Source organism: Oncorhynchus mykiss, chromosome 15 (assembly GCF_013265735.2).
Source record: "Oncorhynchus mykiss isolate Arlee chromosome 15, USDA_OmykA_1.1, whole genome shotgun sequence".
Taxonomy (NCBI): Eukaryota; Metazoa; Chordata; class Actinopteri; order Salmoniformes; family Salmonidae; genus Oncorhynchus; species Oncorhynchus mykiss.
The window spans coordinates 48581538-48653626 of NC_048579.1; the positions used below are offsets into that span (position 1 = coordinate 48581538).

At 43.9% G+C, this 72089-nt stretch overlaps 1 protein-coding gene across 1 annotated transcript; it reads right to left on the minus strand.

Annotated features, from left to right (window-relative positions):
- Positions 1-27961: 27961 nt before the first annotated feature.
- On the minus strand, positions 27962-53834 carry LOC110490200 (cadherin-related family member 5). The gene is made up of 15 exons (XM_021563448.2): positions 53472-53834; positions 48712-48818; positions 48291-48502; positions 48100-48156; positions 47884-47976; positions 47710-47796; positions 47355-47465; positions 43392-43565; positions 43072-43162; positions 41842-41948; positions 41451-41651; positions 41195-41326; positions 35608-35686; positions 32381-32562; positions 27962-29323 (listed from the first exon to the last, which is right to left on the minus strand). The coding sequence occupies exons 2-15, from the start codon at positions 48776-48778 to the stop codon at positions 28583-28585; spliced, it is 2334 nt and encodes a 777-aa protein (XP_021419123.2). The 5' UTR covers positions 48779-48818; positions 53472-53834; the 3' UTR covers positions 27962-28582.
- Between the last annotated feature and the right edge of the window lie 18255 nt (positions 53835-72089).

Below are 72089 nucleotides of genomic sequence, written 5' to 3' on the forward strand. Positions count from 1 at the left end.
TTCTATAATTTATCTTTCAAAAAGAAGTTAACTTTCAAATGATCATCACCTGGTGAGTGGAAGTTTTTTTTATGGCAGTGTGCTTGCTGTTAGCCATCTCTTTGAAAATAACATATGTGTGAAACATTGTTGCATTTATAGTGGAACTGAATAACATTTTTAGCAACATGAAATCTTTGTAAAATCTGTTCATATAACGTTACACCACAGGAAGAATTATACGTTTTAGAGATGTTTCTAACAAGCGACCACATAGATACGGTAATTTTCACGTTTTCATAAATTGGAATGTTTGGGAATTACGTAGGTTTATATATTGTGTGAGTTCTAAACTGTTTTTGTTCACAAAATTTGCTAACATAATTAATGGTATACAAGGACGTACCCTTATTCCCTTGGGACGTTCATTGGGACCTCTTCATCTGCCCAAAGAGTATTTAACATCATACAACAGAATCTGTATGATTTTAAAGCTGGTTCTAAATTCAGGTAAAACAAAATGCATGGTATTTTAATATGCCAGGCGTGTTGCTAATCATATCATTGCTACATTGGCTGGACATACTATAGAGCATGTTAAAGTGTACACATATTTGGGTGTGTGGGTTGATGACAAGCTGAGCTTCACTGTGCATGTAGAGAACTTGATAAGGAAGCTCAAGCTGAGAATAGGTTTTTATTACTGGCATAAGGCTTGTTTTTCTTTTGAGGCAAGGAAGGAGCTGGTACGATGTACATTACTGGCGGTTTTAGATTTTAGTGATATATGCAGGCCTCAATCACTACCCTGAGAGCACTTGATTCAGTGTATCATGCAGCCCTCAGGTTCATTACAAATAAAAAACGTCTAACGAATCATTGTGATCTCTACAGCGCTGTTGGCTGGTCCTCATTGACCTTGCGTTGTCTTAAACACTGGTATACACTGATTTATAAGGCCATATTGGGTAAAATGCTATTTTATCTCTGTTCTTTTTTTAGTCAGGTCAGTAAACAAATATCAATTACGGTCCCATTCTCATTTGCTTCTAACAGTACCAAAAATTAGAACAGGTCATGGTATAAATAGTTTTAGTTACTTAGCTCCGGGGTCCTGGAATTCTCTTCTGAACATTTTAAAATTTGATCTAGTTTGATTATCTTTTGGAAATTGTAGAAACATTTTAAAAAATCCCTCTTCAGAAGTTCCAGCTAGGCAGGCTAACGTTAGTTATCTAATTCATTTGCTAACTATCATATGTTGATAATGATATATTTAATATAAGTATGCATGCACTCATAATTGACTGTAGCGCATATAAAGCACCCAACAAGGTACCGGTGGCTAAAAACACATCAGTGTTGACAACTCCTCTGTAATGTGGTGCGTGCTAGTGGCAGGGAAGTCAGGCGCAGGAGAATGAACTTGGTAAAAACGTTGTTTAATAAACATCAAAACCTCAGAAAACCAAAGTATACAAAATAACAAATAGAGGGTGCAAAACCCGTCGCACACCAGAATTAACAATGAACACCTACAACCAACAAACAATCTTCGACAAGGACATGAGGGGAAACAGGGTTAAATACACAACATGTAATTAATGGGATTGGGACCAGGTGTGTAGGAAGACAAGACAAAACCAATGAAAAATGGATCAATGATGGCTAGAAGGTCGGTGACGTTGACTGCCGAACACCGCCCGAACAAGGAGAGGGATCGACTTCAACGGAAGTCGTGACAGTACCCCCTTTTGACACGCATCTCCAGCGGTGACCTTGGGGACGACCCGGAGGGCGAGGCATGGGGGCGATCCGGATGGAGACGGTGGAAATCTCTCAGCATGGAAGGATCCAACATGTCCTCCACCGGAACCCAGCATCTCTCCTCCGGACCATACCCCTCCCAGTCCACGAGGTACTGAAGGCCCCTCGCTCGACGTCTCGAATCCAGTATGGAACGAACGGAGTATGCCATGGCCCCTCGATGTCCAGAGGGTGCGGAGGAACCTGGAGCGGGCCAGCCACCACCGGCCTGAGGAGAGACACTTGGAACGAGGGGTTAATAAGGTAATTGGGGGGAAGCTATAACCTATAACATACCCCATTCACTCTCCTCAGGACTTTAAATGGCCCCACAAACCGCGGACCCAGCTTCTGGCAAGGCAGGCGAAGGGGCAGGTTTCGGGTCGAGAGCCAGACCCGATCCCCTGGTGCGAACACCGGGGGCTCACTGCGGTGACGGTCTGTGCCCACTTTCTGGTGCAGCACGGCGCGCTGAAGATGGACATGAGCAGCGTCCCATGTCTCCTCGGTACGCCGGAACCAGTCGTCCACCGCAGGAGCCTCGGTCTGACTGATGCCAAGGAGCCAGAACCGGCTGATACCCCAATACACACTGAAAGGGGGTGAGGTTAGTGGAGGAGTGGCAGAGCGAGTTCTGGGCCATCTCTGCCCAGGGCACGAACGCTGCCCACTCCCCCGGCCGGTCCTGGCAATAAGACCTCAGAAACCTACCCCCATCTTGGTTTACGCTCTCCACCTGCCTGTTACTCTCGGGGGGGAAAACCTGAGGTAAGGCTAACCGAGATCCCCAGACGTTCCATGAACGCCTTCCAGACCCTTGAAGTGAACTGGGGACCTCGATCAGACACTATATCCTCAGGCACCCCGTAGTGCCGGAAGACGTGTGTAAACGAGGCCTCCGCAGTCTGTAGGGCCGTAGGGAGACCGGGCAGAGGGAGGAGACGGCAGGACTTAAGAGAAACGATCCAGAACAACCAGGATTGTGGCGTTACCCTGTGAAGGAGGAAGATCAGTCAGGAAATCCACTGACAGATGCGACCATGGCCGTTGTGGAACGGGTAAATGTTGTAACTTACCTCTGGGCAGGTGTCTAAGAGCCTTGCACTGGACGCACACCAAGCAGGAGGTAACATAAACCCTCACGTCCTTAGGTAAAGTGGGCCACCAGTACTTCTCACTAAGACAGCGCACCGTCCGACCGATACCAGGATGATCAGAGGAGGATGACATATGGGCCCAATAGATTAGCCGGTTGCGGACAGCAGACGGAACGTACAGACGCCCAGCTGGACATTGCAGGGGAGTGGGCTCGGTACGCAACGCCTGCTCAATGTCCGCGTCCAGCTCCCACACTACCGGTGCCACCAGGCAAGAGGTCGGGAGTATGGGAGTGGGATCCAGGGGCCGCTCCTCTGTATCATACAGCCGGGACAATGCATCTGCCTTAGAGTTCTGAGAGCCTGGGCTGTATGAAAGGGTAAATACAAAACGGGTGAAAAACATGGCCCGCCTTGCGAGGGTTCAGGCTCCTCGCCGCCCGGATGTACTGCAGATTACAGTGGTCAGTCCAGATGAGAAAAAGGTTTTTAGCCCCCTCAAGCCAATGTCTCCACGCCTTCAAGGCCTTGACGACAGCCAACAGCTCCCGGTCCCTTACATCATAGTTTCGCTCCGCCGGGCTGAGCTTCTTCGAGAAGAAGGCACAGAAGCAGAGCTTCGGTGGCGTACCCGAGCACTGAGAAAGCACCGCTCCTATCCTAGCCTCGGACGCGTCCACCTCCACTATGAACGCCAAAGAGGGATCTGGATGGGCCAGCACGGGAGCCGAGGTAAACAGAGCCCTTAGGTGACTAAAAGCCCTGTCCGCCTCAGCTGACCACTGCAAGCGCACTGGGCCCCCCTTTAGCAGTGAGGTAATGGGAGCTGCCACCTGACCAAAACCCAGAATAAACCTCCGGTAGTAGTTGGCAAACCCTAAGAACCGCTGCACCTCCTTTACCGTGGTGGGAGTAGGCCAATTACGCACAGCTGCAATGCGGTCACTCCATCTCCACCCCTGAGGTGGAAATGCGATACCCTAGGAAGGAGATGGACTGTTGGAAGAACAGGCATTTCTCAGCCTTGACGTAGAGGTCATGCTCCAACAGGCGACCAAGCACTGCACACCAGGGACACATGCTCAGCGCGTGTAGTGGAGTATATCAAAATCTCATCAATATACACCACTACACCTGCCCGTGCAGGTACCCGAAAATCTCGTCTACAAAGGCTTGGAAGACTGAGGGCGCATTCTTCAACCCGTACGGCATGACAAGGTACTCATAGTGCCCTGAGGTGGTACTTGAAGCCGTCTTCCACTCGTCTCCCTCTCGGATACGCACCAGGTTGTAAGCGCTCCTGAGATCTAGTTTGGTGAAGATGTGCGCCCCGTGCATTGACTCTATCGCTGTAGCTATGAGCGCTAGGGGGTAACTATATCTAACCGTGATCTGATTCAGATGCCGATAGTCAATACACGGGCGCAGACCCCCATCCTCCTTCTTCACAAAAAAATAAACTCGAGGAGGCGGGTGAAGTGGAGGACCGAATGTACCCCTAACGCAGGGATTCAGAGACATATGTTTCCATAGCCTCCGTCTCCGCCTGTGAGAGGGGATACATTTGACTTCTGGGAAGTGCAGCATCTACCAGGAGGTCTATCACACAATCGCCCCGTCGATGAGGTGGTAATTGATTCGCCTTCTTTTTAGAGAAGGTGAGAGCCAAATTGGCTTATTCAGGGGTAATGCGCATGGTGGAGACCTGGTCTGGACTCTCCACCGTTGTAGCACCAACGGAAACCCCTAAACACCTACCTGACCCTGACCCTAATGGTTGACTATCTAAACGGGGAAGGGCACATCCATGGGAAAAATGGGGGTCCCTAAACTATGAGCTAACGCTCTATCAATGAAATTCCCAGCCGCGCCTGAATCTACGAGTGCCTTATGCTGGGAACTCAGGAAAAGTGACAGACACAAACATATGTGCAACAGAGGGTTCTGGGAGAGAATGGTGCTGGCTCACCTGGGGTGACGCCAGAGCGCCCTGCCTGCTGCCTCGATTTCCAGAGGAACCAACCCGGCACCAACCGGCAGTGTGACTTGTCCCTGTTTCCTCCGCACCAATGTGTCGGAGGAAACATCGCGCACCAGCGACCCCTGTGGCGGGCCGGGCGCAGTGCGCCCTAACCAAGGTCGCCAGGTGCACGGTGTTTCCTCCGACACATTGGTGCGGCTGGCTTCCGGGTTGGATGCGCGCTGTGTCAAGAAGCAGTGCGGCTTGGTTGGGTTGCTTTTCGGAGGACGCATGACTTTCGGCCTTCGTCTCTCCCGAGCCCGTACGGGAGTTGTAGCGATGAGACAAGATAGTAGCTATTAACAATTGTATACCATGAAATTGGGGAGAAAAAAGGGGGTCAAATAAACTAAAAACAACAACACCAAAAAACAACACAAAAAAAGATGGTGAAGCATAACTGCATGCTCCTCCACCTCAATGGCTGGGGTACCCTCCTCCTGCTGACTCCATAGTATGGTCGAAGATTCTGTAATGTGGTGCGTGCTGGTGGCAGGGAAGTCAGGCGCAGGAGAATGAACTTGGGAAAACGGAGCTGTTTAATAAACAACAAAACCTCCGAAAACTAAAAACTATACAAAATAACAAATAGAGGGTGCAAAATCCGTCGCACACCAGAATTAACAATTAACACCTACATACAACAAATAATCTCTGACAAGGACATGAGGGGAAACAGAGGGTTAAAGACACAACATGTAATTGATGGGATTGGAACCAGGTGTGATTCGAAGACAAGACAAAACCAATGGAAAATGAAAAATGGATCAATGATGGCTAGAAGGTCGGTGACGTCGACCGCCGAACAAGGAGAGGGACCGACTTCGGCGGAAGTCATGACATCATCAGTAAGGAAAGTAGCTATTGGCTGTCCTAGAAGTCGCTAAATGGCCATGTGCATGTAATTGTGATGGACGCTGTAGTAGAGAGGAATAACGTTGTGGGAGAGACAAAAAGTGAGTAAAAAACACCCAAAATTAGTTTAGAACTACAAATGAACTTTCTTCTGTTGATTCTTGTTTTTTTTAATGTCACAATTCCAACCCTCCTCCTTTATCCGGGCTTGGGACCGGCAAAAGTGACCCAAAAGAGACACCCTGACAGAGTTACTTTTACTACTTTTAGTTTTTTATTTTATTTTATTTCAGCCTCCAGTATTTATGCTGCAGTAGTTTATGTGTCGGGGGGCTAGGGTCAGTTTGTTATATCTGGAGTACTTCTCCTGTCTTATCCGGTGTCCTGTGTGAATTTAAGTATGCTCTCTCTAATTCTCTTTCTTTCTCTCTCTCGGAGGACCTGAGCCCTAGGACCATGCCTCAGGACTACCTGGCATGAGGACTCCTTGCTGTCCCCAGTCCACCTGGCCGTGCTGCTGCTCCAGTATCAAATGTTATGCTTGCGGCTATGGAATCCTGACCTGTTCACCGGACGTGTTACCTGTCCCAGACATGCTGTTTTCAACTCTCTAGAGACAGCAGGAGTGGTAGAGATACTCTTTATGATCGGCTATGAAAAGCCAACTGACATTTACTCCTGAGGTGCTGACTTGCTGCACCCTCGACAACCACTGTGATTATTATCATTTGACCATGCTGGTCATGTTCTGTTATAATCTCCACCCGGCACAGCCAGAAGATGACTGGCCACCCCTCATAGCCTGGTTCCTCTCTAGGTTTCTTCCTAGGTTTTGGCCTTTCTAGGGAGTTTTTCCCAGCCCCCATGCTTCTACACCTGCATTGCTTGCTGTTTGGGGTTTTAGGCTGGGTTTCTGTACAGCACTTTGAGATATCAGCTGATGTACAAAGGGCTATATAAATACATTTGATTTGATATATAGCTTTTGTTTTTTTGTTTTCTTTATTTGGTTTGGTTTTTAGGAAGCATGCATGCTGACTGCAGGAATGTCTACCAGCGTTGTTAACCAGATAATTGAATGACTACTATAAGCCTCCTCCAACAGCATTTTAGAGAATTTGGCAATACATCCAACCTGCCTCACAACTGCAGACCACATGTATTGCGTCGTGTGGGTGAGCGGTTTGCTGATGTCAACGTTGTGAACAAAGTGCCCCATGGTGGCGGTGGGGTTATGGTATGGGCAGGCATAAGTTTAGGGACAACGACCACAATTGCATTTTATCGATGGTAATTTGAATCCACAGAGATAGCAGCATGGAATCCTGAGGACCATTGTTGTGCAATTAATTTGCCGCCATTACCTAATGTTTCAGTATGATAATGCAGGGCTCCATGTCGCAAGGATCTGTACACAATTCCTGGAAACTGAAAATGTCCAAGTTCTTCCGTGGCCTTCATACTCAAACATGTCACCCATTAAGAATGTTTGGAATGCTCTGGATTTACATGTACGACAGCATATTCCAGTTCCCACCAATATCCAGCAACTTCGCACAGCCATTGAAGAGGAGTGGGACAACATTCTACAGGCCACAATCAACAGCCTGATCATCTCTATGCGAAGGAGTCTTTCACACCAGATACTGACTGGTTTTCTGACCCACGCCCCTACCTTATTTTTAAGGTATCTGTGACCAAAATATGCACATATGTATTCCCAGTTATGTGAAACCCATAGATTTAAGGCCTAATTAATTTACTTCAATTGACTGATTTCTTTATTTGAACTGTAACTCAGTAAAATCTTAAATTGTTGTATGTTGCGTTTATATTTTTGTTCAGTGTATTTCACGTGCTTTGTGATTGTGTAGGCTAATTTGCATGTTTTCTCTATTGTACTACCAGTGAAGGCTCATCAGAGGAAGAGGAGGACCATCATCCTCAGTGAATTTCATAAATACATTTTAATTTTTTTTTGTGATCCTTTTTAGATATTAAATATAACCACGTCCCAAAATAATTGATTTAAAACACACTATTTTGCAAAGAAGGGCTACAATAGCCTCCACAGCACTCTGTAGGGTAGCACCATGGTGTAGCCGGAAGACAGCTAGCTTCCGTCCTCCTCTGGGTACAATGACTTCAATACAAAACCTAGGAGGCTCATGGTTCTCACCCCCTTCCGTAGACTTGCACAGTAATTATGACAGCTTCCGGAGGACGTCCTCCAAACGTATCAGAGCTCTTGCTGCATAAACTGACATGCTCTCCGTCTAATCAAAGGATAAGAGAATGAGTTTAGTACTGAAAGCATAAGCTACAGCTAGCAAGCACTGCAGTGCATAAAATGTGGTGAGTAGTTGACTCAGAAAGACAATAGTTTTGAACAAATTTATTTTCTTACAAAATGAAGGAGAAGCAAGAGAAATAGAGATTTTTTTCCCCCCAGTTTCAGTTTCACTTAGCTAGCAAATGCAGCTAGCTAGTTCAGTCTACTAAAACTCCCTGCTCAAACAGAGGGATGCTATGTTAGCTAGCTGGCTATGACTATCGAACACAACACTGGAACTCTTCCAAGTCAAGGTAAGCTTCTGGTTCTACTAATTTATTGCCACCGGGGCCCGCCGGTGTAACTGCTTACAGACTGTACAAAACATGCATAAACATACTTGAATTTGTCCAATAGAAACTCTTGTTTGCAACTGTTGGACTAAAAATTACACCCTGTATCAGGTGCCTGTCACCTCTAAATTTGTCTCTCGAGCTGTGTGCACCTACATTGTAAACTTTCATTCATAGGCTAGGTTGTAGCAACCTCATGATGGGTATAGTGAAAATGTTTATCATGTAGTAAGCCTAAACCTATCGATGTTACATTGAACTGTGTGAGTGGAATATGAATGAGAGTCATCCAATATGCTGTAATAGAAATAAGGCCATGCTCATGAAAACAACTGGCACTTAAATGGCACTGACCACCACTGTGTACTACATAATGAGTTGCATACCTCCACTACACTACTTTGATATGCATCAGTAGAGATTAAGAAGTGAGTATACACAATGCCCACTGGGTATAGGGTTTATACCTGCGTATACCCTCCTCTACACCACTGGTGCTTCTGTGTTTTTTACAGAAAGTGCACTCTCCTAAATGAGTGCGCTGGTATTTCGGTTTCTTTCCTTTCATATTCACAAACCTGTCACACACTGAAGGCCTGCAGGTTCACCACTGCACAAACATATCTATTATCGACGAGGCTGTTAAGATATGAATGTTTCAAGAAAGGAGTGCATAGTGCATTCTGAAACTATTCAGACCCCTTGACCCTTTCCATATTTTGTTACGGCCTTATTCTAAAATGGATTAAATAGTCCCCCCCCCCCCCCTCAATCTACACACTACCGCCATAATGACAATGCAAAAACAGGTTTTTAGAAGTTTTAGGACATTTATTAAAAAACAAACAACTGAAATATCACATTTACATAAGAATTCAGAATACAGTCTTGAGTTTTCTTGGGATAATGCTACAAGCTTGGCACACCTGTATTTGGGGAGTTTCTCTCATTCTTCTCTGCAGATCTTCTCAAGCTCTGTCAGGTTGAATGGAGAGCGTCGCTGCACAGCTATTTTCAGGTCTCTCCAGAGATGTTTGATCGGGTTCAAGTCCGGGCTCTGGCTGGGCCACTCAAGGACATTCATAGACTTGTCCCGAAGGCACTCCTGCGTTGTCTTGGCTGTGTGCTTAGGGTCGTTGTCCTGTTGGAAGGTGGACCTTTGCCTCAGTCTGAGGTCCTCCTCTGGAGGAGGTTTTCGTCAAGGATCTCTCTGTACTCTGCACCGGTCATCTTTGCCTCGATCCTCACTAGTCTCCCAGTCCCTGCCGCTGAATAACATCCCCACAGCATGATGCCTGCCACTACCATGCTTCACTGTAGGGTGGTGACAGGTTTCCTGGCATTCAGGCTAAAGGGTTCAATCTTCTTTCATCCCCAGCCTGTTTGCACTGGCAATTTACCTGCTTGCTGACAAAAATGATACAGAACCATAACTTAACGGGTATTGGTAAACATGAATACAAATGAAACCTATTTGCCAACAATCTCCTGATATACCTGGCTAATATTGAAAACTCAATGCCCCCGTTGTTAAAAATATTTTCGGAATACTCTAAAACCTCAGAATATAAAATTAACGTGGAAAATAATAATAACTCATGATCTACAGCAATACTTTAAATTATGACTAAAGACTTAAAATAGTCCAAACACACACGCAGAGTGAAGGCGCAACAGAGCCTCTTCCTTCTCAGGAGGTTGAACAAATTTGACATGGGCCCTCAAATCCTCAAGGTTCTACAGCTTTACCATTGAGAGCATCTTGAGTGGCTGCATCACTGATTGGTACGGCAATAGCACTGCCCGTGATCACATGTCGCTACAGAGGGTTGTGCGGACTGCCCAGTACATCATTGGGCCCGAGCTCCCTTCCGTCAAGGACCTCTATATCAGGCGGTGTGAAAGGAAGGCCCAGAAAATCGTTAAAGACTCCAACCATAGACTATTCTCTCTGCTGCCTCACACCAAGAGGTACTTGTGCTTCAAGTCTGACACCAACAGGCTCTTGAATAGCTTCTATCCTCAAGCAAAACAACAGATAAAGAGCTACACAGACTATCGGAGTTATCCTTGTGTCTTTATTTACCTTTTTTTATATATATTTTTTGCACTGTCTATGTTCACTCACAGGGCCATACACACTCACACACACTCACTCCAACACATACACACATACACAAATTCACTCATAGGCGATCGAATAAACCCCCACTTCCCTCCATTCTGCTAGCAAACATGCAATCTTTGGAGAATAAAATCGACGAGCTACACGGAAGATTAAACTACCAATGGGACATTCAAAACTATGACATCTTATGCTTCACGGAGTCGTAGCTGAACGATGACACTATCAACATACAGCTGGCTGGTTACACGCTATACCGGCAGGATAGAACAGCGGCATCTGGTAAGACAAGGGGCGGCGGACTATGAATGTTTGTAAATAACAGCTGGTGCATGATATTTAAGGAAGTCTCGAGCAATATCTCACCTGAGGTAGAGTATCTCATGATAAGCTGTAGACCACACTGTCTACCTAGAGTTTTCATCTGTATTTTTCATTTTTCTAAGCTGTTTACATAGTGCCAGCCTCTGACTGTGGGGGTAAGACAGCATTGAATGAGCCATAAGCAAACAAGAAAATGCTCACCCAGAGGCTGCGCTCCTAGTAGCCGGGGACTTTAATGCAGGGGAACTTAAATATGTTTTAACATTTCTATCAGCATGTTAAATATGCAACCAGAGGGGGAAAAAACTCTGGACCACCTATACTCCACACACAGAGACTGACCATAATTATATCCTCCTGATTCCTGCTTACAAGTAAAAATGAAAGGAGGCAGCAGCAGTGACTAGATCAATAAAAAAGTGGGTAGATGAAGCAGATGATAAGCTACAGGACTGTTTTGCTAGCACAGACTGGAATATGCTCCGAGATTCCTCCGATGGCATTGAGGAGTACACCACATCAGTCATTGTCTTCATCGATGATGTCGTCCCCACAGTGACTGTACGTACAGTATATACCCCAACCAGAAGCCATGGAATACAGACAGCATCCGCACTGAGCTAAAGGCTAGAGCTGCCGCTTTCAAGGAGCGGGACTCTAATCCGGAAGCTTATATGAAATAGCGCTATGCCCTCAGACCAAACATCAAACAGGCAAAGCGTCAATACAGAACTAAGATCGAATCGTACTACACCGGCTCTGATGCTCGTCGGCTGTGGCAGGGCTTGCAAACCATTACATTACAGGGAAGCACAGCCGAGAGCTTCCCAGTGACACGAGCCTACCAGACGAGCTGAACTACTTCTATACTCGTTTCGAGGCAAGTAACACTGAAACATGCATGAGAGCACCAGCTGTTCCGGAAGACCGTGTGATCACGCTCTCCAAAGCCGATGTGAGTAAGACCTTTAAACAGGTCAACATTCACAAGGCTGCAGGGCCAGATGGATTACCAGGATGTGTACTGAGAGCATGCGCTGACCAACTGGCAAGTGTCTTCACTGACATTTTCAACCTCTCCCTCTCCGAGTCTATAATACCATGTTTTAAGCAGACCACCATTGTGCCTGTGCCCAAGAACACTAAGGTAACCTGCCTAAATGACTACCGACCCGTAGCACTCATTTCTGTAACCCTAGACACTCTCCAATTTGCATACCGCACCAACAGATCCACAGATGATGCAATCTCTAGTGCACTCCACACTGCCATTTCCCACATGGACAAAAGGAACACCTATTTGAGAATGCTATTAATTGACCACAGCTCAGCTTTCAACTCCATAGTGCCCTCAAAGCTCATCACTAAGGACCCAGGGACTAAACACCTCCCTCTGCAACTGGATCCTTGACTTCTTGACAGGCCACCTTCATGTAGTGAGGGTAGGTAACAACACATCCGCCACGCTGATCCTCAACACGGGGCCCCTCAGAGGTGCGTGCTCAGTCCCCTCCTGTACTCCCTGTTCTTTCATTACTACACGGCCAGACACAACTCCAGCACCATCATTCAATTTGCCGATGACAAAACAGTGGTAGGCCTGATCACCGACAACAATGAGACAGCCTATAGGGAGGAGGTCAGAGACCTGGCCATGTGGTGCCAGGACAACAACCTCTCCCTCAACATGATCAAGATAAAGGAGATTTTGGACAACAGGAAAAAGAGGACAGAACACACCCCCATTCTCATCGAAGGGGCTACAGTGGAGCAGGTTGAGAGCTTCAAATTCCTTGGTGTCCACATCACCAACAAACTAACATGGTCCAAGCACACCAAGACAGCCGTGAAGAGGGCACAAGAAAACCTATTCGACCTCAGGAGACTGAAAATATTTGGCATGGGTCCTCAGATCCTCAAAGGTTCTACAGCTGCACCGTCGAGGGCATCCTGACGGGTTGCATCACTGCCTGGTGTCGTGTCTTTGGCATCATTAAAGTGAAGACTTATTTTATCCAATTCTCTGTAATTATTATTACGTGATTAAACTAATCATGTAAATGTAATTAACTAGGAAGTCGAGGCACCAAGGAATCTTCAGATTGCAAAGTTATAATTTTCCTACTATAACTTATTATTTACCTCGCGTTAGTCTCATTCCAAACGTCCTAAATTGTTGGTTATCTGCATGAACCCAGCCTTCACTATGAATCATCCATACATCAATTGTCTTAATCATTTATTTACTAACTAAATAATCACAGAAATGCATAAACTAACAACAATGTAGATATAGTTACAATAAAATTATAGGGGGATGTACCCTAGTGGGCTAAACCGATATGGCGGCTTGGTAGACTAAGGGACTGAGAAGGGCGCGAAAGACAAAAGACACTACACAGTTGACAATTATTATAATTTAAATGCTAATCCCTTTGCACATGAACGCTCACTCATTCGGGAATAACTGCAATCAATACATATATTTACGTTCTGTGAGGTAGAAGAAGTTCCTTTGTTCTTTGAACCCTCTCTCTATACCGCATGGCCGAGAGAGTCTCCTCCAGGAATTTACGACCTGAGAACAGAACCTGGGTTTAAGAGGGAGAAAGAGGGGGAAGGCCCCTAAAATTGTCAAAGACTCTAGCCACCCTAGTCATAGACTTCTCTCTGCTACCGCACGGCAAGCGGTACCAGAGCGCCAAGTCTACTAGGTCCAAGAAGCTTCTAAACAGCTTCCATCCCCAAGCCATAAGATTCCTGAACATCAAATCAAAAGATTACCCAGACTATTTGCATTGCCCCCGTCTTTACACTGCTTCTACTCTCTGTTGTCATCTATGCATAGTCACTTCAATTACTCTACTTACATGTACATACTAATTTACCTCAACTACCCCCCGCATTGACTTTGTACCGGTACCCCCCTGTATATAATCTGTCTTTTGTTGTTTTACTGCTGCTTTTTAATTGCATGTTACTTTTATCTCTTATTCATGTCCGTATTTTTTAAACTGCATTGTTGGTTGGGGCCTCGTAAGTAAGCATTTCATTGTAAGGTTTTATTCGGCGCATGAGACGAATAGAATTTGATATGATTTTCTGACTCACACATAATTTTCACAGATGCTTGCTCTATTGTGTTCATATTTCTTTTTTTTCTTAATACGTTATTGATTTTTTAATTGTTGGGTTTTGAGTTTGCAAGAAATGCTTTTTGCATGTGACATTAAAACAAAAAATATGAAATACTTAAGTGACAAAAAACATTACTCAACAACCTGAAATCAGATCTTATGAAATTGAATCATCTCGCCGTAAATCTTCCAGATAGATTAAACCTCTCTTAGAATGACTCCCAAAGCATTTATATTTATTTTCAGTAATACCAATTACCCCACCGGAGACATTCTTTAGGAAAGTATACTCTGCCATAACAAACTTCATATGGGCAAAGGAAACTCATAGATTTAGGGACTTTCCTATTTATTCTAAGGGTGGTTTTAACCTTCCAGATGTAGAAATGTATCAACTCGCCACCCAAGGCTTTTACTTGCAACATATTGTTAAATTCACTAAAGAGGAACAATAGGTACATACTGAAGATGCATAGCCCCAGAATCTTCATGTTGTTTTTTTTCAAAGGATAGAATTAAGAACGTTAACGACTTCATAGTTAAGAACACTATAACAACATGGAAGAAAATGAAAGAGATTTTTACAAGACTCTTCCTAGAGCTGGCCGCTCGGCCAAACTGAGCAATCGGGGGAGAAGGGCCTTGGTCAGGAAGGTGACCAAGAACCCGATGAGCACTCTGACAGAGCTCCAGAGTTCCTCTGTGGCGATGGGAGAACCTTCCAGCAGGACAACAGTCTCTGCAGCATCACCAATCAGGCCTTTATGGTAGTGGCAAGACTGAAGCCACTTCTCAGTTAAAGGTACATGTTATATAGCGTTCCACTCCCTAACGTAAAAGGCACGCTTGACACTATTTTCAAGTAAATGATTACAAAGGGAGATGCACCACGCACATGCAGTGTATGTGCAGCAGGACTCAGTAGACAAACAATTTGGACCAGCACTCCAGATATTCCTGTACTTTTGTTTCTTTTGTAAGGTCAAAACTGTAATGCGAAACCCTGTATCCTCATCTCGCTTTATTGATCTTCCAGCTGTTGGCAATGAGAGGTTGACCTACAGATTGAGCTCCGTAATCTGTCATTCAGGGATATACGCCCATAAAACGACACTACTGGTCACAGTTTATATTTGACTCTCTTAAGATCAAGGCTAATGACCATCAAATCTCTATAGAATCTAAAACGTTGAGGACATAGCAGGAGTTCTATATTTTTATGAATTATTTAATGAGGGCCCTCACAAACTCTCATATCAGTGACCAAGTGCAGTCTTGTGAGTCAGATTTCAGATATTGATGTTATTACAACATGTAACTATTTCCCCAATCGTCTTTAGGGTAAAGCCTTAACTGTTTTGACATTTCTGAAGAAAATGTCTGCTTTCAAAGATTGATTAAAGCAAACCGTATGAGTCCAAATCAGCAATTCAGCAGTCATTTCACAGTTGAATGCAGGGAAAGCAAAACAGACTACACAACCATTGCTTCGACAGAGGATTCAAACAACGATCTGTGTTACATTTGATAATATAAGGAAATGCTACCTGCAAACTTCTTAGCCAATTATCTCCTCCACATTTACACTTTATGCTCTGAAAATTGCAGTCCGTGCAAGAAAGCCATGTATAGCCGTTGTAAAAAAACAAAGTTGAACCAAGTCATATTTCATCAAATAATTCCTTTCACGGCAAGCATCCCAAGAAACCAAGATTTACACTACTGTTCAAAAGTTTGGAGTCACTTAGAAATGTCCTTGTTTTTGAAAGAAAAGCTATAAAAAAAAGTACATTAAAATAACATCAAATTGATCAGAAATACAGTGTAGACATTGTTAATGTTGTAAATGTAATTATTTTTTATTTCACCTTTTATTTAACCAGGTAGGCTAGTTGAGAAAAGGTTCTCATTTACAACTGCGACCTGGCCAAGATAAAGCAAAGCAGTGCGACACAAACAACGACAGAGTTACACATGGAATAAAAAAACATACAGTCAATAATACAATAGTCTATATACAGTGTGTGCAAATGAGGTAGGATAAGGGAGGTAAGGCAATAAATAGGCCATAGTGGCAAAATAATTACCATATAGCAATTAGACACTGGAGTGATAGATGTGTAGAAGATGAATGTAAAGTAGAGATGCTGGAGTGCGAAGGAGCTAAATAAATAACAGTATGGGGATGAAGTAGTTGGATGGGCTATTTACAGATGGGCTATGTACAGGTGCACTGATCTGTAAGCTGCTCTGACAGCTGGTGCTTAACGTTAGTGAAGGAGATATGAGTCTCCAGCTTCAGTGATTTTTTTTGTTGTTGTTGCAGTTTGTTCTAGTCATTCGCAGCAGAGAACTGTAAGGAGAGGCGGCCAAATGAAGAATTGGTTTTGGGGGTGACCAGTGAAATATACCTGCTGGAGTGCGTGCTGCTATGGTAACCAGTAAGCTGAGATAAGGCGGGGATTTACCTAGCAAAGACATATAGATGACCTGGAGCCAGTGGGTTTGGCAACGAATATGAAGCGAGGGCCACCCAACGAGAGCATACAGGTCGCAGTGGTGGGTAGTATATGGGGCTTTGGTGACAACGGATGGTACTGTGATAGACTGCATCCAATTTGCTGAGTAGAGTGTTGGAGGCTATTTTGTAAATTACATCGCCGAAGTCAAGGACCGGTAGGATAGTCAGTTTTACGAGGGTATGTTTGGCAACATGAGTGAAGGATGCTATGTTGCGAAATAGGAAGCCGATTCAATTTTGGATTGGAGATGCTTAATGTGAGTCTGGAAGGAGAGTTCACAGTCTAAGCAGACACCTAGAACATTTGGACAACTACAAATACATCATTCAGAACCGTCCAGAGTTGTGATGCTGGACGGGCGGGCAGCTACGGGCAGAGATCGGTTGAAGAGCATGCATTTAGTTTTACTTGCATTTAAGAGCAGTTGAAGGCCACGGAAGGAGAGTTGTATGGCATTAAAGCTCTTCTGGAGGTTAGTTAACACCGTGTCCAAAGAAGGGCCAGAAGTATACAGAATGGTGTCGTCTGCGTAGAGGTGGATCAGAGGATCACCAGCAGCAAGAGCGACATCATTGATGTATACAGAGAAAAGAGTCGGCCTGAGAATTGAACCATGTGGCACCCCCATAGACTGCCAGAGGTACGAACCACAGGCCCTCTGATTTGACACACTGAACTCTGTCTGAGAAGTAGTTGGCAGTCATTTGAGAAACCAAGGCTATTGAGTCTGCCGATAAGAATGTGGTGATTGACAGAGTCGAAAGCCTTGGCCAGGTCGATGAATACAGCTGCACAGTATTGTCTCTTATCGATGGCGGTTATTATGATATCGTCTAGGACATTGAGCGTGGCTGAGGTGCACCCATGACCCGTTCGGAAACCAGATTGCATAGCGGAGAATGTACGGTGGGATTCGAAATGGTCGGTGATCTGTTTAACTTGGCTTTCGAAGACCTTAGAAAGACAGGGTAGGATAGATATAGGTCTGTAGCAGTTTGGGTCTAGAGTGTCACCCTCTTTTTGAAGAGTGGGATGACCGCAGCAGCTTTCCAATCTTTGGGGATCTCAGACGATACGGAAGAGAGGTTGAACAGGCTAGTAATAGGGGTTGCAACAATTTCGTCTGATAATTTTAGATTGAGGGTCCAGATTTTGTAGGGGTCCAGATTTTGCCGCTCTTTCAGAACATCAGCTATCTGGATTTGGGTGAAGGAGAAATGGGGAAGGCTTGGGCAAGTTGCTGTAGTGGGTGCAGGGCTGTTGACCAGGGCAGGGGTGGCCAGGTAGAAAGCATGGCCAGCCGTAGAAAAATGCTTATTTAATGAAATTCTCAATTTATCTGTGGTGACTGTGTTTCCTAGCCTCAGTGCAGTGGGTAGCTGGGAGGAGGTGCACTTGTTCTCCATGGACTTTAGTGTCCCAAAACTGTTTGGAGTTTGCAAATTTCTGTTAGGAAAGTGAAGGCTAGCTATTTCAAACTGCCTGTGTATATTGGTTCCTAACTCAAACTCAAAAGTTGCATATCGCGGGGGCTATTCGATGCTAATGCTGTACGCCACAGGATGTTTTTGTGCTGGTCAAGGGCAGTCAGGTCTGGAGTGAACCAAGGACTATATCTGTTCCTGGTTCTACATTTTTTGAATGGGGCATGCTTATTTAAGATTGTGAGGAAAGCACTTTTAAAGAATAACCAGGCATCTTCTACTGACGGAATGAGGTCAATATCCTTGTAAATGACTATTGTAGCTGGAAATGGCAGATTTTTAATGGAATATCTACGTAGACGTTCGGAGGCCCATTATCAGCAACCATCACTCCTGTGTTCCAATGGCACGTTGTACTAGCTAATCCAAGTTTATCATTTTAAAAGGCTAATTGATCATTAGAAAACCATTTTGCAATTATGTTGGCACAGCTGAAAACTGTGGTGCCGATTGAAGGGGTACGGGACTATAAAAAGTTTGGGAACAACTGCTCTAATGCAATCTTATTAGAGGGCAATGAGAATACGCCTTGTCACAATCCCATACCAGAGTATGTTTTGTATCAGTTATCCGAGATACATTTTAAACTCTACAGAAAATGCCTTTGCTGACCTTGATAGATAATCAACATATGTCTCTGTATTATATCTTTTCCAATCTTGTCTCTGTTATTGGTTTTGGAAACGTGTTTAATAGGCCTTTACTGTAGTATACTGCTAACAGCGATAGGAAATCAACACATAACACGTACCCCTTCAATCGGCACCACAGTTTTCAGCTGTGCCAACATAATTGCAAAATGGTTTTCTAATGATCAATTAGCCTTTTAAAATAGGCCTGTAACTTGTAAATCATGTTCTCCATTGTTGTTCTGAAAGCCTGTATGTGTACTGTTAGCCTTGTAGCCTTATGTAATACATTTTAAACTCTGCAAAAAGTGCCTTTGCTGACCTTGATAATCATGACAATAGACGTTGTAAATAATCTTGTCTTTGTTGTTTCTTATTTTTAATTAGGTAGTAGGCCTTTACTGTGTACTGCAACCCTTGATAGATAAGAAACACATATCGGCCTACAACTTGTAAATCATTTTCTCAATTTCTGTTCAGAAAGTATGATTATACTGTGTCCTAATAGCCTGGTTAATATTGTTTACATTTACATTTTGTTTCTATTTTATTTTTTAAATAGCTTTTGTGTTTCGTTGTTGTTGCTTGTGTATTGATTTCAGGACCATGGATAGTAGGCCACCAGGTCATTTAGGGCTGTGATGCTGGATATGTGTGAAACTACACACATTTGTTTGGTAGAGACCCTTCCAACCCCACTTTAGCTTAGAAAAGTTATTTCTACAAAACAATATGTATCACATGTAAAGTTGATTACAGTGTATTGCAACGGGGACTATGGAAGGGGTAGAGAATGAGGTGTTGTGTGTATATACGACGCAGTCCCCCTCCAAAACTAACCATATTTGGTTAGTATCGACCCTACTGAGTATTTCCCATCCATCTTTAGCTGAGACAGGTAGAAAAGTTCTCTACAAACCATTAAGTATGTATTGCATTGCAGTGTATGGAGTGGGTGTAGTAAGGAGTCACCGGTACTTTGTATTAAACCCATTGCCCAGCACAAGAGACCCATTTAAGTTTTGCAGACTATTGAGTAATTCCAATAATATATATTTGTATTTTATTAAAATGGTGGGATTGGTAGAGACGAGGCAACAAAGAGTCGTCTCCAAGTCCTGATTGGCTCACTCCGACTGGCTGTTAAAATTGGCTCAATCCGACTGGGGATAAAAACCAGAGGAGGAACAAGGAGTGATTGGAGGCCAGCCTTAGCTTGCCGCAGAGTCTTGCTCACACACAGTGCAGGCGGCAATGAACATGGAGACTTCAGGAACCATGGTGAGCCACCAAATCATTGTCTGATGAAAGCCAAGGTCTGACGGGAGCCAGGATGACCGGTGAGTCTCGAAGAAGGTGCCCATTCCCAGGACAAACATCCGGTTAGCCGGGCCCCCCCGGAAACGAGTGAATAACAGGGCCCAACTTGCCTGCCTGGAGTTGAGGAGCTTGGCGGTACGGCGCTATTCCAGGTTCTTATGGTCTGTCCACACCAATAATGGATGTTCGGCCCTTCTAACCAGTGCCTCCACTCCTCCAATGCCATCTTAACTGCGAGTAATTCTCGATTTCCCACATCATAGTTCCTCTCAGTGGGGTTAAGACGATGGGAAAGGAAGGCACAGGGATGCAGCTTCTGGTCCTGGGCATAACTCTGGGACAGGACAACCCCCACTCTGATGTTCGAGACGTCGATCTCCACCACGAACTGACGGGACTGGAGGGGGTGGCTTAAGATGGGAGCTGTAGTGAATCGCTGCTTGAGGTCGAACGCCCGGTCAGCTGCTGGATACTATATGAATGGAACCTTGGGAGAGGTGTGTGCAGAGAGGGGGGAAGCAAGGGTGCTGTAACCCCGGATGAAATGAGCAAACCCCAGGATACGTTGCAGCTGCACTCTGGATGTGAGTTGAAGCCAATCCACCACCGCTCTCACCTTGTCAGGGTCCTTCTGAATATTCCCTGGAACTCACATTTCTGCCTTCACGAAAATCTGGTTCTCCAGGAGACGCTGGAGGACACTGTAATAAATGAGGACATTGTCGAGATAGACAAACACAAATCGGTTCAACATGTCATGGAGCACATCATTGACCAGGGCCTGGAACACTGCGGAATGTTGGTCAGTCCGAACGGCATCACCAGGTACTCGTAGTGCCCGCTAGCTGTGTTAAAGGCTGTCTTCCACTAAACTCCTTCCCGTATCCAAAACAGATGGTAGGCGTTCCGAAGGACCGCCCCCTGGAGAGGCTTGAAAGCCAAGGAGATGAGTGGTAGCGGGTAACGTTTTTTTTAACTATAATGTCATTAAGGCCCCGTTAGTCGACCTTCAAATCAAATCAAATGTATTTATATAGCCCTTCGTAAATCAGCTGATATCTCAAAGTGCTGTACAGAAACCCAGCCTAAAACCCCAAACAGCAAGCAATGCAGGTGTAGAAGCACGGTGGCTAGGAAAAACTCCCTAGAAAGGCCAAAACCTAGGAAGAAACCTAGAGAGGAACCAGGCTATGTGGGGTGGCCAGTCCTCTTCTGGCTGTGCCGGGTGGAGATTATAACAGAACATGGTCAAGATGTTCAAATGTTCATAAATGACCAGCATGGTCGAATAATAATAAGGCAGAACAGTTGAAACTGGAGCAGCAGCACAGTCAGGTGGACTGGGGACAGCAAGGAGTCATCATGTCAGGTATTCCTGGGGCATGGTCCTAGGGCTCAGGTCCTCCGAGAGAGAGAAAGAAAGAGAGAATTAGAGAGAGCATATGTGGGATGGCCAGTCCTCTTCTGGCTGTGCCGGGTGGAGATTATACCAGAACATGGCCAAGATGTTCAAATGTTCATAAATGACCAGCATGGTCGAATAATAATAAGGCAGAACAGTTGAAACTGGAGCAGCAGCACGGCCAGGTGGACTGGGGACAGCAAGGAGTCATCATGTCAGGTAGTCCTGGGGCATGGTCCTAGGGCTCAGGTCCTCCGAGAGAGAGAAAGAGAAAAGGAGAGAATTAGAGAACGCACACTTAGATTCACACAGGACACCGAATAGGACAGGAGAAGTACTCCAGATATAACAAACTGACCATAGCCCCCCGACACATAAACTACTGCAGCATAAATATTCTCTCCACAAAGAAGAACTCCCGAGGCAGTGCGGTGCCCGAATTAAGGTTGATTGCACAATCGTAGGGCCGACACAGACGAAAAGCTGTAGCGTGGGCAGAGTTGAAAATATCCCGTAAGTCCTGGTACTCCGCGGGAATTGTGGAGAGATCCGAGGCTTTACCCAAGTCCGCCGGGAGATCTCCCGGGGCAGGCTGCGCCGACTTCAGACAATGTGCATGGCAAAACGGACTCCAACCCATGATGGAACATATAGCCCAGTCAATTAGGGGACTGTGCCTCTGGAGCCTTGAAAACCCCAAAACCGTGGTTACATTAGACTTTCATAGCCTCGCGGTGGTTGCCTGAGACTCGCAGGTTGGTAGGAATCGTATTGTGGGTGACGCTGTCAATAGAGCGCCCATCCAGCGCTCTGACGTCCATCGGGATTGAAAGGGGTTGAGTGGAGATACCTAGCTCCGACACCAGGGAAGTGTCCATAAAGCTCTCGTCAGCCCCAGAGTTAATGAGCACCCGGATTGATTTGGACGGGTCTCCCCACAACAGGGTAGCATAGAGAGGGTTACAATTAGTGAGAGATTGGAACCTCCCCATACAGCTCACCAGTGTACTTGTACCTACTGATGAGCGGGGTCTTTTAATGGGCAAGTAGATAAGAAATGTCCCATAGCTCCACAGTACAGACAGCTCTTGGTGTTCAGTCCGCGTAAGTGCTCAGCAGGAGACAATCTAGCCACGCACAGTTGCATGGGCTCCAGAGGAGACGAGTCAACAGCCCTCTGTAATTTCCGAGGGCACTTGGTTGACACCGGATTCTCTCGGAAATGTAGACTTCGGGGATTTCCGGGATTCCTTGGAGGTGAGGTGGAATTCGAGTGCGACAGGGAAACAGACCCCTTCTCCCTCCTGTGTTTCCGTAGGAGTCCGTCGATCCGGATGGTCAAGGCTATGAGGGAGTCGAGGTCCATGGGCAGCTCCCAGGCTGCGAGCTCTTCTTTAATCACCTCCGATAATCCATGAAGGAATGTGTCGGACAGGGCTTCCGGGTTGACATAGTCGGAGCAGCTTACGCGCACCCTGTCTCCCTGACTTCGGAGAATCAAACACTTTTCGTACCACCTCCAGACTGAGGCAAACGGTGGACTGTTGCTCCCACACAACCGTAGCCAAGGCGAGGGCCCTCCCGGACATCAGCGTTATTAAGTACGCTATCTTCGAGCAGTCCGAGGGGAACGAATAAAGGTTGCAGCTTGAAGATGAGGGAGCACCGGGAGAGAAACGCCTGGCAGGTTCCAGAATCTCAAGCATAGCGCTCTGGAGGAGATAAGCAAGGTTCTCTACACACCGGGGTATGCTGGGAAGAAGCGCCGCTGGTGGCGGGGTTTCTGAGAGTCTGGGGGATTACTGTTGTGGCTTGCTGCCTAGTTGTGAATCTGCTGAATTTCTCCAGCAATGTATTGAACACATGGTCATGGCGTTCTACCAGGGCATGGAGTCCCTCCATAAGGCTTTGCAGTACCTCCTCGTGTCTTCCAATGGTGGCTCCTTGGGAGGAGACAGCGTTGCGGCGCTGGTCCGAGTCTGCTGGTCCGAGTCAGTAATGGCCAGTTCGTAATATCATGGCTCAGGCTAAGACATAGATGCAGACACAGGAGGCAGACAGTACGAGTTTATTACAGTACATGGGGCAAGCCATCGGTAGGTCAAGGCAGGCAAAGAGTGGTAATCCGAGTCAGGCAGGAACAGGACGGCAGGCAGGGTCAGGACAGGCAGAAACTGGGAAGACTAGGAAAGACAACTAGAGCACAGGAACACGCTGGTAGGACTTGACAGGACGAACTGGCAACAGACGAACAGAAAGCACGGGTATAAATACACATGAGGTAATGGGAGACACCTGGTGGGTGTTGGAGACAATTACAAGATGGGTGAAACAGATGTGTGTGACAAGCCTACACAATCACTTTCAATATTCCAGTAAACTTTTGTACTGCACTAACTAGTGTGTTATTCCCAAAGTTTAGCATGTCTTTCCATGGCAACTGCCCATTGTGAACTAACAATTGTGCAATGTGCATAGATACAGAAGTCTACTTTAAAATTATTTTCTATGTTGAATGTCTTGTGTTCTTGTTTGTCATGTGGGTTATCTTCATTTATCTCTCACTAATGTCCATATGGCTCATCTCAGCCATGACTTTTGGAAATAACCTGCACGGGCTCTTTCTGTCCTCTAAACATCAGTAAACGAAGTGAATGCAAGTCTGTGATACTGTAGTGTACTGGAGTTGACCTAATATCACAACGGTGAGTAAAATAGTGAAAATGTGATCCATTGACTTCACCAGCATGCTGTTTTATGTTTTTCTTCTCTAACACTTTCCCTATATCTAGGCGAATGATGGTGGATCAGCATCATTTCATGGGGACTGGATCAAAATGGGGAGAGGACCTTGTGTCTGCCTCTGAGCAGACCTCTTTGAATTCTTCAAGGTAGTAGACCCTCTGCTGAATGTATGAAAGAAATTGTGGAGACAGTGTAGAGGCAAAATGAATGTTCCTTCAGAGGTCATGTAATTGCTGAGTGCACCTGTTACCATGCAACTGCATTGCAGTTACTGGCACAATACACATGCCGGCTACTGTCGAATACTAAATCACTGCCAACTGTTTATGTTTTTGTAGTTTGTAGCCTTCTATGACAGCCAACACCCAACATCACAGCCACGGCTTAACTTGCTTTGTATTTTACCCACCATAAACTGGAGATTGTTATTGGTTGTTTTTCTTCTGCCACTAATTGGATAACTGGCTAATGAGCGCAACACTATGGTTTTATGTGTTTTTGCAGATGTTCCACCTGCGAAGGTGATCAGCAGTGTTCGTCAGTACGTGGAGGCAGGGGCTGGTGTCACAGCCTTGCGAGAACACTCTCAACCTTGGTAAAAGAGAGCACTGAATTTGTATAACACGTGATAGGTGCAAAAAATACTGCAGGCGAATTGATGATTGAATGGATTACATCATGTTAATTTAGGCCTAACAACTGTCAAAAGTAGGTGATTACCTCTGGGTATTGCCTCTGTCTCAGGGCAGGTTTTTACATCTCTCAGGTATAGGTCCAAGCACACCTGTAAATGTCACCTCCTCCAATCACAACAAAAGCAACAGGGCAGAGAATTATGAAGTCATCGATGATAACGTCCGGTCCATTGTTCATGGTGAGACACTCCTTATATTCCAAACACTAGATTGTATCTCTTGGCTGAGCGTTCTGTTCAATCGGAAACCACTAACGAGGACTTTCCTGGGGCAAAACAAAACATCACTTGAGTAAAAATCGTTGTGTATATTTTCATAGAGGGCTGTAGCACCAAATGGCATGATAATGATGTAGGACCCTCCAGTTCCAACAATCCCACCAGCAGCCATGAGTATCCAGCTTAAACAGCAGGCCGGTTCCCACCTCAGGGCCCCGAAGGAACGCCATGTCAGAGGTCTTTGACAGGGCAAAGGGGAAATACACTGGGTGGATTTGTTGATACTAATGTACCCGAAGCATGTTTTTCACAGCATGTGGTAGTAATCAGAGCATGACCCTAAGAAATAGGCCTTTTAACTGTCTAGGATGCAAAATTACTCAGAATCCATCTTCAAAATGTAGGCCTAGTTAATGTTTGGTTTGCATTTAGCTAAAGTTAATGTATTTTATTTTTCTCTGATAGATCTCTCTCTCTGAAAAATGACAAACTCCAGCATCTTCTCCTGAAACTGGACACCACGAAGGGCCCCCCGGGGCAAGACCCTAGATGGCAATACAGCCGCGGGTACTTACAATACTAATGTCTAATGTCTTGCAGTACTAATGTCTGTTCCACCCCTAAAGCTCTATAAAAGGGACACTGGGGATCAAATTAATGAAGTTGCACAGTATTATCTCCCTTCCATTTCATTATATTGTACCAAACACTCCTACTCTACTCCCGATTCACGGTATTTGCAGCACCAGTACAGTTTATTTTGGCATTACATATAGGCAGCTTCCTTAGATAATACATCTCTAAAGGAAACAGTGCTTCCAAAGAGAGAGTTCTACAGTATATACATGTCATACAGACATAATCACTGAAAACGAATCCCAATCAAAAGCAGTCCAGAGTGGTGTGAGAGATGTGTGTTCTCCCTCTCTAAGGAGTCTAGACAGGATGACAGGGCTCATGCAATTCCTGGGGACAGACAGAGAGGCAGCAGGTGAGAGGACAGCCAACAACCACATGGAGGACGGGTAAGCAAGCACACAGCAGCTCACAACCCCTTGCAAACCATGTAGACTCAGGCATTGTTTGGTTGTGCACATTGAGTATTACATTTATTGATTGATTATTAATAAGGTATTCAAGATTTTTTGTTTCACAGACCTGTGCATATGTTACCCCATCACAGAGAGAGCATGACCCCAGAGGATGGCGACACCTGTGACCATTCCCTGCACAGGTAGTGGCACACCTTTCTTGCCACACTTTGTTCATTATCCATGTTTAAATGGACCTTCTTGTTGAAGTTTATTTTGTCTCTGCATGGGGAATAAGCTGTTGGCGCGGAATCTTCCAGTCCATCAGCTTCCCCTTCAGCCTGGCTACTTCCTTCATCATAGAGCTGCTCAGCTTCATCACACAGTATGTCATCAAGGTAAAGTTGCTCTCCAAGGGATAATGATGTGCATGGGTATATTCAGATTAATAACTAGAATTCATTATATATTATATTAAGTCTACATTAACCATATTCTGGTTGCATTTAATTCACCTGTCTGTGTGCACACAGGTGTTGATAGTGGGACTAGTCGTAGTGCTAGGGGAACAGGTGATCACACCTCTGTTCGGGGCACGGCTTAGCCACGCACTCCAGCCCATGGCCAGGTGTCTCGTCAACGTCTCATGGGCTGTCAGGGACATTCTCTACCCCCTATTGGCTATTGTTAGGGAAGTCTTTCTGCACGTAGAGCTACTCGTCCAATCGTTCAGTGGATGTCAACCTGGCTGCTGCTGAGCCTCTTGGCAGACAGGACATGTGATTCAGGAAGCCCAAGGGCAATTACAAGCCAGAAAGCTAATATAACCTAACTTTTCCCAGTGATTAAAAGTATGCTTTTATGTTTAGGACGAGTGTTGTAGTTTTTTAGCAAGTGATATTTGGCTACAATTATACATTAATACAAATGTCATAATTATATAGACAGCCAATATCATAGCTGCACATAGAATACACCCATTCCTTCTGGTTATTCACGAGAACACAATTTTGAAACAGTTACTGAAATCACAAAATGTGTTTGCACATCATTCAAGTGGGGTTGAACCATTGTTTTTAGAAACAACACTAATGTCTTGTGTGGCCCTCTACAGAATGAAACCTCAGTTTACACTCAATAGCAAACACTAGTGACGCCACATAATCACTGTACACCATAGTTACACAGTGTTGGGGAATAGTGAACTACATGTAGTTTAACTAGTAATTTAATGACATGTTCCAGTACCTTGGTGGTAGTTGAACAACATTTTAATCTTGGTAGTGTTTTCAGTAATGAATGACCTTTTTTTTGCCGTGAAGCAGTGTAGCTAACTACTGGAACTACGCACTACTTTGTTGCAGTAAGAAAATAAAATATAGGTGGAGGCGAGAATTCTTTATTTTTTTGGCATCAGACCTGTCTAATTCTCAGTCGAAACACATTTTGTGTGCCTAATTCTCACTACACATTGTTTAACATCTGACTCCAGAGTGATCTGTTCTTGCAATATGGAGTCTGTGACCTTTCAGATTTAGACATCATTTTTAACTAAGTAGTTTGGATGTAGTGAACTATTTTTTCAAATTCACTTTAGCTAAGTAACTATATTTTTCCCTATTGTAGCTTAACTTCATCCAATGTGAAGTAATTGATGGCTTGGGTAAACTATATTTTCAGAGTTGCTTCCCCAGCACTGTAGTTACATTGCGTGTGCTTAAATGTTGACTTTAATTACTGAAGTACTAGTCCTTCAACACTGCAAATTAAAGCAATACAGAATGGCTTCATTCGCATTAAGGCTGGTCCCACACAGTTTTTCAGAAAACATGTTTTTGTTCTCAGATTTACATACGTTCATTTACTCAATCAAGACCTGAAAAGTGGTGGAGCTCATTTAGGCCCAACTGTCACGGTCGTCGTAGTGAGGAGACCCAACGCGCAGCGTGGTGTGAATACATTATTTTAATGTAGATGAAAGAACACGACGAATACTAAACAAACAAACAAAATAATAAGACGACCGTGACCGCTATTAATACTGTGTGCAAACATGCATCAGAGACAACGACAAACACCTGCCACTGATTGAGAACCATATCAGGCCAAAACACATAGAAACAGACTAACTAGACATGCAACATAGAATGCCCACTCATATCACACCCTGACGAAACAAACAACTCAAAGTGTCAGAGTGTGACACCAACATAATCATATGGAATTGGAGAGAGAAAAAAACATTTATATACATTTTTGTCTGTGTATAGAGTTTGTTTGGCTCCATAATGTCAGTTTTATTTTTTTTTAAATAAATGGTTAGAGTTATTTTGTATCTTCAATGTGAGTCTGAAGCCCAGAGTGTGAGTCTGAATGGTGCATATGTGGGTTACTCGGTCATCTGTTTGCTTGATCGCTGGTTTGTTTCGCTGAGCCCTTGCGCTGCATTTCCCCCCTCGACGTCCTGATACTGGAGTAACGGGACCTGGTCGTCCTCCGAGGCTGTGTCATAATCGTCTGAAAGACACATCAGAGTGCATAGCCTAATATTGATTTTTCTGCCTCAGACTACTCTTCAGAAGAGCTTTTGTGCCCGTCTTTGGGTTCTCTGATGTGGTGTGTTTTCATCCTGTGGCTCTGAGGCTTTTCTGTGTTTGTTTGGTCCTCAGGGGCCTCGCTTACGTCTGCGGTCTCACTAGAAGCACCCAAAACATCTCTCGACTTATCCGTCCTTTCCCCCTCAGAATTTCTCTTCTCTTTTGTGCCAACAGCGCGCTCCCACTGCTTCTCCCATTCCCTCTCCTCCTCTTTCTCCATATCCCTCTGCTTATCCCTCTCCTCCTCTTTCTCCATATCCCTCTGCTTATTCCTCTCCTCCTCTTTCTCCATATCCCTCTGCTTATTCCTCTCCTCCTCTTTCTCCATATCCCTCTGCTTATTCCTCTCCTCCTCTTTCTCCATATCCCTCTGCTTATTCCTCTCCTTCTCGTCTTTTGTCACAGCCCCTGTGCTGATGGTGTTGTCACCTTTCCTGCTGTTGGAGATGAGGGCGGCAGTGAGGTCTTTAACCAGGGGCTCTGGCGTCGCCAGTATAGGCAGCATGTCGCCTGTTACGGTACCGGAGCCGCAGTCTAGATGGCTGCTGTGGCAGCGTGGCGGCGGCGGGATCAGCGACTGTTTCCTGGTGTAGACCCCATGTCTCCCAAAGAGGCTTCCGGAACCTCCCGAGGCCTCGTAGTCTATGCTGAACCCTTCGTTCTGGTAGGAGACCTCCTCGACCAAGGGGATCATGAGCCGGCCCGAGTTCACCTGTCAATCACGGAAAGAAGGGGCAATTAGAGGGTTGCTTTGAGTTGAAATGGTTGTTTTGTGACTTGTTACGTTCCAACTGATGTAGTGTTGTCCTTGTCCGTTCAAAATTCTCATTGGTGTTGTTCAGAATTTCAGAAGTACATTGGACAATTATGGACAAGCAGTGTTTCAAATTCAGCACATTTTGACAGTGTTTGACAATGTCTGAAAAACAGAGGCTGCGCGACCAGATCAAACCGCCCCTCCACACCCATACACCATCATCCCCCAGGATGCCTCTTCCCCACAGTTAAACAACATTCTATCCATGTGTTACTTTACGCACACATTTCTGAACAGCTGAAATAAAAATCCAGCAGCGTATATATTTTGTGGGCTAATTTAAGACGACATGATTGCCGTGTATCTATAGATAACGCAGTAGCACAAACATGAGCAGTGCGCAAACAGTACTTTTTTTGCAATATCCTTATACTAAATGTGGTGTGAAACCAAATGCATTTAGTCTACATGTCAAAATAATGTAGCCTATCCCTGTCTACACATTGCATTGGGGGGAAACTGAATTTGAACCTTAAATAACATACAACCGTTATTTCGTCTTTCAATCATCATGCAACACCAAACGATATGATAGACCACACATCATTGACATTCGCCAGAGTAGCCCGTTTCACCTCTGGCCAGCCGAACTAGCACATAAGCAGAAGGTACGGTTGGTCAGAGAATCTGGTCACGCAGCCACTCCGTTTTCGAAATATTCAAAGCACAACACATTAGCATACTAAATCCATAGAGATAGATACTAGATCTATTCTATGACTGAATCTATGATATTCCCCTTACACACGGGGTTGGGTACTGACCATAAATCGTCTTCAGTCTACGATGCAAAACATAAGCAGGTCAGTATTTCACCTCATCACCAAACTCAAAATAATTACATATGCAATACTATTACATACAGTGGGCTCCAAAAGTATTTGGACAGTGATAGTTTCTATTGTTTTGGCTCTGTGCTACCATGATTACGGATAATCCTGACTGAATCATGAGCAATGATGAGTGAGCAAGGTACAGAGGCATAAATATCACACCCACCAAAAAAATGCTAACCTCCCCTGTTATTGTATTAGCATGTCTTGGGGGTATGATATTTGTGCGTCTTAACTTTCTCACCCATCATTATTCACGATTAATTCAGGATAATCCATAATAATCATGGTAGCATCCACATTTAATGTTTAGAAACATTAATTTATCATTTACAATAAAAGTGACTATTGGGCACACAAAAAAAAAAATCTAAAACACAACCAAAACAGAGTCACTCTGAGGAACTGTACCGCCTGTGCTAGTTCTGTAATCATTGTGTCCTATGAATATGGGACCACTTCACTTTAAAACTCATAAGTGAATTTGTCCCAATAGTTTGGTCCCTTAAAATGGTGCAAAATGAAAGCTGACAGTCTACAATGTAACCTCCTAATGTCATTTGAAATCCAAAGTGCTGGAGTACAGAGCCAAAACAACAAAAATGTCACTGTCCCAATACTTTTGGAGCTGTACATGTAACTATTATGTTACATGTGTTACTTTTACATATCACCAATGTGTAACATTTCCATACAAAAAAAACAAAGCAGAACCGCAACATCACAGTACAACCACAGGTGCCATACTTTCATTTGCATAATTATGCAATGGAAGTGCATCACATGTACGCATCTAACATTACACCATCTCACTGTCACAACCACATCACTCTAGTGCGTACTCAAAGCAATGCATGCATAAAAACTCACCATCTGGAACCACCTTAAACTCTACATAAACAACATTAGTGAAAAGAGACGTCAGGGGCGTAGATGGAGAGAGTGAGGAGACGGGGAGGGGAGGAAGGAAGGAAGGAAATACGGTCTGATATGTTGTTTTAATTTGTAGTGCTGGTTTAGGAGTCAGAGCCCAAAGGCATGTTTAATATATAATATATATATATATATATATATATATATATATTAGTGTCAATGGATTTTTGCCTTGGATTACTCTGTAATTTAGATTAGATAGTAGGATTCCATCCAATTGGCGAGGATTCCATCCAATTGGCGACTGATTTTCATAAGAATATTCTAAAACCCGCATAAAGAAAATATGTGCATTTTCCCCACTAGTGTTGTTTCCACCAAATTGACTTTTTGCGGATAAAAATCCGATCTAATTTTGTCACTAAAACGTTTGCGTTAAATAGCAAATGTGCCTACTACGGTATTTGCACGTGCACTCTAGCAAACAGCTCGCTGATACAGTGCGGGTAGGCTGGTCTACATGATGAGATTATTATGGATGTTTTTATTTGTCAAATGGGTGTCAAGCATCGATCATCATGTCACCAGAATCAGACCCTTGATATTTATTGGAAAGGAGCATCAAGATCACCATGCACTTTCACCACCCTGTGAAGTTCATCATCATTTATTTAATCAGTAGCCTAATAAACCCCCGAGTCGTGGTGGGAGCATCGCATGACTCCAAGTTTACTTGAATATGATCGTTATTATATCAATATTTGCGCTTAAAGGCGTTTCCACCGCCATTTCTCGCATAATTAATTTTACTGACACAACAAAATCCCACTTTATCTAGCGTATTTTGTTTTGTCGAAAATTAGAAAGTTTGTAAACACATTTTCTGTTTACTTCTGGCCTGTCGTGACATTTCTTATCTGACATGTACTTTACTTGCATAAAAAGGTTGGATGGAAACCTGCTTAATGACACATTTAGCTTAGATTAGGCCTGTATAAGCATACTATCCTTAGTTGCTTGATTGTGTTTGATTGTAATAGTCAGTGGGTTTACATGTTTTTGCATGCTTATACTGTATGTATCCTTGCCTTTCCTTATCATTCATTCATTCAGTCGCCACTGGCCAGCAAATGGTCATTCAATATATATTTTTCACTTGTGTGCGTGCTTTAGTTGCCCCTGTGTGTGTGTGTGTGTGTGTGTATACAGTAGTGTGTGTGTTATGTGTGCATGGAGCAGCCCTTACCACTTTGAGGTGCTTCCCCAGGGCGACAGCCCCTCGTCCGGCCGGGTTTTGTCTCTGTCTCCTCCTCCTCCTCTTGGCCCATCGGATCAGCAGGAACAGGGTAGTCACTAACAGCAGCAGCATCCCACCCATGATACCGCCAGCTATCCTCACATCCATGTCTCTGAAAGGTGTCCAAGGGACTATGGAGGGATAGGAGAGGCGGGTTAGCGTATGAAGTCCAGCAGCTCACACAACTGGTCCATTTTCACTTTGCAACGGCTCATGCTCATAGCCCTGCAGAGTCTTACTCATTCATCCAGACGTTGTGCCTGAAGCCCAGTTGAAGATAACTTTTGTTTGTTTTGTAAGCAGTCTCTGTCTACAGCTGTTTGAATGGGGAGAAAATACATTCTGGGAAGTTCGAGCAGCCAGTTGCCTGGTTTAACTCATCATATTGTGTCCATGTTGTCAGGAGTAGCGTGATTGACAGTGCATAGAAGGGGGGAGAGAGGGGCGTGTCCATGTTGTCAGGAGTAGCATGATTGACAGTGTATGGAAGGGGAGAGGGGGGGGGTGAACTGAGAGAAACCGAAGTGGATCTTCCAGCAAGACAATAACTTCAACCACATGTAGCCGATGTGAAATGGCTAGCTAGTTAGCGGTGGGGCGCGTTAGTGGCGTTTCAATCGGTGACGTCACTTGCTCTGAGACCTTGAAGTAGTGGTTCCTCTTGCTCTGCAAGGGCCGCGGCTTGGAGCGATGGAGCGATGGGTAACGATGCTTTGAGGGTGACTGTTGATGTGTGCAGAGCGTCCCTGGTTCGCGCCCAGGTCGGGGCGAGGGGACGGACGTAAAGTCTATACTGTTACATTGGTGCCGTGACCCGGATGACTGGTTGCTGCGGAAAGAGGAGGAGGTCAAAAGGGGGGTGAGTGTAGCCGATGTGAAATGGCTAGCTAGTTAGCGGTGGTGCGCGCTAGTGGCGTTTCAATTGGTGACGCCACTTGCTCTGAGACCTTGAAGTAGTGGAGCGATGGGTAATGATGCTTCGAGGGTGACTGTTGATGTGTGCAGAGTGTCCCTGGTTCGCGCCCAGGTCGGGGCGAGGGGACGGACGTAAAGTCTATACTGTTACACACACATTAAAATCCACAAAGAAATTGTTTATCGGCCACAAAATCAACATTTTGCGATGGCCATCTTAGTCTCCGGACTTAAAAGCACATTGGAAACATGTGGTTTGAATTGAAGAGGGCCGTCCATAAGCACATACCAATAATATAAAGGATCTGGAATGATTCAGTATGGAGAAATGGTCCCTCCCAATGTGTTCTCCAACTCATAAAACATTTTAGTAAAAGGCACAGTTCCGTTATCCTCACAAGGTAAGGTATTGAAAACAGGGTGTCAATAATTTTGACCCCTACCTTAAAAAAAATATATTCTATTACTTAGAATATATATTCTATATATTAAACAAAATATATATTCTCTGAGCAATTTTATTAGTATTGTAATGAAACAGCAGGGAGCATGTCTCGAACCCTCGACCTTCGAGCCCGAGGTCCAGCGCGCTAGTGCTTATAAACCCAGGGTCGTTACACTATCAAATCATTTTTACAAAAAGTTGGGAGCATGCAATATGCTGTAGCTCCGTTTTTCAATTATATATTTTCTACAGTCATTTTTGCTCATCTTTGACACATCAAGGGTGTCAGTCATTTCGGAAGCTTTAAAGAAATCAGACGGGGGGAAAGAACAAGTACGCCCGTCATTTGCGCACATTCCAAGAATCTGATTTGACAAAGTGGATGTATTGTCAAATCCATCATGATTTTTGTTTTCTAATAGGCCCACAATGTGGTTACTAAAACCCGATGTAGATACAGTATGGCTGTTTTCGCTGCATAATATTTAGAAATAGTCAATTTAGGGGTTAGAGAAGAGTTCTGTTAACTGCTGTTTGTAACATAGTTAACGTTAGCCATATAGAAATTGGTGGTGCTACTTGAAGCTGTGTTTAAGTGTAATGCAGTTGGTTGGTGACAATGACATGAACATGTATTGGGGTTGACATCCATACAAGCATTACACTCTGATTTTACCCCCAAATAGGGTGAAATGCCATAGCCTAAATGTAGGCTAATTTTGATGGGGGGGGGGGGGGGGGGGGGGGGGGGGGGGGGGGGGGGGGGGGGGGGGGGGGGGGGGGGGGGGGGGGGGGGGCAATGAGGAGATTCTGAATCTTTCCCCCCTTGGGGACTGTGTGAGTGGCGTTGCCATGGCATTTCCATTGTTTTGGTCAAGTTCACTTTCTTTCCTGCATCTATAGGCTACACTGTAAGAAAATTGAATTGTTCTTTGTTGACTTTCGGAGAGCATAGTGGATTAACCAGTGTTGTTCTGCTCCCTATTGTAAGGATTTAGGATTAATGCATTTTAAACCCTCTACCATATTACTTAAGATTGAATTGTTTGAACAACAGCTGCTTTGTCTTCATCTCTCTGTGTGTGTGTGTGTGTGACTTGCATGTTGCAAAGCGGTGTACTGTTTGCTACATTTGCCTTGCCTGTCTGTGTGTGTGACAATATTGAGCACATGGTGTGACTTGCTGCATGTTACAAAGTTGTGGTTAATCAGGTATAGGGAGGGATGGTCATCACAAGGTTTAACTGAGATGGAAAAATACTGAACACAATAGCAGGAACTGAGCAACTGTTACAACTAGGGTGTGATACCAGAACAGTGAGAATCTATAGATCGACAGAGGGTGAACTCCAAGAAGCGCCAAGAGGCTAGGACTAGTGTGAGCGCCTGCGATAGGCTGAGCAAGTCTAAAACCATGCTCAGCCTCTACTGTGATAGACATAGTTCCAACCCGTCTGTTGGCCTATCACAGTATAAGAACAGCTGTTTACGTACATCCTGTCAGTTCTCTGCTTGCCCTGCGAGGGACAGAGAGCCCGTATATACGAAAAATGCATTTACCATTTATTGCTTTTTAATTAAAGATAATTAACGACAGATTCTGAATTTTATTCTTCCTGATACCGGATTCGAAAGACGCAGCCTCTAACACTATGTTGTGTGTGTGTGTGTGCACAGTACTGTCATTTTGACTTTCACTACCCGTCAAAGCGCTGATACTGTGTGTGTGTGTGAGTTTCCTGTCCCCCCCCCCCCCCCCCCCCCCCCCCCCCCCCCCCCCCCCCCCCTCAATGCATCAGTAATGCTCAGTACTTACTTGGCTGGCTTCTTTGTAGCAGCTCTATGTCGACTGAGGCTTTAGCAACTTCACCTGATTCCTCATCCATAGCAACCACCTATAGGATAAATAATGATATTACAGAGAACTGTACTGCCCTACCAAACTGCTAATTTGGTCTAAAATGAGTTTATGCAGTTACTGCTAACATGACCCCCATTTTCTCCAAAACACAACACCATACAGGCAGGATACTTGTCCACATGATTAAGCATGTATTTAATGTAGCGAAAATGACATTGAGTTACTGTGAAACCAAGGTAAATAAAAGCAATATTTCTCAGTTCCACGCTATGAGCAGTTACTGCCTTTTAGCTTGATAGGGCAGTGTACATTCGGAGCCCTAAAAAAGGATTCTGTGTATTTCTAACCCTAAGTGAAGCTAATTTTAATGTGAGTTACCTACAGTTGTATTACTACTGGACCACTTATTGGCCTAACCTAGCTATTCAGTTAGCCAGGAATGACTAGTAAAACCAACTGTCCCTGTTTAACAAACTCATCTGGGTTTTTACACTGAAACAAATATATAAATGCAACATTTAAAGTGTTGGTCCCATGTTTCATGTGCTGAAATAAAAGATCCCAGAAAGGTTCCATACCCACAAAGTTAATTTCTCTCAAATGTTGTGCACAAATTTGTTTATATCCCTCTTAGTGAGCATTTCCCCTTTGCCATCCACAGGACAGGTCTGGCATATCAAGAAGCTGATTAAACAGCACAATTAATACACAGGTGCACTTTGTGCAGGGCAATAAAAGGCCACTCTAAAATGTGCAGTTTTGTAACACAATGCCACCGATGTTTTGAGGGAGTGTGCAATTGGCATGCTGACTGCAGGGAAGTCCACCAAAGCTTTTGACAGATAATTGAATGTTCATTTCTTGAACCCCTCTCCGTCCTCGTTATTAGAGGTTGCCATGGCGCCGACAGAGATGGCCGCCTCGCTTCACGTTCCTAGGAAACTATGCAGTTTTTTGTTTTTTTACGTGTTATTTCTTACATTAGGACCCCAGGTCATCTTAGGTTTCATTACATACAGTCGAGAAGAACTACTGAATATAAGATCAGCGTCAACTCACCATCAGTACAACCAAGAATATGATTTTCTCGAAGCGGATCCTGTGTTCTGCCTTTCAACCAGGACAACGGAATGGATCCCAGCCTGCGACCCAAAACAACGCCGTCGTAGAAGAGGGAAACGAGGCGGTCTTCTGGTCAGACTCCGGAGACGGGCACATCGTGCACCACTCCCTAGCATTCTTCTCGCCAATGTCCAGTCTCTTGACAACAAGGTTGATGAAATCCGAGCAAGGGTAGCATTCCAGAGGGACATCAGAGACTGTAACGTTCTTTGCTTCACGGAAACATGGCTCACTGGAGAGACGCTATCGGAGGCGGTGCAGCCAGCGGGTTTCTCCACGCATCGCGCCGACAGAAACAAACATCTTTCTGGTAAGAAGAGGGGCGGGGGCGTATGCCTTATGGCTAACGAGACGTGGTGTGATCACAGAAACATACAGGAACTCAAATCCTTCTGTTCACCTGATTTAGAATTCCTCACAATCAAATGTCGACCGCATTATCTACCAAGAGAATTCTCTTCGATTATAATCACAGCCGTATATATCCCCCCCCAAGCAGACACATCGATGGCTCTGAACAAACTTTATTTGACTCTTTGCAAACTGGAATCCATACATCCTTTGGCTGCATTCATTGTAGCTGGGGATTTTAACAAGGCTAATCTGAAAACAAGACTCCCTAAATTGTATCAGCATATCGATTGCGCAACCAGGGCTGGAAAAACCTTGGATCATTGTTATTCTAACTTCCGCGACACATATAAGGCCCTGCCCCGCCATCCTTTCGGAAAAGCTGACCACGACTCCATTTTGCTGATCCCTGCCTACAGACAGAAACTAAAACAAGAAGCTCCCACGCTGAGGTCTGTCCAACGCTGGTCCGACCAAGCTGATTCCACACTCCAAGACTGCTTCCATCACGTGGACTGGGATATGTTTCGTATTGCGTCAGATAACAACATTGACGAATACGCTGATTCGGTGTGCGAGTTCATTAGAACGTGCGTTGAAGATGTCGTTCCCATAGCAACGATTAAAACATTCCCTAACCAGAAACCGTGGATTGATGGCAGCATTCGCGTGAAACTGAAAGCGCGAACCACTGCTTTTAGTCAGGGCAAGGTGACTGGTAGCATGACCGAATACAAACAGTGCAGCTATTCCCTCCGCAAGGCTATCAAACAAGCTAAGCGTCAGTATAGAGACAAAGTAGAATCTCAATTCAACGGCTCAGACACAAGAGGTATGTGGCAGGGTCTACAGTCAATCACGGACTACAAGAAGAAAACCAGCCCAGTCACGGACCAGGATGTCTTGCTCCCAGGCAGACTAAATAACTTTTTTGCCCGCTTTGAGGACAATACAGTGCCACTGACACGGCCTGCAACGAAAACATGCGGACTCTCCTTCACTGCAGCCGAGGTGAGTAAAACATTTAAACGTGTTAACCCTCGCAAGGCTGCAGGCCCAGACGGCATCCCCAGCCGCGCCCTCAGAGCATGCGCAGACCAGCTGGCGGTGTGTTTACGGACATATTCAATCAATCCCTATACTAGTCTGCTGTTCCCACATGCTTCAAGAGGGCCACCATTGTTCCTGTTCCCAAGAAAGCTGAGGTAACTGAGTACCGCCCCGTAGCACTCACTTCCGTCATCATGAAGTGCTTTGAGAGACTAGTCAAGGACCATATCACCTCCACCCTACCTGACACCCTAGACCCACTCCAATTTGCTTACCGCCCAAATAGGTCCACAGACGATGCAATCTCAACCACACTGCACACTGCCCTAACCCATCTGGACAAGAGGAATAGCTATGTGAGAATGCTGTTCATCGACTACAGCTCGGCATTCAACACCATAGTACCCTCCAAGCTCGTCATCAAGCTCGAGACCCTGGGTCTCGAGCCCGCCCTGTGCAACTGGGTACTGGACTTCCTGACGGGCCGCCCCCAGGTGGTGAGGGTAGGCAACAACATCTCCACCCCGCTGATCCTCAACACTGGGGCCCCACAAGGGTGCGTTCTGAGCCCTCTCCTGTACTCCCTGTTCACCCACGACTGCGTGGCCACGCCTCCAACTCAATCATCAAGTTTGTGGACGACACAACAGTGGTAGGCTTGATTACCAACAACGACGAGACGGCCTACAGGGAGGAGGTGAGGGCCCTCGGAGTGTGGTGTCAGGAAAATAACCTCACACTCAACGTCAACAAAACTAAGGAGATGATTGTGGACTTCAGGAAACAGCAGAGGGAACACCCCCCTATCCACATCGATGGAACAGTAGTGGAGAGGGTAGTAAGTTTTAAGTTCCTCGGCATACACATCACAGACAAACTGAATTGGTCCACTCACACAGACAGCATCGTGAAGAAGGCGCAGCAGCGCCTCTTCAACCTCAGGAGGCTGAAGAAATTCGGCTTGTCACCAAAAGCACACAAACTTCTACAGATGCACAATCGAGAGCATCCTGGCGGGCTGTATCACCGCCTGGTACGGCAACTGCTCCGCCCACAACCGTAAGGCTCTCCAGAGGGTAGTGAGGTCTGCACAACGCATCACAGGGGGCAAACTACCTGCCCTCCAGGACACCTACACCACCCGATGCAACAGGAAGGCCATAAAGATCATCAAGGACAACAACCACCCGAGCCACTGCCTGTTCACCCCGCTATCATCCAGAAGGCGAGGTCAGTACAGGTGCATCAAAGCTGGGACCGAGAGACTGAAAAACAGCTTCTATCTCAAGGCCATCAGACTGTTAAACAGCCACCACTAACATTGAGTGGCTGCTGCCAATGGGAATTGATGGGAAATTATGTAAAATATATCACTAGCCACTTTAAACAATGCTACCTAATATAATGTTTACATACCCTACATTATTCATCTCATATGTATACGTATATACTGTACTCTATATCATCTACTGTATCCTTATGTAATACATGTATCACTAGCCACTTTAACTATGCCACTTTGTTTACATACTCATCTCATATGTATATACTGTACTCGAAACCATCTACTGTATCTTGCCTATGCTGCTCTGTACCATCACTCATCCATATATCTTTATGTACATATTCTTTATCCCCTTACACTGTGTATAAGACAGTAGTTTTGGAATTGTTAGTTAGATTACTTGTTGGTTATTACTGCATTGTCGGAACTAGAAGCACAAGCATTTCGCTACACTCGCATTAACATCTGCTAACCATGTGTATGTGACAAATAAAATTTGATTTGATTTGATTTAGAGAATTTGTGTATGGTGTTGTGTGGGTGAGTGGTGTGCTGATGTCACCGTTGTGAACAGAGTGCCCTATGGTGGCGGTTGGGTTATGGTATGGGAAGGCATAAACTATGGACAACGAACACAATTTAATTTTATTGGTGGCAATTTGAATGCAAAGAGATCATGACGAAATCCTGAGGCCCATTGTCGTGCCATTCATCCACCGCTATCACCTCATGTTTCAGTATGTTAATGCACGGCCACATGTTGTAAGGATCTGTACACAATTCCTGGAAGCTGAACATTTCCCAGTTCGTCCGTGGCCTGCAAACTCACCAGACATGTCACCCGTTGAGCATGTTTGGAATGCTCTGGATCCACGTGTACGACAGTGTTCCAATTCCTGCCAATATCCAGCAACTTCGGCACAGCCATTGAAGAGTGGGACAACATTCCACAGGCCCCAATCAACAGCCAGATCAACTTTATGCAAAGGAGATGTGTCACACTGCATGAGGCAAATGGTGGTAACACCAGATACTGACTGGTTTTCTGATCCATGCCCCTACTTTTTTTTTTAAAGGTATCTGTGGCCAACAGATGCATAGCTGTATTCCCAGTCATGTGAAATCAATAGATTAGGCCCTAATGTATTTATTTCAATTGACTGATTTCATCATATGAATTGTAACTTAATAAACGTAGAAATTGTGTCATGTTGCATTTTTATATTTTTGTTCAGTATACAGTGCCTTGCGAAAGTATTCGGCCCCCTTGAACTTTGCGACCTTTTGCCACATTTCAGGCTTCAAACATAAAGATATAAAACTGTATTTTTTTGTGAAGAATCAACAACAAGTGGGACACAATCATGAAGTGGAACGACATTTATATGAATGAAAAAATGTCAGTCTCTCGATGTGCAAAACTGATAGAGACATACCCCAAGCGACTTACAGCTGTAATCGCAGCAAAAGGTGGCGCTACAAAGTATTAATTTAAGGGGGCTGAATAATTTTGCACGCCCAAATTTTCAGTTTTTGATTTGTTAAAAAAGTTTGAAATATCCAATAAATGTCGTTCCACTTCATGATTGTGTCCCACTTGTTGTTGATTCTTCACAAAAACATACAGTTTTATATCTTTATGTTTGAAGCCTGAAATGTGGCAAAAGGTCGCAAAGTTCAAGGGGGCCGAATACTTTCGCAAGGCACTGTATATTTGTCTGATAATGACCTTACCTCTAGGATGAGCCTGTCGAAGGATCGTAGGCGGTCGGTCTTAGCGATGATAACCCCTTCCTCTGTGATGTGGTACAGTCCAGTGGTGGCTCGTGTGGGCTGGAGAGAATAATGCATTTTTGGATTCACCCCCTGCAAATGGAGGGAAGGTGAAGCAAGACAGGATGTACCAAGATGGGATGGAAAAAAACGTTTGTTTATTATCCCTTTAAACAAACTAAATTTAGTCAGACACACACATTATCCCATCGCTTACATCTACAAAGTCCTGGTCTATGGCTTGGATGAAAAGCACCTCGTTCCCATAGGTGGAGACTAGCGTGGCAGGGCTGGAGCTCTCGATGATGAAGCCCTTGTACGTGGTTCTGTTAAAGAGGGGAGGGAACCGGTTCTCTGCCAGCACCCGGACCAGCGCTGTCGCCACACTGTACTTCTTTGGGTCATTCAGCTGAGATGCCTGTAGATGATTTGATGGTGTTTTCAATGTCAAACAGTCCAGGGAGATCCTTTTTCAGATCTATTCGGTTAACAAATTCGATTTTAAAAGGCTCTTATTATTGGACTTAACTTTGTCTTTTGTGGCTTTTTGATAAGGCATGCTACTGATGCTAGTGCTTTTATCATTGTTTCAATCAAGATTTTCTTACCATGATGCGCAGTCGGAATATAGGTGTCATATGTCTGTTTTCCACCCGTTTTGTCATTGTGATCTCTGCTGTTTGGTTGTCAATCTGAAACCTGTTTTTGTCAGCACCTGAGGCACATGTGTTACAGGTAAATACACGGGATGCCACACAGAATGACCATATACAGTTGAAGTCGGATGTTTACATACACTTAGTAGGAGTCATTAAAACTCATTTTTCAACCACCACTTTTGTTAGCAAACTATAGTTTTGGCAAGTCGGTTAGGACATCTACTTTGTGCATGACACAATAATTTTTCCAACAATTTGTTCACAGACAGATTATTTCACTTCATAATTCACTGTATCACAATTCCAGTGGTTCAGAAGTTTCCATACACTAAGCTGACTGTGCATTTAAACAGCTTGGAAAATTCCAGAAAATGTCATGGCTTTAGAAGCTTCTGATAGGCTAATTGACATAATTTGAGTCAATTGGAGGTGTACCTGTGGATGTATTTCAAGGCCTACCTTCAAACTCATTGCCTCTTTGCTTGACATCATGGGAAAATCAAAAGAAATCAGCCAAGACAATGCAGCCATTATAATGACCATTGTTGTGTTTGGAGGAAAAAGGGTGAGGCTTGCAAGCCGAAGAACACCATCCCAACTGTGATGCACAGGGGTTATATATTGAAGCAACATCTCAAGACATCAGTCAGGAAGTTAAAGCTTGGTCGCAAATGGGTCTTCCGAATGGACAATGACCCCAAGCATACTTCCAAAGTTGTGGCAAAATGGCTTGAGGACAACAAAGTCAAGGTATTGGAGTGGCCATCACGAAGCCCTGACCTCAATCCTATAGAAAATTAGTGGGCAGAACTGAAAAAGCGTGTGTGAGCGAGGAGGCCTACAAACCTGACTCAGTTACACCTGCTCTGCCAGGAGGAATGGACCAAAATTCACCCAACTTATTGTGGGAAGCTTGTGGAAGGCTACCCGAAATGTTAGACCGAAGTTAAACAATTTAAAGGCAGTGCTAACAAATACTAATTGAGGGTATGTAAACTTCTGACCCACTGGGAATGTTTAAATGTATTTGGCTAAGGTGTATGTAAACCTCTGTCAAGTGTAAGGCTGCAATGCAATCCTTTTAAATAGAAATATTAGAGCAGTCTACTGGCCTCTCAATAGGCCTTGAAATTGCCTATTGGCAATGGATTAAGCAGACACTATTAGGTAGGCCCACACCTGAGAGAATGGAGTAGAGCAAAGGCGTATCAAGGCTTCTGTCTCCGTCTTCGGCATGAATTGGACCAGGAGAGAAATTCAGTAACATGTCCTGAAACCAGATAATTACTGCATCTTAGAATCCACATGGATTGTTCAATCAATCAATTGTTAGATCTTGACTCCTGCCAGTTCGCCCTCACAAAAGAGATTTCTAACTTCAAGTGTCTTTCCTGGTTAATATATTAAGGTTTAATGAAAAAAATAATCAATATTGCATGCAATATGCAAATCCATATCATTTGAATTCTACAATGAGTGTACTAAGCAGTAGTCATCACCTGGTCCTTTTCTGTGATGTTGACCACGTAGATGGGGTTGGTGCAGACAACCGTGTGGTTGTGGTCCTGGGAGATGGGTGTGCACGGTAGGAACTGAGGGTAATGGTCGTCCCCGTCCTCCACGTTCACAATCAGTGAGGCGGAAGTGTTGTACCACTCCTTGGTGTTGGTTTCCTGGAGAAAGAAATGTATTTTATCTAAGCTTCAGTAATGATACCCAATATAATGGAAAACTCTTCAACCTAGCAAGACTGAGAGCAAACACTTACTGGAAAAACATGATTTTACGTGAAAATCACAATTTTACATTTTACATTTTTACATGTCTTGCACATGTGAAACCATGTGTTTTTGGACCACTTCACAGGTGTTGATATTTCACATCAAGTTTCTCATGTGGATTTTCACGCGATCACATAACCTTTCACATGTGGATAAAGATGTTCACATGGGATTTCACAGGTGACGATGCCCTGCAAACAATAATGAGTCATTATTATACACACACTGTCACAGCCTGATCTGTTCACCTGTCTTGTGCTTGTCTCCAACCCCCACCAGGTGTCTTCTATTTTTTTTTCCCCATTATCCCCTGTGTATTTACACCTGTTTTCTGTTTATCTGTTGCCAGTTTGTCTTGTTTTGTCAGGTCTTATCAGCGTGTTGCACGTTTCTCCCTTTCTCAAGTTTTTCTTTTATAGGTCTTCCCGGTTCTGCCTGTCCTGACCCTGAGCCTGCCTGCCGTTCTGTCCCCGATTGAATCTGCCTTGGATTATGAACCTCTGCCTGCCCTTTGCCTACCCCTTTGTTATAATAAATATTCTGAGAATCAAACTGAGTCCTGTTACACACAGCACTTTTAACATGGTGTTTTCAATTGACATATTTGACACACTTTGACAAACATTACTACATGGTGGATGTTTATTTATACAGTAATTATCATTCAACATGTCCTTCCCTGGGATTTTTACTCACAAACCCTTGGTTCACAGCATTCTTCCTGCTACGTCACAATATCTGTGTCAGTAACCGATTTAGACCGAATTGCTACACTTTGGACTTTAAATTAAATTCCAACCTTGTTAAAAATACAGTCAAGAAAAGCGATTATATTTATCTTAGTGATTCAGGAGTAACATAAAAACAGAATAATATACCCCACCAACATTGGACAACTATACAGAAGACCCTCAAATTGCTGGAATAAGGAAATGAAATCAAAGATGTGAGAATAGTCAGAATAACTGAAGTGTTTCTAAAACACATTTTCACATGTGAAATGTCCATCTTTGTACAAACTTGTGACAATCAAGAGCTGCGCTGTTAAAACCTCTTCAGGATCTGACCCTTTTTTTCAATTTTCACCAAAAATGACATTGACACAATGACAATGACACAAAATGACACCCAAATCTAACTGCCTGGACCTGAAGTAAGGATATGCATATTATTGATACCATTTGAAAGGAAACACTTTGAAGTTTGTGGAAATGTGAACATAATGTAGGATAATATAACACATTAGATCTGGTAAAAGATAATGCAAAGAGAAAAAAACTTTTTTTTACCGTCTTTGCAATGCAAGAGAACAGCCATAATGTATTATTACAGCACAGGTGCAACTTATTTTGGCCACTAGATGGCAGCAGTGCATGTACAGCAAATTGCAGAAATGTATTCTTGCCAGCCTCCATTATATCCACATATCCACAGACCTGGTGGCACACTGGGAACTTCAGGTAGCTAGCAACCAAGAGGTTGTGAGTTCAAATCTTAGTTAAGTCAAGTGAGGTTGAGTCCTAAGTCATCAGCATACTTAACACATGGATATAGCTGATAAAATACCGTAACTAGTTGTAGATTTACTGTATTTTCACCACAACTAGACAAAAACCTTACAGGACCATTACACAACGTTCTAAAAACGTCGTTGGGGATGTCCCTGCAACAAACTGGGAACTACACAAAACATGCAGGGGACCATGACTGCTTAAATGTAATTAATGTAAATGATGTCTTTCAAAGTAAAATGTTCTAAATGACATTTCACACCTGGGTTTTCATATGTGCTGAAATGTTATATGCAATACCATGACACACACATCTGTAGTGTCATGGTATTGCATGTAGAAATGTTTAATCTCCATGTTGTCACATTAATTTCACATGAGATCATGTTCTTCCATGTGCTCACATGTTGTCACGCAGTTTTATGTCATGTTGCTTCACATGTTGTCATATTACAGTTTTTTTCGATTGCTAAACGACAGTGGACACAACTGGAGTCACATGTGCAAAACTCTAACTACAGTCTGCACAGCAGCAGTTCATGTGGACCAAACTCTAGTTCGTTTTTCATTGCTTGAACACAGTTTTCAAAACTCTACACACTTATCCCATGACTTTAACCACAACCTGCACAACACTGTGGATTTACAGCACTTTGTTCAAATGCTAACACACTGCTGTCAAAACTGTGAACCACACATTCAAAACGGAATAGATTTCAGCCTTGTGCCTTTCAAACACTGCTGATTGCAATTTCAGCTGAAAGGCTAAGCAGATGCTATTGTTGACATGGTTGTTGTCAACAATGCAATAAAACTGCGGGAGATTCAAGATAGAGTGCTGGCTGATAATGATATATTTGAAAATGTTAATTCTGTCAGCACAACAACTATTGCTCGAGTCCTAAAGAAACACCAAGTTACAATGAAACAGTTATACACTGTACCGTTCGAGAGAAACAGTGAACGGGTAAAAGAGCAAAGATACCAATATGTCCAGGTAAGACGTCTGAGGTTACGTACACAGCTATACAAAATATTTACAGTAAAAAAAAACACTAGCATTTCTACAGTAAAACTGTGCACTTACTGTTTTTCAGAGAGTAATGGAGGTGGAAGCACTGGAAAGACCACATTCATTTGTATTTATCGATGAAGCTGGATTTAACCTTACCAAAACACGGCGCAGAGGAAGGAATGTTATAGGTCAAAGGGCCACTGTGGAGGTTCCAGGCCAAAGGGGGGGAATATCACCATGTGTGCTGCAATGGCCAATGATGGTTTTGCTTCTCAACACACCACTCATTGGCCCATACAACACAGAAAGGCTTATAGCTTTCCTAGAACAGCTCTATGCTCAGCTAGTGCCAGCAGAACAGGGGGAACCAGTAAGAAATACCCAAGTTTTTGTCATAGTTTGCGATAACGTTGCTTTTCACCACTCTGCAGCTGTCACAGATTGGTTTGCAGCACATCACAGATTTATGGTTTTGTACCTGCCTGCATATTCACCCTTCCTCAACCCAATAGAGGAGTTTTTGTCGTTTAGCAATCGAAAAAAACTGTAACTTCACATTAAATCACATTTGATCACACGAGTTCACTGGAAATTCATGTGGATTTTGGTCGGGAGACCGGTATTCAGCCCAGCCACGTCCTTCCTCAGCATTTGAGATTTTAGGTTAGAGAATGATGCTGCCTGCAAGATGCATTGTAACTATTTACGATCTGTTTCTCGGCACAAAATGTTTGAGGATGGCTTTACTCATAAATAGTTGAGTAGATTATAATGCTATTGCACGGCTAGTCAGGTAGTGGCATAGTAATAGATGACATATCTTCAGATTATAATTATATTATATGACTAGGCAGGGCAGGGCACAGTAATAGCCTCTGGCTTTCGTAATTATTGGCCTCTGGCCTCAATGTGTTCTGGTTGATTAATGAAAAAGGGGATTAGTGGCAGACATGGGTTCAAATGGTATGTGTTTTCTTTCAAATACGTCAGCTGTGCTTTATTGAGCGTGTTTGACTCAATGAGCCCTTTGAAATAGTTCAAGAAGTAGAACCCCGTCCATCTGGGACCTCAAGACAGGCTCAATCAAAACGCTCAAAGTATTTGAAAGAAAACAAATACTATTTGAATCCAGGTCTGATAAGTAGCGGGTCTTACCACAGCGTAGATGACTAGCTGCAGCTTGGTTTTGGTCTCATAGTCCAATGGCTTGTCCAGGATTACTTTACCACTGTTGGGCAGGTCTATCCTGAAGTAGCTGGCATCAGGCTGGGATGAGAGAGAACATGGAAATGAATGTTCATTAAATTAGTGCACAGATGGCCTACTGAGCGATTGACACAGAGGTGTAATCAGCAAGGTTAGGAGATATAGGAGCATTTTAAAATATAATTAATTTGAGTAGATGTTGGGTTGTCGCTATAAGTGGATATATTGGGTCATTGTTTGAAATGAACAGGAACATGACAACAGGATTCAGCACTGTGGTGAGCTCAAACTCATGGTACCATACCGAGGCTCTGTCGATGATGTAGGTGATGGTGTCTCCATCAGCATCGATGGCCTTGACAGTGAAGACGACAGAGTTGACTGCAGTGAGCTGAGGATTGATGAAATACAGAAGACCGGTCATTATGCATCTGAAACACAAGACTATCTATATTATCAAAGTGTGATGTATCTTTACCTCACTTATGTAACGCGGTTGTATAGTCTTCTCAAGGAACCTTGGTTTGTTATCGTTTTCGTTCAGGATCTCAACCATGACCCTGTATTCACTCTAGAGGAAGAAAACAGTAGGTTCAGAACTTCCGTTTAGACATTTCCTCAACTTTTGAGGCAGTTCACATTCTAATTCCCAGGTTGTGAAAAACATGCTGTAGGCCTGGTTGAGATGGCTTACTTGTATTATGTCGTCTTCATAACATGTTAATGCTGCCATCAAAACAGATCCCTGGCGCTTGGAGAGAAAAAGCTATTGATTATGGTTAAGTATGAACCGTCAAAGATATGAATGTGTCCTATTCAATCAAACCTGGTTTTCTACCATAAGACTTAAAACAGGAGGACAGCAACAGCGTGATGCTTTATTACCTCTCGATCCAGGACTCTTAAAATCGATGAGTTGAGCCTGATGGTTCTCCCTTCTAGGTAGAACCAATTGGCGTTCTCTCCGGTGAGGCACAAGCGGATGCTATTGACTCCTGTAGGGTCCCCGACGATGCTGAGGTTCGCAATGAACTCTCCTACGGGTCGGTTCTCGCTCACCGTCGCAAAGATGTCTGACCCACCCAGGCAGAGGCTGGCTGTCAATCAACAGACACAGATTTGGGGTCAATGGCTTTCAATTCAATTACTTCAATGACATTTCAATGACTTATGTACATTAGCGTTTCAGCCATAAGTAGCATTACAGTTTTGGTTGAAGCGGTTCAGTATTAAAACCATGTTGAGGCGACTGAAGAAGCGAGACCGCTATTCCCCACAGTGAGAGTTTGATTGAACTCTGGCCTACCTTTTATGACATGGTAAGACGTGTTTATTGCCAACTGGCAGAGGAACAGCCCCCAAGGGTTCAACATCTTCCTCTGGCCTCCTGAGCCTCCAGTCTCTCAGCCACAACTGCAACCCACAGAAACCAGCATCAACACAAAATGGCAGTGTTACATTTGGTCCCTCTTTGGTCACTCTAATCTAGCAGACAGGATGTTTCGGTTACTGTACTACCGACTGACTTTTGTCTTCCCTGAGTACCCCTGAAGTACCCCGTTGTGCATTTTACCAGTAGGACTAGGGTCTCATGAGTCTTCTCAAGTACCCCCTGTGGATAGGGGGTCCGGGGGTCCGATTCCCCCTTGTTGGGAACCACTGCTACAAACTATTTGGTCCCTCTTTGGTCACTCCTAACAGCATTCTGCCAAGGCAGTTACGGTAACCTGCCCGGTAACATGACTTTCACTGCAGCCTCTCCCATTAAAACCCCACCTCAGTGTCCACTAAGTGCCCTCGGTGCCTGAAAGCTTTTTTGGGCTCCTCATATAATTCACTTTTAAATCCTATATAGTTTCCTTTCTCTGACGTTTATTAGGCCTATGTATTATACCAAAACAAGGCAATTTGTGTCATTTACCGTAATTCATTATGACTAATGTTGAGTAATGAACCACTCCCTTCAGTAAAATCCTTTCATGTTTGTTTTGTTTTATGTTGTTGATCACATTAAACGACTGTGGTTTGATTAGCCTGGGGCCAGTGCTAGTCAATTGTTAGCCTGGGTACCAGTCTGTTTAGCTATTCCACTCCTTGCCATGCTAAACATGTTTGGCATGACATTTCCATATGGAGTTGACAAGAGAGCATAAACAGACTGGCACTCAGACGAATCATTGGTTGCTAGGTCCATTCTTCGAATTGTTCTGCCCATGACTGTCCACTGAGTGTCTGTCGCGCTCCTTCATGCTCTCAGCAACCTGGATTGGTCACACATCTTTACTGCTCTCAACTTTACTGTCATAGAATCTTACTTTAATATATTTGTCTGTTTACTGTTTAAATGACTGTGTTTTAGACGCCACCTGTGGCTTGAGTGTACACATGCACACGCTGCTCAGTGTAGTTATAAGGTTCCGTGTGAGAATTAGTCTGTGTCTGACTTGCGTGTTTGGAAGGTCTCGTCTGACCTCCCTGACCTAACAGCGCAAGAGGATCATGAGGTGAAGTACAGGTACCTCACGCTGGTCGCCCAAAGTTTCCTTTACTTATACTATGCTTGCTGAGTAACAAGAGATACAAAATGTAGAATTTTTTTTCCTCTCACTTTTTCAGTTGAAATTTCATGGAAGAAGACCATGGTTACTTGGTGTTCAGTACAAATAGTTTGGTTTAGTACAAATAGTACCTTATGAGGAATGTGATAACTTTAACAGACGTAGCACTTAAGATTATAACTGCTGATTTGATGCGCTTAAAATATAATTGTCTTGTGCCAAAATGGAATAACGATGGCACCATGGATATGTTGGACAAAATGTTAAGAACGCCTTCCAAATGTTGAGTTGCTTCCCAGAGTTAAGTTGGCTGGATGTCCTTTTTGGTGGTGGAACGTTCTTGATACACACGGGAAATTGTTGAGCATGAAAAACCCAGCAGCGTTGCAGTTCTTGACACAAACCGGTGTGCCTGGCACCTACAACCATACCCTGTTCAAAGGCACTTAAATCTTTTGTCAGGCCAATTGACCCTTCCGAATGGCACACATACACAATCCATGACTCAATTGTCTCAAGGCATAAATAGTATTCTTTAACCTGTCTCCTCCCCTTCATCTACACTGATTTGAAGTGGATTTAGCAAGTGACATCAATAAGGGATCCTAGGTTTCAACCGCTCCCTGTCTGAGTCTGTAATACCAACATGTTTCAAGCAGACCACCATAGTTCCTGTGCCCAAGAACACTAAGGTATCCTGCCTAAATGACTACCGACCCATAGCACTCACGTCTGTAGCCATGAAATGGTCATGGCTCACATCAACACCATTATCCCAGAAACCCTAGACCCACTCTAATTTGCATACCGCACCAAAAGATCCACCGATGATGCAATCTCTATTGCACTCCACACTGCCCTTTCAAACCTGGACAAAAGGAACACCAATGTGAGAATGCTATTCATTGACCAGAGCTCAGCGTTCAACACCATAGTGCCCTCAAATCTCATCACTAAGCTAAGGACCCTGTGACTAAACACCTCCCTCTGCAGCTGGATCCTGGACTTCCTGACGGGCTGCCCCCAGGTGGTAAGGGTAGGTAACAACACATCCGCAACGCTGAATCTCAACACGGGGGACCCTCAGGGGTGCGTGCTCAGTCCCCTCCTGTACTCCCTGTTCATTCATGACTGCACGCCCAGGCACGACTCCAAAACCATCATTAAGTTTGCTGATGACACAACAGTGGTAGGCCTGATCACCGACAACCATGAGACAGCCTATAGGGAAGAGATCAGAGACCTGACCGTGTGGTGCAAGGACAACAACCTCTCCCTCAACGTGATCAAGACAAAGGAGATGATTGTGGACCACAGGAAGAGGAGGACCGAGCATGCCCCCATTCTCGTCGACGGGGCTGTAGTGGAGCAGGTTGAGAGCTTCAAGTTCCTTGGTGTCCACATCACCAACAAACTAACATGATCCAAGCACACCAAGACAGTCGTGAAGAGGGCACGACAAAACCTATTCCCCTTTCAGGAGACTGAAGATATTTGTCATGGATCCTCAGATCCTCAAAAGGTTTTACAGCTGCACCATCGAGAGCATCCTGGCGGGTTGCATCACTGCCTGGTATGGCAACTGCTCGGCCTCCGACTGCAAGGCACTACAGAGGGTAGTGCGTATGGCCCAGTACATCACAGAGGCCAAGCTTCCAGCCATCCAGGACCTCTATACCAGGCACACCGCCTGAGGAAGGCCCTAAAAATTGCCAAAGACTGCAGCCACCCTAGTCATAGACTGTTCTCTCTGCTACCTCACGGCAAGCGGTACCGGAGCGCCAAGTCCAGGTCCAAGAGGCTTCTAAACAGCTTCTACCCCCAAGCCATAAGACCCCTGAACAGCTAATTGAATGGATACCCAGACTATTTGCATTGCCCCCCCCCCCCCTCTACACACCACTGCTGCTACTCTTTGTTATTATCTATGCATAGTCATGTACATATTATGTACATATTACCTCAATTAACTGGACACCAGTGCCCCCGCAAATTGACTCTGTACCGGTACCCCCTGTATATAGCCCCACTATTGTTATTTACTGCTCCTCTTTAATTATTTGTTATTCTTATCTCTTACTTTTTTTGAAGGTATTTTCTTAAAACTGCATTGTTGGTTTAAGGGCTTGTAAGTAAGCATTTCACTGCGGTATAAAAAATAATACAATTTGTTTTGATTCACCTGGTAAGTCTAGGTCATGGAAAGAGCAGGGTTTTAATGTTTTGTTCACTCCATGCATAATATTGATTGGGTTCATGGCCCTCCCCCAGAAAAACAAATCAAAACCACTAATTTAGTGTGGCTTGTATACAGTTTTTTTTCAGCTACAACAACATTTTAACGTTCTTAGAACAGTTATTTTTAGTCTTGCACAATAGAACATCTATTAAAAAGAGTAGAGACTGACTAAACAGCTGGTAAGGCTGTGGATAATGCAGTGTGTGCCTACTGGTTATTAGAAGTGGAGTCAGTCGTCTCTGGATTAATATCGTCTTTAATTCGATTGAAATACCTTCGCAACAGGAAGTAGGTCTTTGTCACACGGGCAGATAACAGGGGATTAAATATTGAATCTAGTTCCATATCCTATCCAGCCCGATTTGACACACCTGCCCCTGGCAGATGCAGACGTAAGTGTGTGTTTGTGTTTCCCCCTTTTGTGTTTGTGTCACCCATATGTCTCCCATGTGTGTGTGTGTGTGTGTGTGTGTGACTGGGTCAGTCTGGTTCACTATAATGAGCCTCACCTGGCCTGCTTTTGTCTGTTGCTGGGAATTGAGGTTCTAGTTGAATAGGCCTGCGTTGCCCAGTTTGTTTCTTTCGGAAAAGTTATCTGAACTCCTCGCTTGCCCTGCGCGTATCACAATTAACTAAACAATTAACAAACTCGCTTTTGATAATAACTGAACAAAGCAATTACTGAGCCATTAGGCCTCGCTTCGAGCATTCCCTAAACTTAACGCTATCCTTAAACCCTATGCTTAACACTATCCCTAACCCTTTCCTTAACCCCTAAGCCCTAGCCTCGCTAACGTTAGCCTCCTACTGTACCTAACGTTAGCGTTAGCCACAACAAATTGGAATTGGTAACATTGCATATTTGTAACATATGATACGAATTGCAATTCGTAGCATATCGATGATGGACAATCTCAATTGAATACCCAGGTTGAGTCATAGCAATAACAAAATGTTAATCCATTACGATATTTTTGGTCACGCACACCAGATATTAATTCAGTTCATATTATGTTCCCTAGTCTAAGTATTGTTTGTAAGTATCACCACTTAGTAAGGAGGCAATGGAGGTCGGACCCCTTTAATGCACATGTAACTCAAGGTGATGTGATGTCACAACGATATGGAAATTTGTCAGAAGGTTTAGCACTTCACCCACATTCTTACATACATACATTCATGTACACATACACACACACACACACACACATGTTTTTTCTACACTTACTAACTTACACTAACTTACATATAGGCTCACGTCATACTCACTGTCGTCCAGTAGCTGAATGGTCAAAGCCTGAGCCGCAGCTCTCACGCTCGCGGTATCCCTCGCCTATTCTCTCTGTTCCAGCCCCCCGGTTTCCGCCACATATTTCCCCCTGTGGCAGAACTTTCTCCCAGGGTCAAACGATCAAGAGCAGTGACGACAGCACTAAACACTCCAGTCCCGCTTCTCCTACCACCACCGGTTGAGCCCTGTTCCCCAAGCATGGGAGCGTGGCAGAAAGAGAGAGGGATAGAAAGAGGGAGGTGTATGTGTTGGGAGAGAGCATTAAGAGCTCCTGCGTAGAGCACAGACCGGGGCTTAGCTGGCATTTGGGGCTCCCGAGTGGTGCAGCGGTCTAAAGCACTGCATCTCAGTGCTAGAGGCGTCACTACAGACACCCTGGTTCGATTCCAGGCTGTATCACAACTGGCTGTGATTTGTTGTCCCATAGGGCGGTGCACAATAGACCTAGTGTCCTCCGGGTTTGGCTGGTGTAGGCTGTCATTGTACATAAGAATTTGTCCTTAATTGACTAGTTAAATGATATATATATATATATATTTGTAACAATCCAGGACAGGAATAGCCATGCAGCACAGCAGCTGAGAGAGAAGGAGGTTAAACTGAGAACAACGCTGGCTGTGCTGCTAATGCTAATGACACTAAACCAGCCTAGGGGTGCGAGTAGAGATCTCGAACCAAGCCCCCGTATCACTCTCACTAGTCACTATGATCCCCCTGCTGAGTAGTGTCTGATGTGTGCTGAAGGATCCTCAGGACACCCCATTAGTGTTGTGAATCCATGCAGGGAGAGGGGTCTTGGTTTCCCTTCTAACTACAGAGGCTCTGTTAATGGCAACACAATGCAACACCCCCAGTTAGGATTAAACCGACAAAACAAGTATACATTTTGGTGTCGGAATAAAATGTTTAATCAGATGAGGAAACAAAGAAGGATTATACAGTGAAGCGGTTATCGCGGCATGTTTTCAATCAACCCCGTGCAGTATTGTATAGCTTACCTTGGTATTGATATCTATTCTGCTGTTAATTTAAACGATAGTACAGTTACAATCACTTCTCATCAGTTTACAGTACAGCAGCCCTTTTCTGAAGCCAGATGCCTCCCTCTTTGTCTCCATGTTCTTTTAGAGGCCTCAGGGTAACGCAAACTCCTTAATCACTTTTGACAAGGTTTTAAACCTCTTGTCACACTCTCTCTCCTCTCTCTCTCTCTCTCTCCTCTCTCTCTCCCTCAATCCCTCTCTTGCTTCCTCCCTCTCTCCTCTTCACAAATGTGCTTTCCCCATCTCTATAAGCACCTATAGGTATTGGCAGCAGTTGCCTGTGTAGTGCTGCACATTGTCTCCTGCACTAACATTGAAATTCTACTTTACCGGTATATCAGCAGGGCTCCTGCCTTGTTGCAGCAAGTTAATAGGCTTAGGGTCTCTTACTGCAGTGCTGATTAGCAGCTATTGTGGATTAGACATGTCTCTATCAGCAGCAGTGCATGGGTAAAATCACAGGGGAAGGCAATCCAGAAAAGAAAGGCATATTACAACCTACAGTGGGGAGAACAAGTATTTGATACACTGCCGATTTCGCAGGTTTTCCTACTTACAAAGCGTGTAGAGGTCTGTAATTTTTTATCATAGGTACTCTTCAACTGTAAGAGACGGAATCTAAAAAAAAAATCCAGAAAATCACATTGTATGATTTAAGTAATTAATTTGCATTTTATTGCATGACATAAGTATTTGATACATCAGAAAAGCAGAACTTAATATTTGGTAGAGAAACCTTTGTTTGCAATTACAGAGATCATACGTTTCCTGTAGTTCTTGACCAGTTTTGCACACACTGCAGCAGGGATTTTGGCCCACTACTCCATACAGACCTTCTCCAGATCCTTCATGTTTCAGGGCTGTCACTGGGCAATACGGACTTTCAGCTCCCTCCAAAGATTTTCTATTGGGTTCAGGTCTGGAGACTGGCTAGGCCACTCCAGGACCTTGAGATGCTTTTTACAGAGCCACTCCTTAGTTGCCCTGGCTGTGTGTTTTGGGTCGTTGTAATGCTGGAAGACCCAGCAACGACCTATCTTCAATGCTCTTACTGAGGGAAGGAGGTTGTTGGCCAAGATCTCGCGATACATGGCCCCATCCATCCTCCCCTCAATACGGTGCAGTCGTCCTGTCCCCTTTGCAGAAAAGCATCCTCAAAGAATGAGGTTTCCACCTCCATGCTTCACGGTTGGGATGGTGTTCTTGGGGTTGTACTCATCCTTCTTCTTTCTCCAAACACGGCGAGAGGATTTGAGACCAAAAAACTCTATTTTTGTCTCATCAAACCACATTACCTTCTCCCACTCCTCCTCTGGATCATCCAGATGGTCATTGGCAAACTTCAGATGGGCCTGGACATGTGCTGGCTTGAGCAGGGGGACCTTGCGTGTGCTGCAGGATTTTAATCCATGACAGCGTAGTGTGTTACTAATGGTTTTCTTTGAGACTGTGGTCCCAGCTCTCTTCAGGTCATTGACCAGGTCCTGCCGTGTAGTTCAAATCAAACCAAATCAAATGTATTTATATAGCCCTTCGTACATCAGCTGATATCTCAATGTGCTGTACAGAAACCCAGCCTAAAACCCCAAACAGCAAGCAATGCAGGTGTAGAAGCACGGGGGCAAGGAAAAACTCCCTAGAAAGGCCAAAACCTAGAGAGGAACTATGTGGGGTGGCCAGTCCTCTTCTGGCTGTGCCGGGTGGAGATTATAACAGAACATGGCCAAGATGTTCAAATGTGAATAAATGACCAGCATGGTCAAATAATAATAATCACAGGCAGAACAGTTGAAACTGGAGCAGCAGCACGGCCAGGTGGACTGGGGACAGCAAGGAGTCATCATGTCAGGTAGTCCTGAGGCATGGTCCTAGGACTCAGGTCCTTCGAGAGAGAGAAAGAAAGAGAGAAAGAGAGAATTAGAGAGAGCATACTTAAATTCACACAGGACACCAGATAGGACAGGAGAAGTACTCTAGATATAACAAACTGACCCTAGCCCCCTAACACATAAACTACTGCAGCATAAATAATGGAGGCTGAGACAGGAGGGATCAGGAGACACTGTGGCCCCATCCGATGACACCCCCGGACAGGGCCAAACAGGAAGGATATAACCCCACCCACTTTGCCAAAGCACAGCCCCCACACCACTAGAGGGATATCTTCAACCACCAACTTACCATCCTGAGACAAGGCCGAGTATAGCCCACAAAGATCTCCGCCACGGCACAACCCAAGGGGTTCTGGGCTGATCCCTCACCTTCCTCATGATCATTGATGCCCCACGAGGTGAGATCTTGCATGGAGCCCCAGACCAAGGGTGATTGACCGTCATCTTGAGCTTCTTCCATTTTCTAATAATTGCGCCAACAGTTGTTGCCTTCTCACCAAGTTGCTTGCCTATTGTCCTGTAGTCCATCTCAGCCTTGTGCAGGTCTACAATTTTATCCCTGATGTCATTACACAGCTCTCTGGTCTTGGCCATTGTGGAGAGGTTGGAGTCGGTTTGATTGAGTGTGTGGACAGGTGTCTTTTATACAGGTAATGAGTGGAGAACAGGAGGGCTTCTTCAAGAAAAACAAACAGGTCTGTGAGAGCCGGAATTCTTACTGGTTGGTAGGTGATCAAATACTTATGTCATGCAATAAAATGCAAATGAATTACTTAAAAATCATACAATGTGATTTTCTGGATTTTTGTTTTAGATTCCGTCTCTCACAGTTGAAGTGTACCTATGATAAAAATTACAGACCTCTACATGCTTTGTAAGTGGGAAAACCTGCAAAACCGGCAATGTATCAAATACTTGTTCTCCCCACTGTATGTGTTGTGATAATTGCGTTGTTTGCTTTATAACCTGTTAGTTCGTATATACCTTGACACCGTGCCTTATAGGTCTAAGGCCGAGGCAATAAGAAGACAAAGTGGCAGAATAAATTCAACCACACATTTGTTTCATTACAAAACCGGAGAACAACATCTATCTGGTGAAGCTCACAAAACATTGCATGTAACAAACAGCTTGTGACCTATAGCATAGTCACGTAAGGTAATGTTTTTGACATTTTCGGACTGCTAAGCAACTATTGATTTACAAGTATTGATTTAGAGCCATTGATTTACCACAAGTCGCAAAGAAAACAGAAGCTGCCTCCACTGTTCCAGCACCATTTCAACTTCAACATTCCAACATAATATAATAGCCTACAATGCATTTGGAAAGTATTCAGACCCCTTGACTTTTTCCACATTTTGTTACGTTACAGCCTTATTCAAACATGTATTACATTGTTATTTTTCCTCATCAATCTACCCACAATACACCATAATGGCAAAGCAAAAACTGGATTTTTGAAACGTTTGCACATTTATTAAAAAACAAACAACTGAAATAAATTTACATAATTATTCAGACCCTTTACTCAGTACTTTGTTGAAGCACCTTTGGCAGCGATTACACCCTCGAGTCTTTTTGGGTATGACGCTACACGCTTGGCACACCTGTATTTGGGGAGTTTCTCCCTTTCTTCCCTACAGATCCTCTCAAGCTCTGTCAGGTTGTATGGGGAGCGTCGCTGCACTGCTATTTTCAGGTCTCTCCAGAGATGTTCAATCGGGTTCAGGTCCGGGCCCTGGCTGGGCCCCTCAAGGACATTCATAGACTTGTCCCAAAGCCACTCCTGCGTTGTCTTGGATGTGTGCTTATGGTCGTTGTCCTGTTGGAAAGTGAACCTTCACCCCAGTCTGAGATCTTGAGGGCTCTGGAGCAGGTTTTCATCAAGGATATCTCTGTACTTTGCTCCGTTCATCTTTCCCTTGATCCTGACTAGTCTCCCAGTCCCTGCTGCTATAAAACAGCGCCACAGTATGATGCTGCCACCACCATGCTTCACCGTAGGGAGAGTGACAGGTTTCCTCCAGGCGTGACGCTTGGCTTTCAGGCCAAAGAGTTCAATCTTGTTTCATCAGACCAGAGTATCTTGTTTCTCATGGTCTGAGAGTCCTTTAAGTGCCTTTTGGCAAACTCCAAGAGGGCTGCCATGTGCCTTTTACTGAGGAGTGGCTTCCACCTGGCCACTCTACCATAAAGGCCTGATTGGTGGAGTTCTGCAGGGAAAGTTCTCCCATCTCCACAGAGGAACTCTGGAGCTCTGTCAGAGGGACCATTGGGCTGTAACGTAACAAAATGTGGGAAAAGTCAACGGGTCTGAATACTTTCCGAATGCACTGTATGATTAGTCTAATACAGTGACATACCAAAAACGATTTCATCCATTCAACGTAAGCTAAATATGATGGCGGTATTGATTTCTGTGTGTGTGTGTGTGTGTGTGTGTGTGTGTGTGTGTGTGTGTGTGTGTGTGTGTGTGTGTGTGTGTGTGTGTGTGTGTGTGTGTGTGTGTGTGTGTGCAAGTAGAAAAACATGTTGACTCACTCTACTTGTAGAGAAATGCCAATGCCATCCTCCTCTTTCATGTTGCCTAAACGGTCTATGACTCTGTTATACAGTACATGCTTTTAGTTGTTGTTGTCGTTGGCTACCTGGCTAAAATACTTGCACTCTAGCCTAACTTCCTTTCATGGGCAACGACCATGCTTGACCAGCTAGTTAACCTTAGTATACTACATCTAGCTACATGTTGAACTTCCATCCTCTCAGACCATGGGGCACAATGTATGAATTTATGGTTGGATCAGAATCGCTGTTATAATCAATGGCCAGTATGGAGATTTAAGTCTAAGTCTCTATCTCCAACCATGGCTAATTTAGGAAAGAACGATTTTAGCTAGCTAGCCACCGGAGGACAACAACACAACGAGATGCAACAATTCAAGATTTTTTCCGTCAATAACGATCTTTGGCTTGTGATGTGAATTGTTTCCCTTGGCACTTATTTTTGGTGCCCCGGGAGCATTCACAGCTGAGCACACTCAATTTAGCTCAATGCTGATTGGCTAATATTTTATATTGTTTTTATCAACGGAGGCCAAATTTATGAAACCCAGAGAGACAAAAGCTAAATTATTTTGTATGTTTTTTTTGGGGGGGGGGGTCATTTTTGGGGGAAGCCTGGCTTCCCTTGTCATCCTTGAATACGCTCCACTGGTCTACATCCATAATTTGGGAACATATTGTGAGGTGGACCATATGTAACAGTATAACTTTAGACCGTCCCCTCGCCCATACCCGGGCGCGAACCAGGGACCCTCTGCACACATCAACAACAATCACCCTCGATGCATCGTTATCCATCGCTCCACAAAAGCCACGGCCCTTGCAGAGCAAGGGGAACCACTACTTCAAGGTCTCAGAGCAAGTGACGTCACCGATTGAAACGCTATTTAGCACGAACACCGCTAACTAGCTAGCCATTTCACATCCGTTACACATACGTGGAAAATACATTGGATTTGTCATCAAATCATGGTAACCAAATTTAAACATAGACAAACCTTGTATATAATATGTTGAGTTTGTACCTTTCAAAACAACGTTAGATTGTTTTAAAAAAAAGAGTCTGGGCAGCACCTCCTACTGGAGAATTGATCTATCTACAGCTACTCTTTGGTCTCCCATTCCAGGGTTTTAACCAAGCCCAGCTATGATATTTGTCACTGACTATTACCAATGTGTTATCGTGAGAATGAGAGATCTCCACTTTAAAAACCAAAAAGATTCATCGTTGATATCGAATTCATTCCAACGGGTAGGTTTAGCAGAGCAAATGAAATGTGACCATACGTTATCACTCAAATCATCAATGATACTATTTAGGCCTACATAACAGCCATTGTATCAATTCAGAATTCAACTACAAATAGACAACACAATAAGCCTAGGGTTTCAACCTCAGGTTCATTTCAAATGTAATGCTATTGAATTGTGTTTGGTTGTCAACGCAACCGGATATCAACATTTTAAGGAAGACTATGTCAGGGGCACAGATGGAACTGTCTTTAATTCCAATTTACTCATTAATAATTGCTATATTCGATTCACGTCTCCATCTCAACCACCAATCTAAGGACCCTTCGCCTAAAATGACATACCCAGCCAGACTAAGTCAGTGGCACAGATGGAATTATCTAAAGCAGGAGATAAATATCCTTTAAATGTTGATATTTGGTTGCATTGTCAAGGTAACAATCTGTCGTTCTGCCCCTGAACCAGGCAGTTAACCCACTGTTCCTAGGCCGCCATTGTAAATAAGAATTTGTTCTTCACTGACTTTTAAATAAAGGTTCAATGAAAATAATTCATTAAATAGCCTTAAAGGTACGGCTATTACAAACTAATGTAACGTTCAACCTTAAAATGAGTAACACATCCATTTTGAGGTTACCGTAACTATAAATGTCTTCTTATGTAATTATATAAAGTGTGCATGCATAGGTCGCCACACTAACTTTTAATGTAATCTCAACTGCTATCCAGGTTTGTTGGTTCTGCTATTAAATGAAGCATACTAATAGCATTAATCTGTTGTGTAAATAAACAAAATATCTGACATTTTACCACTATTTCAACTTTTCCGTGCTTTTGAATGGTTGAAAGCGCAGTGATAGACATTTGGGGGACAACTAAACCGACAAATCGGACATTGTTTTTCCATTGGAATGTGGTTGTGCTTTTAGATGGTTGAAAGCTTAGTGATGACACATTGAAAATTCAACTGAACTTTTGGCTGTCTTTTTGAGTGGGTGAAGGTCGCTTGTAATCTCATTGATCAACGTCTCAATCAAATATTAACCAATTATCCACGTTGAAATTACCTGGTGTGCCCAGTGGGTGGTCACCTTATGGGCCTCCCACACTTACAAGGTTAAATGAACATGATTAGCCATGGGCTTTTACACAGGATCAATGTGTTCAGTGATAGGTCTTTCTCAGCCACTGAGGGCATCTTGTGACTCGATTGCAATATATTCCATAATACCCATTTCGGGCTACTTTTGGGAAATTCAGCATGTGCCTGTTGAGCAATGTTATTATCACTTTCAAATAGTATGTAAGCACTTTGAACAACATGTAAAGTGTTTCATGAGCTAAAATAGAAGATTCCAGAATTTTTCCACGCGGATTAAAGCATATTTCTCTCAAATGTTGTGCACAAATTTGTTTACATCCCAGTTCGTGAACATTTCTCCTTTGCCAAGATAACCTAACCACTTAACAGATATCAAGAATCTGATTAAACAGCATTATCATTACACAGGTGCACCTGGTGCTGGGGACAATTAAAGGCCACTCTAAAATACAGTTTTGTCACACAACACAATGCCACAGATGTCTCAAGTTTTGAGGGGGCTTGCAACTGTCATGCTGACTTAGGGAATGTCCACCAGAGCTGTTGCCAGAGAATTTAATGTTCATTTCTCTACCATAAGCCGTCTCCAACATAATTTTAGAGAATTTGTCAGTACGTCATAACGACAGACCACGTGAAACCATCGAGCCCAGGACATCCACATCCAGCTATTTCACCTGTGTGATCGTCTCAGACCAGCCACCCGGACAGCTGAGGAAACTAAGGAGTATTTTGATTTGTAATAAATCCCTTTTGTGGAGAAAAACTCATTCTGATTGGCTGGGCCTCACCTCAGTGGGTGAGCCCTATGCACTCCCAGGCCCACCCATGGCTGCACTCCTGCCCAGTCTTGTGAAATCCATAGATTAGGGCCTAATTTACAGTGGCAAGAAAAAGTATGTGAACCCTTTGGAATTACCTGGATTTCTGCATAAATTTGATCTGATCTTCATCTGAGTCACAACAATAGACAAATACAGTGTGCTTAAACTAATAACACACAAATAATTGTATTTTTCTTGTCTGTATTGAATACATAATTTAAACATTAGAGGGTTGGGAAAAGTATGTGAACCCATAGGCTAATGACTTCTCCAAAAGCTAATTGAAGTTAGGATTCAGCTAACCTGGAGTCCGATCAGTGAGACGATATTGGAGATGTTGGTTAGAGCTGCCTTATCCTATAAAAAAAACTCACAAAATTTGAGTTTGCTATTCACAAGAAGCATTGCCTGATGTGAACAATGCCTCAAAGAAAATAGATCTCAGAAGACCTAAGATTAAGATTTGTTGACTTGCATAAATCTGGAAAGGGTCTCTAAAAGCCTTGATGTTTATCAGTCCAAGGTAAGACAAATTGTAAAATAAATGGAGAAAGTTCAGCACTGTTGCTACTCTCCCTAGGAGTGGCCTTCCTGCAAAGATGACTGCAAGAGCACAGCGCATGATGCTCAATGAGGTTAAGAGGAATTCTAGAGTGTCAGTTTAAGATTTACAGAAATCTCTGGAACATGCTAACATCCATGTTGACGGGTCTACGATACGTTAAACACTAAACAAGAATGGTGTTCATGGGAGGACACTACGGAAGAAGTCACTGCTTCCAAAAAACACTTTTGCTGCACGTCTGAAGTTTGCAAAAGTGCACCTGGATGTTCCACAGTGCTACTGACAAAATATTCTGTGGACAGATGAAACTACAGTTGAGTTGTTTGGAAGCAACACACAATACTATGTGTGGAGAAAAAAATGGCACAGCACACCAACATCAAAACCTCATCCAAACTGTAAAGTATGGTGGAGGGAGCATCATGGTTTGTGGCTGCCTCAGGGCCTGGACAGCTTGCTATCATCGACGGAAAAGTGGTTTATCAAGACATTTTGCAGGAGAATGTTAGACTATCTGTCCCCCATTTGAAGCTCAACAGAAGTTGGGTGATGCAACAGGACAATGACCCAAAACTTAGAAGTAAATTAACAACAGAATGGCTTCAACAGAAGAAAATACCCCTTCTGGAGTGGCCCAGTCAGAGTCCTGACCTCAACCCGATTGAGATGCTGTGGCATGACCTCGAGAGCAGTTCACACCAGACATCCCAAGAATATTGCAGAACTAAAACAGTTTTGTAAAGAGGAATGCTCCAAAATCCTCCTGACCGTTGTGCAGGTCTGATCCGCAACCACAGAAAACATTTGGTTAAGGTTACTGCTGCCAAAGGAGGGTCAACCAGTTATTAAATCCAAGGGTTCACATACTTTTCCCACCCTGCACAGTGAATGTTTACATGGTGGGTTCAATAAAGACATGAAAACGTATAATTGTTTGTGTGTTTCAAGTTTTAAGCAGACTGTGTTTGTCTATTGTTGTGACCTAGATGAAGATCAGGTCAAATTTGATGACCAATTAATGTGAAGGGTTCACATACCTTTTCTTGCCACTGTATTTATTTTTAATTGACTGATTTCCTTACAAGAACTGTAACTCCGTAAAATCGTTGAAATTGTTGCATGTTGAGTTTATATTTTTGCCCCATTGAGCTCTTTAAAAGGTGCAGTTCCTGTTTTTGACCTGAGGGTGGCAGTGTTGTGGAGGTTGTGAATGTATCCTCCCTCTGTGGGAGCTGTCAATGTCAACTTTGTCAGAAGCATTGTGTGGAAAGGCTCTGCAAATTGTTTTTGTTATCAGCATCTTTAGCAGTTGTCTGAAGCAAGTGGCAGTCTATAGCCTCTGCATGCCCCACTATGCAAACAACATAAAAGGAAGAGAAAGGTGATGCTTGGCTGTGGTGACACCACCATTGCTCTAGTGTACTCCCGTGTCAACCTCCATCTTCCCACATACAGTAAAGCTCCAAATATTCACAAGACCAACCACCATCTGCCCACGCCAAAGACCAACTGACAACCCATGATGTATCGCCTTAGGCAGGCAGTTTTGTTCTTCTCGCAGGCTCTCATTTAGTTCCTTCAGTCCGTAGGCTAAAACCAAACCTCTCTCAACCCCAAACAAAAGGCCTTGTGACTCTGGCTGCGTGGCAACGATAAACCCCCCTGCAGTGGAGTCCTGGTGATGTTGCTCTGCGACCTTGCTAATCGAGAGGCAGCAGACTGGCTAGCCGCAAGGCTGGATACGCTCAGATTAAACAGAACATTGTCTCTCTCCCTGTAGCCAAGGCATGGTCTTACTGGGATACGGGCAAGAGCAAGGCCTGCCTTTTGCCTTTGCTCCAGTCCATGCGCATGAAATTAAAGGAAAGCCTTGAGGGGTATCCATGTAGAAATAGGGAATTGAAAAAATGTATGATGCTTTGTTGTGGTGTATGTTTTTGATTGATTGATGTGTGAATACAGAATATACATTGTGTAACATGTAATGACGATGACATGCACATGTTTGTGTCCTGATCGTGTCGTTTAAAACCTTATATATCTGAGCTCCCACAGACTCCACGGTTTAATTTAACTTATGCAATTTGAATAATACAGAAGAGTGAGTCTCCTTTTATTTTCACTCCTGAAGCATGGAAGAATGTAGTTGAAAAACCTCAACACAAGTTGAAACTGAATATTTTGTATAGAAAGTATAGTATTGAGCCTCCCGGGTGGCGCAGTGGTCTAAGGCACTGCAATTGCAGTGCTAGCTGTGCCACCAGAGAATTCCAGGTTTGTGCACTGGCTGTGTCGAGGCCGGCCGCGACCGGGAGGCTCATGGGGCGGTGCACAATTGGCCCAGTGTCTACCGGGTTAGGGAGGGTTTGGCCGGCAGGGATATCCTTGTCTTATCGCGCACTAGCGACTCCTGTGGCAGGTCGGGCACAGTGCATGCTGACCAGGTCGCCAGGTGTACGGTGTTTCCTCCGACACATTGGTGCGGGTGGCTTCCGGGTTGGATGTGCATTGTGTCAAGAAGCAGTGTGGCTAGGTTGGATTGTGTTTCAAGAGGACGCATGGCTCTCGACCTTCGCCCTCTCCCGAGTCCGTACGGGAGTTGCAGCGAGTTACAAGACTGTAACTACTACCAATTGGGGAGAAAACAGGGCAAAAATAAATAAATGAAAGAATAGTATCATCCTTTCTTCTGAATATTTAAAGTTGTATTAGTCGTATAAACGGGATTCACATGGTATACAAACATCCAACGAAATGCTTACTTGCAGGTTCCTTCTCGACAAACAATAAGAAATAATACAAGATAAGAATACGAACATTAAGGTAAATGGCTCAGTAGAATACAATAATATAATTTAGCATAAGTATAATACAGGAAGGCAGAATTTATAGTTCAATATTTATATGTGTTTTTGGGAAGAGGGATTGGGGAGCAAGTGTTTAAATTGTGCAGTTTTTAGTAATCAATAAAAATCTGGTAGCAGCAGTTATGATGTGTGTGTCGCATGAATGTTATATATACTGACTATGCAAAACATTAAGACCACCTGCACTTTCCAGTTGAGACATGTGTTGTGTATGTGTGCTAATCAGAGGGTGAATGTGCAAAACAAAATATTTAAGTGCCTTTAAAACGGGTATGGTAGTAGGTGCCGATTTGTGTCAAGAACTGCAATGCTGCTGGGTTTTTCACGCTCAACAGTTTCCTGTGTGTATCAAGAATGGTCCACCACCCAAAGGACATCCAGCCAACTTGACACAACTGTAGGAAGCATTGGAGTCAACATGGGCCAGCTTCCCTGTGGAATGCTTTCGGAGTGTCAGTGCAGTTGGTCAGTCCAATTCAATTGTTCAGCAGACCAATGGTTTGTAGATAGAAACTGTCTCTGAGCCTGTTGGTATCAGACGTCATGCTCCGATACCATCTTCCCGACCAGTAAGGGAGTGAGCAGCTCGTGGCTAGGGTGTTTGGGGTCAATGGTGATGCTGTGGGCATTCCCCAGGCACCATTTTGAGTAGATGTCCTTGATGGGTGGGGGGCACGGTCCCAGGGATGTACTGGGCCATCTTCACCACCCGCTGGAGGGCCTTGCGATCATTGACAGAGCAATTCCCGTACCACGCCGTGATGCAACCGGTAGGGACGCTCTCGATGGTGCAGCGGTAGTATTTGGAGAGGACCTGGGATGGCATGCCGAATTTCTTCAGCCGCCTTAGGAAGTAGAGACCCTGTTGACAAGAGTGGTGGTGTTGTTGGTCCATGTCAAGTCCTCTGTGATGTGAACGCAGATCCTGTTTGTCTCTTATTTTTGTCTCTCTCTCTCTCTCTCATCTCCCTCCCTCCCTTTGTGTGCCCATTTCTCTATCACTCTGTCAGTCTGTATGTCCGTCTCACTCTCTCTCTAGAAAACTATCTATATCCCACCTTTGCACTCTTTACTTACTCGTTCTCTATCTCGTTTTCCCTCCTCCTGTTTAAAGGCCAATTTCTCCACTTCACCTGATTCTATGCCTGGTGACCATTCTGCCATTGTTCTCATCCATTGACCTTTCTCAGGCTCAGGGCTAGATGTCACGACAATTAAACAGAGCTTCTGGGCCAGCAGTAGTCTGGAATATGTTAATGAATCTCTAGTCTCCTGATGTAGCTTCCCTGAAATTATCACAAGAGCCTGACATAAAACCCCAAGTTATTGTCCAAGCTGCATTTATTGTGGTCTGATTTTGTGTTCCCTTCCGCTGAGTTGGCCACTAGTGTGGAGGTGTAAACTACCTCATGTTATTATGCATTAACACCTTCTGTTGGGAATGAAGGGGAGTTATTTTGTGAATAGAACAGGAGAGGTGTTGAAGAACATGCGATTGATGTCATGTACATTCTGAGAGCGTCATTTTTAGATGCTAATGAAACACACAGATCTGTTTCACACAGAATATATCTTTAGTGGCGTGTTTGTGGTATGTGTGTGAGAGAGAGAGAGAAAAATGTGATGTGTGTGTCCTCACCTAGTCTGCTCCTTTCCTGTTTTCAAAATGTTCTGAAAGTTTTGCGGCTTACTTATCTCTCTCTCACTCCCCCTCTTTCCATTTATTTCCCTCCCTCTCTCTCTCTTTTCTCCCCTGTTTTATCCTCTTGACACTTTGTGTCTGTCAGATTAGCACCTTTAGTTTCTCAGCAGACAGGTGGGGAACATCATTAGCGCTCCACAAATAGTCTCGGCACACTCGTCGGTGGGAGAGAGGTGTCACTTTAAAAAACACAACGTCATACACTGGAGTCATGCGATAGCTACGTCATACACGGCTACCCGAGGCCCAGGCGGAACATTTCTCTCAGAGAGTTTGCGAGAGAGACAGAGGGAGAGAAACGAGTCTGTAAACTAGGCTCATCTCTGCATTGGGATCCTTTATAAATGATAATTAATGGCCTGTTTTTGTTTTCAAACCATTCATTTTACTATCTCTCAAGAGTAGTGATTGGTGAATGATATATTGTTGTATAGCACTCATAGGGTGATGTTTTTTTGTACAATCAATCATCGGAATGAAAGCTGCCGTCACGGCTCCACTTGATGAAACGCAGTGCAACGGTCTGAAGGGAAATCAGTCTTCATACACTGTAATTTGGAATCCGAGTGGAGGCCGCATTTTTTTACAGCACTCCTCAGATCAGACTCTTATTTTACAAATAGCCTTGATTCAAACCAGGGGCGCAACTTTGGTTTTAGAAGTGAGAAGTGAGGGCGACATATACAGTATATATATATATATATATATATATATATATATATATATATATATATACAGTACCAGTCAAAAGTTTGGACCCACCTTCTCATTCCAAGGTTTTTCTTTATTTTTACTATTTTCTACATTGTAGAATATATATATATATATATATATATATATATATATATAAAAAACTATGAAATGACACATATGGAATCATGTAGTAACCAAAAAAGTGTTAAAAAATATATATATATTTTATATTTGAGATTCTTCAAAGTAGCCATCCTTTGCCTTGATGACAGTTTTGCACACTCTTGGCATTCTCTCAACCAACTTCATGAGGTAGTCACCTGGAATGCATTTCAATTAACAGGTGTGCTTTGTTCAAGAGCGTCCGACCTTCCCCTCTACCGCGTCCATACGGGAGTTGCAGACTAACTACCAATTGGATATCACGAAATTGGGGAGAAAAAGGGAGAGAAAAAAATGAGCTACCAGCCTCAGAAATTGCAGGCCAAAAAATGCTTCACAGAGTTCAAGTAGCAGACACATCAACTGTCAGAGGAGACTGCGTGAATCAAGCCTTTATGGTCAAATTGCTGCAAAGCAACTACTACTAAAAGACATCAATAATAAGAAGAGACTTGTTTGGGCCAAGAAACACGAGCAATGGACATTAGATCGGTGGAAATCTGTCCTTTGGTCTTATCAGTTCAAATTTGAGTTTTTTGGTTCCAACCGTCGTGTCTTTGTGAGACGCAGAGTAGGTGAATGGATGATATCCGCATGTGTGGTTCCCACCGTGAAGGATCGAGGAGGAGGTGTGATGGTGTGGGGGTGCTTTGTTGGTGACAATGTCCGTAATGTATTTAGAATTCAAGGCACACTTAACCAGCATGGCTACCACAGCATTCTGCAGCGATACGCCATCCCGCTTTGTTTATCATTTGTTTTTCAACAGGACAATGAACCAAAACACATCTCCAGGCTGTGTAAGGACTATTTGACCAGGGAGAGTGATGAAGTGCTGCTTCAGATAAAGAGAAACCCTTGAATGAGTCGGTGTGTCCAAACTTTTGACTCTTACTATATATATTTTTTATCCAGTCAGATAAACACTCCAAACGGCCTTCCCGACCGCTCAGAGGCTTCCGCATGGTCCTAAAGCGCGCCGTTGCCTGTTTTGTAATCACATTCCAATGATAAAACTGGGATGGACAAAAACACGGTTTCAGAATGTGTAGGGGACAGGTCCCCCCCGTCCCCAGTGAAAGTTGCGCCCCTACTTCAAACACATCAGCCATGTGCATGATGATTCTCAGTGTGGAATTTCATCACGTCTGCGTTTATTCACTGTCAGGTCAGCCAACTGTTGCACCAGGGTGGATCAATCTTTAAATATTTTACCTCAGGGGTTGAATAATAACTTGAGATATTATGCATTTATAACTCCAACTTTCCAATTAATCACGTATTGATGTCAGTGTAGGATTAGCTGGAATATTGGAGTTACACACGTTGTTCAGAAGATATAATTTGGCCTTGAAACCACTTTTAACCTTTGGGCTCCCGAGTGGCGCAGAGGTCTAAGGCACTGCATCTCAGTGCTAGAGATGTCACTACAGACCCTGGTTTGATCCCAGGCTGTGTCACAACCAGCTGTGATTGGGAGTCCCATTAGGGCAGCTCACAATTGGCCCAGCATCGTCCAGGTAAGGGTTTGGACGGGGTAGGCCATCATTGTAAATGAGAATTTGTTCTTAACTGACTTGCCTAGTTAAATAAAGGTTTAAAATGTTAATAAATTAATTCAAGAAGCGTATGTTTCTCTGCCTGTTTTGTGTTTAACTTTAACAAAGACTATTGAATCATTTTGTTTGAGTGTGGACCGAATCCCTTAGTAGTTCTGATCTGCTTGCTCAACGGTTAGACTCACACATAAGTGTGTATGTTTTTTTGAGGTAGTATACAGACATTCAGTGTATCACTAAAAGTGCCACTTAGTTCAAGGGTGTTTGGGGTGTATGTTTTCTCTGTCTAGCGATGAAATACTTTGCCTGTAAGCCTCCACTGTTTCATGCATGCATTCTGTTTACCTGGCCTTCATCTTCTTTAAGTGAACTTCGGAAGGGTTTGATAGCAATGTTCTTACTTTCAGGGAAAAATGCGCTCTTATGGGGTCCGCTGGGCTGTTATTGCAGAGTCAGAAGAATAGAAGTTCTGCCGTAGACTTTTCAAGTTCGATACTTTTTTCATGAATATGTGCCATTGCTACTACACTCCCCTCAGTGTTTATTTGGACAATTGACGCTAAAATGTTTCAATTTGGCTCTATACTTCAACATTTTTGGGATTTGAAATAAAATGTTTAATATGAGGCGACAGTACAGAATGTCACCTTTTATTTAAGGGTATTTTCATACATATCTGTTTTACCTTTTAGAAATGAAAGCACTTTATGCATTTACTCCTCCCATTGGAAGAAGTCATAAGTATTTGCACAAATTCACTCATATAATAGTGCATTAAAGTAGTCAAAAGTGCAGTATTTGGCCCCATATTAATTGTACACATGATTACATCAGGCACGTGACTCTAGTGAGAGTTGAGAGTAAAACGTTTCATTATAATCTCTTTCATAACTTTCAGAAATGTTTAACAAAGTGTGCGATAACACGATATCTCGGTGAGGGGAAAATACAGTCAGTCTTGCATTAATTATGGAGCTGCAGGGATGAGAGGAGCTGTGGCCAAACCAAAGGTCACACCAGTGTCTCTGCATGATAATTTGCTCTCCTAGATCTGGGGTAGACCCGTAATATATATTTTACTCTCTGACAGAAAAGGTACGGTCAAGAATCTCCCGTGTTCGGGGTTTCCTCTATAACCCTGTTCATCCGGTTTTTGCTGGTTGTTGCTGCTGTTCTTCTTTATGGCAATGAATCTGAGAGTGATGTGTGGTCTACTGTGTGCTTATTAAGGTTTTTTGCTAACCTCTCTGCCCTCAACACATTGTGTTGAAGGAAGGCCCCGCCCATAAGGATCAAGGCATTAATGATTCAGCTGGTTCCTCAAATGCAACCGATATTTCCACACCACAGCTACCTGTGTCTGGATAATTTCCTACCAGTTATTTTCAGTCGTTGACGTGTAGGTTCAAAGAGGTTGATAGGATTTTTGTCATCTTACACGGCAATTGTTGAGAGGGTTCAGTTGTCTCTCAACCTCATTTGACATGAAATTGTATTACTATAACTTTTTAATCACAGCACCTCTTTTCCATAGAGGATTGCAGTGCCTGACATATATACTGTAACCTAGCAACAAACTCAAGTTTCCCCCAACTTGCCAGTGTCTGCCTGCAGTTGTGGCTTCAAAAACCAGGCTGACAACAACTCCAGGGCGCGTTTCTCTTCCCTAAGTTATAGTACTCCACATATTTTCAGAGCTTCTTCTTGAAGGCCCCAGGCTCGACACTCAAGGGCCCTGTCTGATACGTAAAAACGGTGTCCTTACATGATCCTGTTCTTACAATTTTATGTTTTATGACATTTATGACATTGATGACATGAGTTACAGTACGGTAGTGATCAGTTGCATAACGATCCCCCGGCAGTGGGGTTGTGTTCTGCTCGATACGTCACTAAGCCGTTGTGTGTCCATTCAGTCTATAGGGAGTTTGTTAAATGATGCCGATGTAATCACTGACTGACTGTAGCTCCCAGTGGACCAATGCCATGGCGCCAACAAGGGTTGTGATGTTGATGATGCTGTGCCTTCGACAGTGGTGATCAACTTGCATGGTCTGATTAAATGTACATGTACATTAAATGTACATCATGTACAACTTGATCTCTGGAAAATACACGATTTAACTATGAAATAGGTGTGTTTTGTTAAACCGAAGATTGAGAAAAACAGGAGTAGGGAGGGAGTTAAGATAGAGGGGTGCTTGACAGAGCATATGACTCACCCCCTATGCTCCTCACAGACTCTAAGAGGGTTTAGGCAATGCTCCACCATCCTCACAGATGTATTTCAGGAGGAGTAGAGCGAGAAATACATTGGATTGTCTTTCTAACAAAGCCAGGGATGAGGAGGAGCATGAATCAATGGGAAAAC

What these genes read in the sequence shown, in the direction of transcription:
- LOC110490200 (XM_021563448.2), bottom strand. Translation starts at nt 48,778, where the DNA reads ATGTTGAACCCTTGGGGGCTGTTCCTCTGCCAGTTGGCAATAAACACG. An exon ending in AACCGCGTTACATAAGTGAG is followed by an intron (nt 47,797 to 47,883) that starts GTAAAGATACAT and finishes ATCAATCCTCAG; the next exon opens with CTCACTGCAGTCAACTCTGT. An exon ending in TAGACCAGGACTTTGTAGAT is followed by an intron (nt 41,327 to 41,450) that starts GTAAGCGATGGG and finishes CTCCATTTGCAG; the next exon opens with GGGGTGAATCCAAAAATGCA.